At 44.4% G+C, this 57137-nt stretch overlaps 1 protein-coding gene across 1 annotated transcript; it reads right to left on the bottom strand.

Annotated features, from left to right (window-relative positions):
* Positions 1–4631: 4631 nt before the first annotated feature.
* Positions 4632–43365, bottom strand: LOC133378865 (uncharacterized). Its single transcript, XM_061613479.1, has 14 exons — positions 42849–43365; positions 40861–40956; positions 40282–40512; positions 38917–38939; positions 37615–37736; positions 35938–35970; positions 34329–34844; positions 19973–20496; positions 18286–18381; positions 17703–17933; positions 13370–13392; positions 11073–11191; positions 10208–10240; positions 4632–5967 (listed from the first exon to the last, which is right to left on the bottom strand). Exons 1-14 carry the CDS (start codon positions 43260–43262, stop codon positions 5450–5452), a joined length of 2979 nt encoding a protein of 992 aa, XP_061469463.1. The 5' UTR covers positions 43263–43365; the 3' UTR covers positions 4632–5449.
* Positions 43366–57137: the final 13772 nt, after the last annotated feature.

The raw sequence follows: 57137 nt of genomic DNA, 5'->3' as shown, positions 1-57137 counted from the left end.
GCGTCACTAGGGGGGTGCGGGGGGTGCAGACCGCACCGGGTGACACCATCAGAGGGGGGTGACTCTCACCTTTAATTTTTAAAAACAATTAAGTTTCTAGGTGGTCCGGTTCTCAAGGTATACATAAAACGTCAGCGGCATCACGCGGGGGTGCGGAGTGCACCAGGTGACACCATCAGAGGAGGGTGAGTCTCAGCTTTAATTTAAAAAAAAAAATAAGTTTCTAGGTGGTCAGGTTCTTGAGATATACATAAAAACGTCAGCCGCCCCCTTTAAATCTTTTTTTAAACTACTGTATAGCACTTCGTAGCTTTAACCCCGCCTGTTCAGGATTGCAGCCAATCAGTGAAGTGTTTGTTTGACCTGTGGCAGTGTCTAGTAAACCTCATTGCAAGGCCAGAAAATGGTGGTTCCCCCCCCCGTTTATCTGAAAATCTCATAAATTGGGTAAGTATATACATTTCAGTTTTTTCCCCTCTTGTGTGTAGGAGTCAGATCCTGGGCAGTGTTTTCAAAACCTTCCCAATACTTGCTTTTGTGGGGGTAAAAGCATTGCTGATCCCATATGTCCAGAGTAAATCCCATTGAATTCAATAGGATTTACTTTTGAGTAGACATGGTTATGAATGTGCTGAAAATCAATGGCACTTTGGAGTGAATGTGAAAAAGAGATGTGTTTGTGTTCTCTTTCTGTCCCTCCCTCCTCCGGTCCTATTTTAAAGCGAGTAGGCAGGGCTTACTTAGGTATTACAGTTTTTATTCTGTAGGAAACTAATACTGATTTTTTAAAAACTAATACTGATTTATCTGCAATGACCAACTGGTTTGACAATAAACTATTATATGGGCTGTATGTACTTATACGTCTGCAGTGTGTGTGTGCGTGTAGTCTTTCCAACAACCCTGTGAGGTAGGGTTGGAAACCAAGGCAGCTCACAACAAGAAATAAAGCCATTTAAAATCCAATAACCATAAAACAAGAATAAACAGTTGGAAAACAGCCTAAAGAGGCATGATTCTGAATTTTGGGTTGGGTGAATGAAGTTTATTTATTTATTATTTGATTTATATCCCGCCCTTCCTCCCAGTAGTAGCCCAGGGCAGCAAACAACAGCACTAAAAGCACTTTAAAACATCATAAAAACAGACTTTAAAATATATTAAAACATCTTTGAAAATATTTTTTAAAAGCTTTTTAAAAAAGAAAAGGCTTAAAAACATATTAAAAAGCAATTCCAACACAGACTCAGACTGGGGTAAGGTCTCAACTTAAAAGAACAAGTTGAAAAAACAAGTTCCTTATCACTTGAGGCTGCAGTTCTCTGCACACTTCCCAGTTTGAGTAAGCCCCATTGAATACATTGGGACTTGCTTCTGAGTAAACAAACATCGGATTGCACTATAAATATATTTACAGATTGTGTAATTCATAAACATATTTGAGAGTCATGTTTATATAAATATTTCTTCATACTGTGTCCCAATAAGTATTTGATTTCACACTATGGTTGTCGATGCTTTTTTCCTCTACATTTTAAGTGTGCCCTTCTTCCTGGGGGTGGTCATGGTTCTCCATTGTTTTCATCCTGAGGGGAGGATAGGCTGAGAGATGGTAACACATTTAAGGTCTCTTCCTCTGGCTGTTTTTATTTATTTTAAATACTTTTAGATTAAATAAATAGGAAATCATAATTGTGAACCTCTCTAAAAGCAATTTACCTATCCTTATGTTTTGGCAAAGTGATGGTGTGAAGGCATGCTGGTAGAACCAGAGACCATGTTTGAGGCATGTTATAAGGTGTTTGAGGACTTTGTTACACATTACTTTTTCAGAAGTAGATTCATGTTGGAAAGAACACGTGCACGTATTGAATGGTGGCTTGGGTGCTGTTTTTTCAGTCTATGCTGCATGCGTCGGGAAGGTGATACATCATCTGGCAGCTAGCTTCATAACGTGAGAATGAAAAACATTTGGGTCACCATTCACTTGTTTACTTTTCTCACTATTGAGACCACTTCATATATTACTTTTTCATACACAGAAATTTAATCTTTGTATAGGAAAAAGTATTTTGTAAAATATGAAGGACAGTGGCTGCCCAGTCAGTATAACCGCTGTACAAGATCTACTCAGCCACTGTAATTACCTTTTTGTTTTGAGTGCCCTTTTGTCTGGGTCTTGGTTCAGGTGTGTATCCAACTTTGATGTGCTTATGGAAGGGGTGTGCAAGTAGTGCCCCCCCAAGTGTGGAGGCTTGGACAAATATTGTGTTATGGAAAACCAAAGTCTGTGTGAAAGTACATATTTGGGAATGCCATCAGTGTAATCCTAAACACACTTAATAAATAATATCGAACTTGCACGTCACAAAATATATTACAGTCATGTCCATAAGCACCAGGAGGGTAGTCGCCCAGGGGATCTTAGTTCCTCTGCTTTTTTGGGAGTAGGGTCCCTATGTCTCCAAGCATCCTAGTCAGCATGAAAAGGGAGTGTGTTAGTCACTCAGAAGAGTCTTCTAATATGCTTCCTTGCCTTTTCTGCAGATTGGAGCCAATCAGAGTGAAAGGAGGTGAGTCAGCCACTGAGAAGACTCTTCTCAGTTGCTAACGCTCTCCACTTTCATGCTGATTGGCTCCTAGAGATGTTTGTGGTTGTGAGAGAATGTTGACTGCATTGTATTTTATTCTGTATTTATATTGTATTTTATTGAATTTTAATATGTACGTCGCCTAGAGTGGCTTCGGCCAGATAGGCGACACAAAAATTAAATTTATTATTATTATTATTATCTCATTCTTAATCCAGGAGCAAAAAAGGGTGTATGTGGCTGTAACTATCATGAAGGGACTCTGCACTTCTGAATTTTCTACTAAACAACTGATAAATACCTATGTAACTTTGTGTCTGGAGACTTATTATTAAGAATCACTTTCCATAACTGTAAGGTGTGTCCACACGCAAGCATCCCAGGCCCCTAAATGAGAGGAGAGAGCAGCATAGGTACATAAGCAGGTGTCTTATTCCAGGGGTTCCCAAACCTTTCTTCTAGATAAACCACTTGAAAATTGCTGAGGGTCTGAAAGTATCTGAAAATTTACTATGGGCATATGCAAGATAATTAACTCCCATTAGTGATAACAGCAAGAATTTGAGCTGTGCGTATGATATTGTAATTCAAAGGTGTAATTTTAATTTTGCTAGTTGTTTATGTCACTACTATTGCCATTACATTCAGTGATATATGGGAATTATGATTTACGAGTAACATTAGTTCAAAAAACATTACTAAGGATTCTGTATGGTCTGATACGGGAGGAGGTCCATGGGGGTGACACCATGAGTTACCGCACCGGGTGACACCAACCCTAGTGATGCCACTGAATTAATGTTTTACAGATTATAATCTTGGGTTTCTCCAAGAAACAATTTCAGTAATTCTTATTCTGCTGTTTTAAACATTTCTTTCCCAATTATATTTGAGATTTCTGTGAACAAAAAATCCCAATATTTAGCTCCTTATGTAATTAATTACATAATTCATTCCAATGCGTTTCAATAGAAGGGAAACAAAAAATAGAAAAATAACATGATTGTCCAGTTAATGTTTGCAAACTAAAAAACACCAATAGCACTGCTCATATTTACTTGCATTTGTCCCTGATCTCAGACAAATGTGCGAATTGCAGGAATCTCCACTCCCATTCTCAGTGGAATTTTCCAACAGTCTACGGAGCTAAAATCATGCTTTGCTCCTCCCTGCTCTGCTGCACTGCAAGGACCAACCCATTACATCTGAATCTGGGCTAGTGGATTTTTCTTTCCCAAACAAACCACAAACTGCACATGGTTTGTTTGGGGGAAAAGATACCATAAACCCAGGTTTGGATGTAATGCCAAGCCAAACCATGGCGTAACTCCTGGCAGTGGAGCAGCACCAGGAATGGTGGAGGAAAACACCCTCAATTTTAATCCAGTACACTAGCACGCTGCATGTTCACGTTTAAATCAGTTAAGCTTAACAATATCCCAAAAGGCAGACTCCTCCACAGAATTATTGTGGGTGGTGATCCTAGGCCCCAAGAGTAATTTAGTTCTGGGTACTTGCTATCATCCCCCTAATCAAAATGCTCAGGGAGATCTTGAGATGAAGAATGAAATCAAGGAAGCACCCAAGAGGAAATGTTGCAGTAAAGGGTGACTTCCACTGTCCTCACATGGACTGGCTACAGTGTTCGTCATGGCAAAGGTGTAAAATTTCTAGATACCTTCAGCGACTGTGCCATGGAACTGACTAGAGAAGTGGCGAGCCTGGACTTAATCTTAAGTGGCACCCAGGACCTGGTGAGAGATGTGAGTGCTGTCAAACCAACCAGGAGCAGTGACCACAGTGCTATTGAATTAAACATACATATAAGTGGCTAATTACCAAGAATTGCTACTATGTCTCCAAATTTCATGCAGCTATGCAAAACAAAAAAATACAGCCATTTTAATACCTAAAAATTAAAATGTTAAAGGTGTCTGGGGTGGTTACTCCACTCTTGAGGGTCTCCCATGTCTTCAACTTTCATGCAGCTTTGTGAAAAAACAAAGTTATGGCATTTTGGTTTCCCAGTGCAAGTTAATGGGACTACCAAAGATTTGTATTTTCTAGATCATGATCCAGATCAGGTCTGATTCAGTCCAGGCGAAATCAGACCAAACGTGGATTCCCAAATTAGACCCACCAATCAAATTTGGGAGGGATGTGCACAACCCAAGGATAAATGTGTGGGAACAAAAAGCATCATGTATACCTCCTTGAGTTCATGAGAGGGCAGGCTGCCTATAAATGCAAGAAATAATAAAGAGCAACACTACACAATCTTTAATAGAATTAAAACATGTTAGCACATGAAACACTCCCTGGAATAGGTTCAGATATATTACACAAAAGGATAAGCAGAGGTGCTCTCTGCAAATCTATAGATGGATCTGCCTGTTAACTACAAATTAGCTTAGAATAATTGTATAAATGGAGATGTCCCATCATCCCCTGGAATTCCCTTGACTGCCTCTGTTGCCTCATTGGAACTCTTATAGGAGGCTCTTCATTTCCAGAAGGGACCATGTTATATTTGAAGGAAATGGATCTCTTTGAACACAGGGATTTTGCTTAAAAGTATCACATTAGCTCCTTGAGTAGTGGCAAAGAAGAATGGATTTTGGTGCTTGCATCGCTAGGGCTAGTGGGGGAAAGACAAGGTTAACCGATAGCAGGATTAAGGCTGGGTGAGGCGAGAGTGATGCCCATTCAGGGTTTTGCCTTTATTCAAGATAGATTATGGTACTGTCTGGAAAGAGACACTAGCAACAACTGACTTGACCTGGAGAAAGAGTAACCCGAGCTCAGTCCTGAGGAGATGGCTGTACATCTGTCACAACTGCAGTGAGCTTACTTCACCCTTAGGCAGGGAGTGTCAGGTGGACATTATAATAAATCCAAAAGAAGGGCCGAAGGGTCTCTCCGGAGAATGAGGCTGCCTGGAATGTGTAGAGAAGGTCTGCTCTGTCAGCATCGTAAAAGGCCACCCGCCCCCCTTCACAGTTCAGAGCCACTCGGATCCTCTTGGGCTCCTCACTCAGGGACAAAGGAAGGTAGTCAGGAGGGATACAGGCCCTGTATTCACCTGCCCACTTCCCCATACACCACATTCCTTCTTCAGGACTTGCTGTGATCTCACCCTTCCTCATCACAGACTTTCTGGCAACCCCCAGAGACCAACCCTCTTCACCTTCCACAAGGATGTCCCAGAAATGTCTGCCTGCTGTGAACCCCTCATGCCCCAGTACATAGTTATATGAGTCAAATCTCTCGGGATTGTCAGGCAGGTCTTGAAGCTCATCTGCCCGTCTCACACTCTTGTGATCCTCAGACAGGAAGAGACGGGGATGGGCTGTGTCTGGATCCAAAGTTACATTTTCTGTGGGGGCAGATGAGGAAAGAGAAGACAACCAACATCAGCTGGGAGACTGGATTACATGTAGACATGTTACACACACAATAGGGGAAACTCCCCCTCACACATACATATATATTATAGGGACCCCCCCCTCCATGAATATTGCTTCCATGCAGTGCATTCAGCAATAGGATGCTCTCCTTAATGCCTCACATTTGTGTATTTCTTTCCAATCCTTTCCCTCCCCCCCCCAACCGAGTGCAGAGGTGGCTTTCATCCCATAAATGCTGCTTGTCAAGAGCCATCCCTGTAACAACGCCACAGGACCATGCCCCCCCTTCCATCGGAGGGAGGACACCCACGGCCTGTTTCTGTGCTTCTTCTCTTCTGCACTTTGCGCATGTGTGCAAAGGTTCTGTTTGGGAACAGTCAGTCGGAGAAGGGAGAACTTGACCAACAGTTTCCTGCTGCTGCTGCTCTTCAAAGACATGCTACACAGCACTAGCTTGAAGCTTGTGGACCACTGGTGGTCCACAGACCAGTTTGGGAACCTCCAATGAAGAGTGATGCAGCTGTTCTATTATATGGGAGTGAGTGGGACTCAGGTCTGGTAGCTGAATGTGGCCCTCCATGCCCCTCAATATGGCCCTTGAGGCACTCTCCAGGCCAGAGCTTGGAAGTAACTAGTTACAAGTAACAAATTACTTGTAATCTATTACTTTTTTGAGTAACGAGTGGGTAACTTCATTACATTTTGCCGGTAACAGAACAAGTAGTAACTTCATTACTTTTGAGGAGTAATTGTAATGTTTCCAGCATTACTTTGGGGCATTACTTGGGGGGGAGCAGGGGAAGTCTTCTGCTCCTCTGATTTGTGAATAAAAATCACGTGCTTCAAATCTGGCTTCTGTGCAGCGTCGCTCTTCCCCCGTGCTCTATGGGTGCTTAGGAGGCAACGAGGGAGGAAGTGGACAGTGAGACAGGGTGGAGAAAACAATTGTTTAAAAATGGACAGGAGTGGAGGAAGAGCCGGAGGAGGCAACATCTCTTTGAGCATCCTTTTGAGACATGACAGAAATGTACTGTAAAAGCAGCATTTCAAGTGTAAAATCTGATTTCAAGTGAATTATATGTATATAATGTGAATTTATATATATATGGCAATGGTAAACCTCCTCTGAATACCTCTTATTATGAAAACCCTATGAATACAACAACAACAAAAGGATTCATAGGTCGCCATAAGTCAGAATCGACCTGAAGGCATATAACAACAACAAATATGTGTCTTGGGGTATCATCATTGCTGGGGGTGTGGTGGGGGTATGTGAGATTCTGTTTTGCCATTCTGTTAATCTTACGGATCAAAGCATTTATTCAACTACCCACTGTGCGTGTGTGATTATTTTTAATCTGTTTTAGGCTACTTAGATGTGCAGCAGCCAAGGCCAACACCTTGTAAGCACTTTTTTTTAAAAAAGTAACTAAAATGTAATTGTAGCAATTACTTTTGAGCAAAAGTAAACTAATCAGTACTTTCAGAGCAATCGTAATTGTAATAGTAATTACTACTTTGTTGGGCCATGTAATTGTAACTGTAATTTATTACTTTAAAAAAGTAATCTTCCAAGCTCTGCTCCAGGCCACACCCCTTACTGTTTCTGCCCACCATTGGCACAAAACCCCCAAGTTGACCATAAAGATATGAGGCCCTCACACTGAAAAAAGTTTCCCCACACGTATATAATATTATTATTGATATTTCTTATACTATGGATGGATTGTTTTAATATATTTATTGTTGTAACCCACTTTAGGATTAAAAAGTAATTTAATGAATCTAGTAAACCAACCCGAGAGAGCTGGGACCTGCCATTCCCATAAGTCACCTTAGAGGCACAACTCCACCCTGGTTCCCCATATCGGATCGGCAATATAACTAGCATTTCTCTTCATGACTCACATACTAAACAGGCAGGCAGAAGCCCTGTCAGCATCTTTAGATCCCAGTCTAATCATCTCTCAGGCTGGCAGCCACAAGGAATAGAGCCTGCACTGCACGGGTCCCCCTTATGGACTTTATTTCCAGGCAAAGTTAGCGTCTTCTGGGGTTTCTTTAAAAAGAGCTTCAAACCCACACTTTTTAGATTGGGTTTTAGAGATTAAGTATAATGCTGGATGTTGAACTGAAAGTAGGCCATTTATTCAGTGATTGCTTTAGCCAGGTTTTATTGTTAAATGTAATGGGATTTTATAGTTTTATTGTTGTATTGGTAGTTCTTGGTTTATTTTACTGTTTGTACACCACTTTGTAAAGTGATTGTCCTAAAAAGGGGAGCAGAAGTTTCATAAACAAACACTGCAGCAGCTTCTTTCTGCTGCGCTTTTCTGCACCTTTTCTAAGATCCCTTTTGTGATGTGCAACACTGGGCCAGGCTGAACTTCTGCTTTCCCATCGGGCAGTTTCCCCTGGTTCTTCTCATTTCCCCCTGTGTGGCAGTTCTGCCCTTCTCTAGCCTGTCCCTGTAAGACTACCCAGGTTCTCTAGCCCTCCATTATGATTAAATAGAGAGGTCAATTCACTCACTATACAGGCTGAGGCAAGATTATTGTCTAGCAGGGAAGCTGACCCACCCCAGCAGGAGTTAACACTCTGACAGCCCCCATCTCCCCACCATGGACACCTGGATTGCTTCATCCTCTAGTCCCCCAAAGGCACTTTTTTCAGGGCTGTGTGCAACTCCTGTGATTGGTCACCTGTCAGTCAGAGCCCACCTCTTAGCAGTGCAGTTACCAACATTCCTTCCTCCCTCCCTCACCATTGATCTGATGCTCCAGGAAGCGACATTACTCATGAGGAGACCATAAGCCTGTTTGGAGGGAGCCAATGGAATAGGTAGACTGCAAGTGTTCATTTTCTTGCATGCACCAGTTTGCTTTTTCCCCTTTTGCTCTCTTAAACCTTTTTTCTTAATAAACTCTCCTAAAATTGGCTGCTAGGGTTCTTACGTGACTCAAAGGGATATCTTCCCCTTGTCTGCTTAGACCATTTGGCTTCACGCTATGTGCGTGGATAAGTAGGGTTTGACAGACAAAAGCAAGCTGCCTTAGGCTCCGGTGAGAGATGGGTGAAACTTGGGTGCTCTCTGCCTTCCCTCATAAGTATTTGCCCTGCACCTTCAGACTTCATTTCCACCCAAGGTTAGAGGGAAACTTAAAGGAAATGTGGCAATTGTGTATCCAAGGCCTTCCTTGCACAGCTGGTCTACCCAGCCTGGCAGTTGTAGCAGGAGAAGAGTACAGCATGTCCTTTACAACCCCCGCATTGTGACATTGGGAGGTAGGACAGGAGAGGGTTAAGGGAGCCAGTTCATAGAATCATAGAGTTAGAAGGGGCCTATAAGGCCATCAAGTCCAAGATGTGCTGGTGGAGAGTTCCTCTGTAGGTTTGGCACAGTTGCCAGGTACTTTTTAAAAAACAAGCCTGGCTAAATAGCTAGAAAATACCTGGAAAGTCCTGAATGGAGACGTATTTCCTCCCCCATCTCAGCATGAAATAATCTAGGGTCACATCCACACCATACATTTAAAACACTCTTATATCACTTTAACAATCATGGAGAATCCTGGGAACTATAGTTTAGGGGTGCTGGGAAATATAGGTATTTGCAGTGAGCACCTTTAACCAACTATAGTTCATGGGATTCTTTGGAGGAAGCCATGACAGTTAGTGGTATAGGAGTGCTTTAAATGTATGGTGCAGAAGCAATCTAGGCGTCTATGCATGAAGGAAAACTGCAGTTTGAGTCAGAGACCAAGGAAGAGATACAGCGAGCTGAATTTGGGATCGGTAACCTTACAGCATATTATGGTGTCGGCTGCCTCTCTCTGGATGTCTGATGTGGGACAGTGGACTTGCCTGCTGGAGTGTTGGAAAATTATGTCCCACCACCTAAACTCAACCTGTCTAATATTGGTAAATATACTCAAGATATGGCAGAATGCTATATGCCTCCAGTCATCTATTTCTAAAGGAAACCACTTGGAACTTCTCACTGACCAGAGAAGTGGGGTGAGTGTAACACCCCAGGTACAATTTATAGCTCCCTGAAAGTGACAGAAACCTGTAAGGCAGACATGGAAGCTTTATCTAGGGATAGGGAAAACAGAAATCGATAGAAGATCTCCAATGGCCTGGCCTGTCAGAGAAATAGCCCATCTCTCCTGGGAATTGTGCTTCCATCAAACCTAGAAAATTTACCTTTCTGCAGCTTCAGTCCAGCTCCAAGAGTGTCTGGAGAAGAAAACGAAAGAGAAACAGCATCATACCACTGTCCTTATCTGGTTAACAACAATATGGGCTCATTGCATTATAGCAGGAGTAGCCAACATGTGCCCTCCAGTTACTGTAGACAACAAGTCCCATAATCCCTAAGCACTGGCCGTGCTGGGGCTGATGGGAGTTGTAGTCAAAAATCTCTGGACACCACTATGTTGGTTCTCCCCGTGTTACAGCTTGCATAAGTCAAGGCAGGAATGATGCATTAGGGTGCAGGTTCAACCCTGCCCAGACCTGGAGCCTCCTTCCTCCTTGGAGAAGGAACAGGACCCACCAGCAGCATTCCCCAGCACCAGAAGCCTTGAGGAACTGTCAGACCCAGGCATCCTTGGCCCTGGACCAGAGATTTCAATACCAATTTCTATCAGCTGGAGGGCAGATTGAAGCATACCTTCAATCCCCTCTGTGTTTGAAAGTCCTGTGGTTTGCTTTGAAGTCCCGAAAAGTGGGGTTCAAAGGGCAGCATCACCGCTCAACTTAGGCCCACCAGGGTTTAGGGAGATTATGATCTGGCCCTCTAGCCAGAAAAGGTTCTCCACCCGACCTAGGAATTTCATGAATAGGATTTCCAAAGATTTGTATTTCTGGATCACAATCCAGATAAGGTCTAAATGGTGTTTGCAGGAGTGAGTTTGAATTCTGTCCTTTCCCTAATGAAATAAAATTGTTGCTTTTTCAGTTGGTTGATTTTCTATTTTTTGGCACTGCTAATACTGCAACTGACCAGGAGGCTTTCATACACATCTTTAATGCCCAGTATAAAACCCATGCAGCCCTTCTTTGTTACCTCTGAATGGTTTCATGACTCCCTCCAGAAAGGGGTTTATATCACAGAAATCCCAGATCTTCCACTTCAGATCAGGAGGAAAAGCTGCAGGACTCTGAAACTTCTCCTTTGCCAAAGCCCTGGTGGAGAAACAAAACATTAACTCACCATTCCTCCAATGCAAGAACCTTTCTTTAAAGTCAGAGGCCTCATCCTGATGTCAGTTTATCTCCACTTCATGGATATATTATGGAGAGCTGAGGTCAGGGTTTTTACCATGGTGAAATGTGACATCCAGATGGTTTGTGGATTCATAGAATGTTCTCTAGTCTCTTGTAAAGGCCTATCATTTTACCTAGGCTTTCCTTGACCCATAAGCTTATTGATGAATTCCAGTTTTTATATTTTTATAATACTGTGTTACTGGTTTTAGTTGTATTTGTTTTGCTGATGCTATTTTATCAGTTTTATGTTGTATTTTAGTGTACCACTTAGATTTTTAATTAAAGGGTTCACAAATAAAACAAGTTACGGCTGCAATCCTAAAGGCAAAGCCTTCTAATATACAGAAGCAAATGTAGGAAGATACGTTAAAAAAATACATGCAATTCAGCTTGTTCAAAGAGAATGAAACACAGGATATTTAGACAGAGAGAAATTTTAGGATTAGACCCATCTTAAAAGAGAAAACAGAACAAAATAACTTTGCTGTGTGGATTGCAGAATTCTGCAGTGTATGAAGGATTTTCCCAATGAAAATTAGGTATATTTGTTTGAGATATGATGATTATACTTAAAAATACTATTGGTGATGAATATAGTACTTGTAAATAATGTGGTGTAGTATTTCCACAATTAATAGTATGAGTGATTGGGTTTTTCAGTCGTAAAATGATTTTGTGTATTTTGAAAAGTTGTAGAAGTCTGAAACATGTTGAATAGATAAAGATTAATTACACTAAAATATATTTACAGATGCCTTTGGGATGCCCCCACCGCAAGTAACTACTGTGGAGTGTGAATGACTGCTAGGGACCCCCCTGCTGCATCCTGTGTTTCCCACCTCCATAGAGGCAGAATCAGGGCCCCCCTCAACCCGGCTTGCCCATAGAGGATGGCTGGGAAGAAGCACTGAAGCAGACAAGGCAACCACCTTCCGCTCCCTGTGGGGTGGCCTGAGAAGGCAGACAGGAAACAGCTGGGAGGAGACGCAGCTATTGGCCTTGAGGCTTCAGAACTCCTCCTAACAGTGCTTCCCAAACCCTTTTCCCTCCACGGACCACTTGAAAATTGCTGCGGGTCTTGGCGGACCCATTAATGATTTTTTCTGCCTGTTGTAGCAGTAGTAATGCACTGTGCTATGCGCTCTGTGATTTTTAATTGTAATTTTATTGATTATTTCTTATATTCCAATTTGCATTCCATAGAATTCAAATTGTAATACCATAAAATACAAGATAAGAAAAAAAGAAGCAATAAAAATACAACTGAAAATCAACATATTTAACGTGGACATGCTGCGAACTACCTGAATGAAGCTCACGGACCACATTTTGGGAACTCCTGCCTTATAATGCAGGAGGAAAGAGGGCTGGCTGGCATTCTGGCTGAGCAAAAGGCAAGCGGGGGGGGGGAATGCTTGGAGGAAGGTGGAGTGACCAGCGGGCAAAGGGGAGTGGCATGAGGCTGCAGGCTGTGCTCAGCTGATGCCCTGGATGGGACGTGGACTGGAAGGAAGCTGGAGGAACCTGGGGGCCTAGTGAGCTGTAGGCCATGCCTGAAGAAGGGAGCCCTCCTGAGTCCCTGAAGGGGGGAGGCAGTGCTGAGGACACAGGCCTCATTCAGCGGACTCCGTTGCCTCACCCTTGCAGGGAGGTGGGGCTGTCATGGAAGGGAAACAGTACTTTTTCCCTACATGCTGGCACCAGAAAGGCAAAGGTAAAGCCCCCTGACAAGGTACTGTTGGACTGTATTTCCTGGGCACCAAAGTGCTCTTGGGTGGGACCACTGGCTGACCACTGGGGGAGTGCCTAAAGGCCCAATCCTGGGAGGCTGCTTTAATGCCCAGGGAGATGCATCTCTGGCTTTGCTGGGGGTAATTATTAGAGTGTGCTCTAAGGCCTAATCGCTAATAAAAACTGAACATTCCCAGTGTTTGTGGCCGTTTGGGCAAAGGAAGAGGAGCCCAACACAGAGTAAGTTAAACCAGTGGGCAGAGAAAGACCTTTAGAAACATAAAAGGGTGAGGCGGAGACTGTTCCCGGGCAGTAAACCTTAGCAAGAGGGTTCGTGTTCTTTCCGTTTCTCTTCTTGCTTACCTCTGCAAGAAGCTCCCAATATCCTGGAGGAAAAGAGAGAGAAGCAATTCAGTGGAGGCATTTCCCTGCAGAACACTGAGTGGGCCTATTTTAAATGCTGAACCAGAGTCATCCACAGGGGGTCGCAAAGAGCCAAGAGAAGAATTATTTATTAATTTTTAAAGTTAATTAATGGCTGGTCTATGCACCACCAACTTGTGAGCCTGCCCTTCCAGCAAGCACAGTCAGTTCCTGCCACACAGAGCTGAGCAGCACAGCACTAGAGCGAGCGCATCAAGAGAAGGGGCCAGCTGGGCTTACTGAGGCTCCAGTCCCTCTCCCCGCCGCTTTTGTTAGTGGCAGTGAGGGAAGGCTCTGGCTGTATTTATTTTTATTTACTATTTGATATATATCCCGCCCTTCCTCCCAGCAGGAGCCCAGGGCAGCACTGTAGAGGCAGAGGAATCCCAGGAAGAGGATGTCTGCCAACAAAGTAATGGAACAGAGTCCCTGGGGGTTCCCCCACGAATGTACACCTGGGCACTCATTAAAAATTTACTGTATAGTTAAATTATAGTAAATGTATACATGCCTACTCAAAAGTAAGTCTCTTCATATTTAATGTGGTTTACTCCTAGGTAAATCAAATTGCAGTAATCAAACCGGATTCTACAGAAGCTTTGAAGGTGTACTACTTTTTTGGGGGGTGGGAGCAGCACAGCGCTGGAGCGAGCGCATCAAGAGAAGGGGCCAGCTGGGCTGATTTAAGCTCCAGTCCCTCTCCCTGCCACTTTTCTTAGTGGCAGCAAGGGAAGATCAATTGAGCAGAGTGGCTCTGGCTGTAGAGACAGGGGCACCCTGGAGGAGACGGCCAGCCAAAAGAGTAATGGAATAGAGTCCCGGGGGGGGGTACCCCCAAGAATGCACACCTGGCCACTCATTAAACATTCACTTTATAGTTAATTTACAGTAAACGTATACATGCCTACTCAGAAGTAAGTCTCTTCATATGTAATGGGGCTTACTCCTAGGTAAATCAAATTGCAGTAATCAAAGCAGATTCTACAGAAGCTTTGAAGCTGTACTACTTTTTTGGGTAGGGGGACATGGGGCTCTATAAAACAAAGATGCATCATTCTGGTTGAAGGAAGTAAAAATTGATGTCTATAATACAAGGCTGAAATACTAACCAGGACTACTCAGAAGTAACTCCTCTAGAATTCAGTGGAGCAACAGCCATTATCAAGTAGGTTAGGCTGTGAGTTAGTTGCTGACCCAAGGCAATAAGGGAGCAAAAAAATGATGGGTAAGCTGAAATTGCTTGTTTAAAGAATTATTAACCCTTTTTATGGTAGCCGCCAGAGAGGTCACCAGACAGATATGTTGAGTTGCCTTGCCCAAATTTTGTTGTTTTTACTCTTAACTTTGCATGGTTTAGGGCTGACATTGGGGGAGGTTCTTGTGCCTTTAACAGATGTATAGCAGGCAGAAATTAAACAAATTATATTAAAGAGTTTTCTAGGATAGAAACACAATTATGGGAGAAACCTCACCTGTTTACATTCTGTTTGACATATTATTATTATTATTATTGTCATATGGAGCTTCCTGAGCAGAGTGCTGAAGAGGAGGCAGCGTTGCATATGGGTGGAACACTTAAAACGGGAGTCCCAATGCCCTGGCATCACCCAGGTTCTGTTCACCACTTTGGGTGGTTTACTTTTATCTCCTTCCTTTCATTTCCTTCAAAAAATTGTTATCCATTTCAGTCTGGTTTCAGGTCTGGTTATGGGACGGAGACGGCTTTGGTCGCCTTGGTGGACGACCTACGCCAAGAACTGGACAGGGGGAGTGTGTCCCTGTTGGTTCTGCTGGACCTCTCAGCGGCTTTCGATACCATCAACCATGGTATCCTTCTGGGCCGCCTTGCTGGGATGGGACTTGGGGGCACTGTTTTACAGTGGCTCCGTTCCTTCCTGGAGGGACGAACCCAGAAAGTGGTGCTGGGGGATTCCTGTTCGACTCCTTGGCTGTTGGCCTGTGGGGTCCCTCAGGGCTCAGTTTTGTCCCCCATGCTATTTAACATCTACATGAAACCACTGGGAGAGGTTGTCCGGGGGTTTGGAGTTCGGTGCCATCAGTATGCTGATGACACCCAACTCTACTTCTCCTTTCCACCTAACTCCAAGGAAGCTGTCTTGGTTTTAAACCGGTGTCTGTCATCAGTGGTGGACTGGATGAGGGCGAACAAATTGAAGCTTAATCCAGACAAGACAGATGTGCTCCTGGTCAGTCGAAAGGCAAAGGGAATAGGGATTCAGCCTGTGCTGGATGGGGTTACACTCCCCCTGAAGAAACAGGTTCGCAGTTTGGGTGTGCTCCTGGACTCAGCTTTAAATTTGGAGGCCCAGGTTTCTGCGGTGACTAGGAGTGCTTTTGCACAGTTAAGATTAGTGTGCCAACTGCGCCCGTTCCTTGAGCTGTCTGATCTGGCCACGGTGACACATGCCTTAGTTACATCCCGTTTAGATTACTGTAACACGCTCTATGTGGGGCTGCCTCTGAAGACTGTTTGGAAACTTCAGTTGGTGCAACGTGCTGCAGCCAGAATGTTAACTGGGGCTGGTTACAGGGACCATGCGACTCCCCTGTTACAAAAGCTCCACTGGTTGCCACTCTGTTTCCGGACACAATTCAAAGTGCTGGTGATGACCTATAAAGCCCTATATGGCTTAGGTCCAGGCTATCTGTCAGACCATATCTCACTATATGAGCCTGCCCGGGCCCTGAGATCCTCAGGAGAGGCCCTTCTCTCAATACCTACGTCCTCACAAGCACGACTAGTGGGGACGCGAGATAGGGCCTTTTTGGTGGCTGCCCCGAGGCTTTGGAACTCCCTTCCTAGGGTACCAAGAATGGCCCCCTCCTTGCAGTCCTTCCGTCGGCAAGCAAAGACTTTTTTATTTCAACAAGCCTTTGGAACTGAAAGCTGTTAAGGACAGGTCTTGAAGGGTACTGCATTGCTGTTGCCTAACTGTACTATTTTAAACTGAGTTTGAATTATTTTAACTGTATGTATGAATGGTTTTAATACTGTAAATTGTTTAATTTGATTTTAATCTAGACTTTTGTATGTTTTTAATTATATGTGTGCTTTTATCTGGAAGCCACCGTGAGTGCCAGTTTTGGAAAAAGGATGGTGATGGTGATGGTGATGGTGATGGTGATGGTGATGGTGATGGTGATGGTGATGGAGATAGATGATAGATGATAGATGATAGATGATAGATGATAGATAGATAGAAGATAGATAGATAGAAGATAGATAGATAGAAGATAGATAGATAGAAGATAGATAGATAGAAGATAGATAGATAGAAGATAGATAGATAGAAGATAGATAGATAGAAGATAGATAGATAGAAGATAGATAGATAGAAGATAGATAGATAGAAGATAGATAGATAGAAGATAGATAGATAGAAGATAGATAGATAGATGATAGATAGATAGATGATAGATAGATAGATGATAGATAGATAGATGATAGATAGATAGATGATAGATAGATAGATGATAGATAGATAGATGATAGATAGATAGATGATAGATAGATGATAGATAGATGATAGATAGATGATAGATAGATGATAGATAGATAGATAGATAGATAGATAGATAGATAGATAGATAGATAGATAGATAGATAGATAGATAGATAGATAGATAGATGCAGCTTATGTTGCTGTAACCTGCCCTGGGACCTTCTGGTGAAGGGTAGGTAATAAATAGCATCATCATCATATTTGTTTTTGTGATGAATAAAAAGTGACATTATTTAATGCTTCATTATGTATATTTTCAATTCACACTGACTAAAAGTACAACCAATAATGCTGGGAAAAACAGAAGGGAGTAGAAAAAGAGGAAGACCAAACAAGAGATGAATTGATTCCATGAAGGAAGCCACAGACCTGAACTTACAAGATCTGAACAGGGTGGTTTATGACAGATGCTCTTGGAGGTCGCTGATTCATAGGGTCGCCATAAGTCGTAATCGACTTGAAGGCACGTAACAACAAAAACCAATAGCTACTAGCCACAGCGGCTATGTCCTGCCCCCCATATGCATTTTTGGTTTAAAAGTGAGTTTTAGGACAGAGTCTAACACTTCCAACTGCAGGTGGAGATTCATACTTATGAGTGCTCCTCTATGTAACAAAAATAAGTCCCTGCAAATTGAAACTAGAATAGCATGGGGGAGGGGGAGAGAAGACTTAGGGGAGCACTTTCCTCCCCTGTCTGTATTTTGATGTGGCACACTCCACTCTGTCATCCCAGTATCAGAATTTACCTGCAGGAGCTCACTGGCTGGTTTCCGATGCTTGTCCTCCATCTCCTGGATGCTGCTTTCGAGAGAGGAGAGTTCTTTGGAGAGTCTAGCCAGGTGCTCATCCCTTTTCCTTGCAATCTCCTTTGCCACCTCTTCCATCTGGGCCAGGAGAAGCTTCTCTTGTTCTTCCAGAAACTGGCGCAGCCGTCTAAACGCAGCCATCATCCTTTCCCTCTCTGCATCAGTTTGCTCCTTCAACAAGTAAATGGAAAGAACAGAACAGCAGGCCAATATCAGGAATACAGTTCGACTTTGCAGCCTCAAGAGATCAGTTATGAGAATTCCCATGGAAGAGTACTTGTGGCATTTCAGAGAGATCACATCAATATTTAGCACGGAAAGAGCTTCAGAAAAACTTAACAAGCCCTCCCCCTCCTCTTAGAATAGTCCTTGATTAACATTTTCTGAGGGAAATCAACCCATTCCAAACAGTTCACTTGAAAAACACTGTACAGTATCTCTTTCTACATTTCATATCCACTTTCCCCAGATATTGATTCTAGGCTGTAGTACTTTTTTGGTTCGAAGTAATACTGATGCTTACAAGCAGGTTTTGGCTTTCCTTTTCAGTATCTGCTTTGAATGTCAGGATTTTCTCTCTCTCCTTCCTCAGATTGTCTAGGCAGCTGCTGATCCAATTCTGAAGAGGAAACAAAATCCCATTCTGATTCCTTTTTAGGCATTTTGGTATACATTTAAGAGGCAAGCTAAACAACAACCTTGCTCCCCGCCCTCCATTCCAGTGTGTTTTAGGGAATCTCCCAAGGGCCTTCTTCATCCCATTGTAGCATACAAGCAGATCAAATAGGCTACCAGACTCAGTATTGGTCTAACACCCCTTTGAGAGAGGGCAGAGAAGGGACTCTCACCCTCCAACTTCAAGCCCAAATGCTGGAGAACTGTCCAATGTTGAAGCAGAGAAATGTGCGGTTTGGGGGTTGTATCCTAGGCTTGTCCCACTCAGAGTAGACCCATTGAGGTTAATGGATGTGACTAACTTCGCTTCATTAATTTTGATGGGTCCACTCTGAGTAGAACTTAGTTGCACGCAACACCTAGTTTATTTTCCTCTCCACGTGACATGAGGCATAATCATGGACACCTATCATATCCCCAGGTTAGTCACCTTTTCCTCCCTAAACTGAAAAGCCCCAAATGTTGTCACTTTCCCTCATAAGGGAGTTGCTCCAGCCGACATGCAGGGAAACAGCGGAGCCGGGTCTTGCATGTGTGTCCAGTCCCCTTAACACTTTTAACCCTCATGTGTTCAGGCAAACACCTGAAGATGGCTATCGTTATGCAGCAACCCACTGTCCACATGTCTGGGAGTAAGCCCCATTGAACACAGTGGGGCTTACTTCTAAGTAAACATGCACAGGATTTTGCTGTTCATTCATTCCAGGAAAATATACATGACCCTGGACTATTTCCCCACCTCCTCCTCCCGCAGCTCTAACACAGACATGAGGAAAACCCTCCTGGGTCAGGCCAAGGATCCACTTAGTGAGTCTAACATTAAGTTCTTCAACCATGGCCAGCCACATGACTCTAGGAAGCCCATAAGCAGCAGGCAATGAAGGCAACAGGCCTCCCCCATCATTTGTCACTAAGTCTATGGATCTAAATGTATATGGGCCAGTCACAATCCCTTGGTCTAAAGCACCTCACAGGATTGTTGTTAGGATACAATGGAGGAGACAAACCACGTACGTTGCCTCGAGCTCCTTGGAGGAAAGACAGGACATAAATGAATTACATTAAAATCATAAGTTAGAAACATTTCTCTCTCCACTTTTCTCACACTATTAATAAATGTCGCATGTCACCTCAATCTGCTTAATAGACTTTTTTTGTAAAAAAAAATCCTCAATCGCTTTACCTTTTCCTTGGGGGAAGGTGTCATTTGGCTGCTTTTTTCTATATGAGATAATTTTTGCATGTATTAAATGAGATTTCATTTGGTATAGTCAAAGTCCAAAGAAGTGGACATTTTATTGGTTTTAAATTTGAAACAAAAATGTGTGCACTCCAGTAGATGGACAAAAAAAATTTTTTTTATTGACCAGGGTTTCAGAATTTGACTTCTGTGATACTGCACAGAACCTCTTGCTGGAGAATTCCTTTTTGGCAAAGGGTGGGGGGAGGATGTAGTACCATATTTTGTTGCAGTTCCCACATATCCATAACTATTCTTCCTCTCACCCCCATCAAGTTCCAGAACGATTTCCTACCTTGTACTCCTGGGAAGCCTCTTCCAGAGGAATCACCTTGTGATTTTCATGTTCCTTGGATTTGTCGCAAACGACACAGATCGGGGTTCTGTGGTCTTTACAGAAGAGTTTCAGGGGCTCCTGGTGCTTCTCGCAGATTCTTCCCTTTCCTTCTACCCGTTTTTCCTCTTGAAGGCCGAGTTTCTTCTTGGCTATAAGTATTTCTACAACATTCGCCAGCGGCCGATTCCGGATGAGGTTCCTGTGTGGAACCCTTTCCCTGCACTGAGGGCAGGAAGCCTCTGCCTCGGATTTCTCCCAGCACTGGCTCAGGCAGGCTCGGCAGAAGTTGTGTCCACACTCCGGGATGATCACTGGATCCCGGAAATACTCCAGGCAGATGGGACAAGTGGCTTCCTCACAGAGATCCTGAACGGGACCCCCAGAAACAGCCATGGTGGCCTTTTCAGGAAGAGTTACTTTCGTTTTCTCTCTTCTCTGTAAGCAACTAGGCGTTTCCTTTGGAGGAATTTCAAAGGAGGCGACTTAGCGTCTCCGCTGTCGTGGAGATCGCTGAACCACGCCTCCTTCATATAGGATCGTTTTGAATGAATGGGCGTAGTTCGTGACTCCTAATGTAAGGAACGACTTTCCTATGAGAACTGGAGATACGCGAGTTTTCTATCAGTTTTAAGTCAACCTCAACTACTTTGAAAGCCAATGAATGAATCTGAGGCCCGCAAGCCCCTCCCACCCAATTACTTCTTCTACTTGCAGGCCGCAACGTACAGATGCAAAACGCCAAAGCGCATTATAGCCTAAAACTCCACTTCTGTGCATATTCCCGGTGCATCATTTTGACAAAAATGCCCAGCCACTGAGAATAAGTTATGTGCGAAAAGGTCGATGTTGGTAAATTTTTAATCTCTTCTGCAGGTCCAGTTTCTTTCCATCCCCACCCATCCCCTGATCTAATCTAATCTTCCGTCTGTCCAGAACTGTTTTATATGTTTTTACTTTTTTTTATATACAGCTGAAGTATTGTTTCATGGTTTATAAATATTATTAATAAATAAATAAAAAATTAGAAGTGTATTATACTCACTTCTGATGCTGGTACATCATTTTCTCTGCTACTCTTTCATACATGTGAAGTGTGGATTTGCCTCAATGTTGGTATATTTTAAATGCAAAAACTGATACAAAACAATTAAGAAAATTAAAAATCCTCCTCAAACGGGCCCTACAAGAACATCCAGCTTCATATTCTGGATTCCTGAGGATTCTGATTTGATTTGCCTGCATGTTAACTGTGCAGAAGGGTTCAAGGCTGAAGAAAGAGGAATTGTGTAGTCACGGGATTGTACTGAAATCTTTTGTGGGTGGCTATCCAGAAACCAAAGTCAGACAGTCTTGGGACAAAAGGTGAGAAGGGGGACATGGATCTTCACCTTGTAGTGGTGAGTGGGCTTGTGTGTTCCAATGAACCCTATGAGCGATGCCATTGGGAGTCATGTACTCCCAGCAGGGTCACCCATGGCGGTAAGGTCAAGGGAGGGGAACCAGACAAAGAATGATCCAAGAATGTCCTCAACGGCAGAACAGGCGGAGGATAACAATGTGTATGTTACAACGGCTGTGAAGGCGGATGAAGGCTGCAGCAGATAAAAGACTTCCAATCGTCATGGTATCCCATGCCATTGGATCAAAGCCTTTTTCTGTTAAGATTGTGTGTTGATTGTTGTGCACCAATCTCCCGACATAAAACAAATTCATGCACAGGCGTATGGCAATAGGGGCAGGACTGTGAAATCCGGAAGCCCCTAGTCATGGACCGGCACATGGGCGGTAGATACAGACTCAGTCATCCTGGCTCAAGGACCGAGGCAGTTGAGTAGTTTGCCAGCTGTATCCACGACTGAGCAGTCCTATTCAGGATCCACTCTGCTCACCCCATATGGGGAGGGGGCTAGAAAAGGTGCCCTAAACATAGTCTGCCTCATCTCTCTCCTTGACTGGATCACCACGTCCAGTGGGGTCACCACTTAGCGGTCGCAAAAGACAAATGAACTTTGGAACGTGGAATATATGGACATTGCTGGACAATACAGATAGTGAACGTCCTGAATGCAGGACTGCCATCATCGCAAGGGAGTTGAGACATTTTAATATTGACATAGCAGCACTCCAAGAAACTCGAAGAGCAGGAGAGGGACAATTGAAGGAAGAAAAAGGAGGTTACACCTTCTTCTGCAAAGGACTGCCTGAACAAGAACGACGAATACATGGAGTAGGCTTTGCTATTAAAAATTATCTTGTGAAGCTCTTGTCAGAAGTTCCTACTGGCATTAATGAATGACTTTCAACTCTCTGATTAAAACTCGCCAAAAACCAGCAGGCAACTATTCTAAGTGCTTATGCACCAACATTAGATGCTGATGAAGACATCAAGGAAAAATTTTATACCCATCTGGACACCATCTTATCAGAGATACCTAAGGAGGCTAAAATTATCCTCCTGGGCTATTTCAATGCAAGAGTTGGGCGTGATTTTGATTTATGGCTAGAAACCATTGGGAAAGAAGGAGTTGGCAATAGCAACCTGAATGGCATTCTACTTCTGACTGAATGTGCAGAGCATAATCTTGTTATTACAAACACACTCTTTCGCCAGAAAGATAAATTGAAAACATCATGGAAGCACCCTCGGTCGAAGCACTGGCATCTCCTGGATTACATAATTGTCTGTGCCAGAGATCATTGTGATGTACTCCTCACTAGGGCCTTGACGAGTGCCGATGACTGCTGGACAGATCACCGATTAATTCGATCCACTGTGGCCATTAAAATTGTTCCTCAACATAGGCTCCAAGGCAGAGCTTGGAAGATTACTTTTAAAAAGTAATCAGTTACAGTTACAGTTACATGGCCCAAAAAGTAGTAATTACCGTTACAATTACAATTGCTCTGAAAGTAACTGATTACTTTACTTTTTCTCAAAAGTAATCACTACAGTTACATTTCAGTTACTTTTTTAAAAAAAGTCTACAAGGTGCTGGCCTTGGCTGCTGCACATCTAAATAGCCTAAAACAACATTAAAAATAAACACACACACATACAGATGGAGTAGAATAATTCTTTTTATAGCAATGGTGGTCTCTCCACTGGTAAGGGAGGGAGGCAGAGGCCACTACTCAGATCTTTGCATGTAAAATCAAGTGCAACCCCCCCCCCACTCAGCCAGCAAGCATAATCTCTCTCACTTAACCACCTGCTGGACCCTGCCCTGCCACCAACTAAGGGAGACTCACCCAAGCAAACATTTCCCCTGAGATGCAAAAATGTTAAAACACTGCAAATGCAGCACAGTAGCCAGAGAGGGTGGTGGAGGCCACTTTGTGTACCAAGTGCAAACACACACATGTCATCTTTCACTTCCACAGTTCTTTATCTCCATTCTGCTGCTGCCTCCTTCTCCTTTACCCATGTTCGTGCCCTCTGGCTCCTTTTCCCCTCCACTCCATTTTTTTAAACAATTGTTTTCTCCACTCCACCCTGTCTCATTCTGCACCTCCTCCCTTGTCGCCTCCTACCCGCCCACATACGATGATGATAATTAAAGTTAAAGAGTAAAGCACAAAAGCAGGACTACAGCTCAACGTCAAGAAGACTAAAATAATGACAACAGAAGATTTATGTAACTTTAAAGTTGACAATGAGGACACTGAACTTGTCAAGGATTATTATCAATACCTCGGCACAGTCATTAACCAAACTGGATATAATAGTCAAGAAATCAGAAGGCTAGGAGGGCAGCTATGAGAGAACTAGAAAATATCCTCAAACGCAAAGATGCATCACTGAACACAAAAGTCAGGATCATTCAGACCATGGTATTCCCAATCTCTAGGTATGGATGTGAAAGTTGGACAGTGAAAAAAGAGGATAAGAGAAACATCAACTCATTTGAAATGTGGTGTTGGAGGAGAGCTTTGCACATACCATGGAGTGCGAAAAAGACAAATAATTGGGTGTTAGAACAAATTAAACCAGAACTGTCACTAGAAACTAAAATGATGAAACTGAGGTTATCATACTTTGGACACATCATGATTCACTAGAAAAGACCATAATGCTGGGAAAAACAGAAGGGAGTGGGAAAAGAGGAAGACCAAACAAGAGATGGATTGATTCCATAAAGGAAGCCACAGACTTGAACTTACAAGATCTGAACAGGGTGGTTCATGACAGATGCTCTTGGAGGTCACTGATTCGTAGGGTCGCCATAAGTTGTAGTCAACTTGGAGACACATAACAACAACAAATAGCTCCCAAATAGCTCCCAAATGTGTCCCTTGCTTCTGATTGCATGGGACAAGAGAGTATGTGACCTATAGCTGTTCATTCACACAATATGCCACCATGGTTTAGCATTACATCTGAACATAACTACTCTGTCTTCAACAGCACCCAAACAAATTACTTCAAATGCCCATAAGCAAATCAGGATGTGCCAACCAGAAGTATACAGCCTCTGAATGTAGATTCCATTTAGCTATCATGTGCTTCATACACATAATCCTTCATAGATGCATCTTTTTTTTAAGCCATCCAAATTAGTGGCCATCCAGCCCTGAATTCCTTAACTTGATTGCATGTTGTACAAAAAGACACTTTATTTTCTTCCTACTTCTAACCAGAGATGTAGTCATCCAGGGTTGTGGGGGGGGTCATAGACCCCTAACTTTTTTGGGACCAGGGTCCCAGCCAGATTCCTATATATGTGTCAATCAGCATGAAAGGGGGGCACATTAGCCACTGAATCGAGTCATTGTCCTTTTATGATGATTGGAGCCAACAGAGTGAAAGAAAGTGAGCCAGGCCCTGAGAAGACTCTTCTCAATGGCTAACATGCAGCCCCCCCTTATTAGCTCCAAGTGACATCTATTGTAGTGAAGTGCGGACTTGGAGATGACAAGGAGAACAAGGAAGATGAGAGAAGATGGAAAGTGGGCATAGCTGTGAGAGGGCATGGAGTCGCTATTATGAAGAGACCCTGCACTTTTGAATTTGCCACTATTTGCTAAGACTCAGGCCACATTCACACCAGACATTTAATTCACTATTAAACTGCTACATCAGACAATAATTTGCATTAATTAACTTATTTTGTAGAACCCAAACTTTCTTGTAGACCTGTAGGAGTTTCATAGGCACTAATGCAGGGGCCTAGTGGGTAATCCAGCCCTGCACACAAGTATGCCACAATGCTGCTGGAGGAGCCCCGTTGGATCAGAGTAAAGTCCCTTCATATCACAAGCTATATGGCTGTGTGTACCATTTGCTGGGAATCACAAGTGGGGACAGCGCTGCTGCACTCGGGTCCTGCTTGTGGGCTTCCCACAGGCATCTTGGTGGTCACTGTGCAAACAAGATGCTGGACTAAATGGGCCTTTGGCTGATCCAGCAGGGCTCTCCTTATATTCTTCAAACCCAGCATCCAACCCTGGCCAGTCAAACGCATCCTGTAAGCTCACAACCAGACAGCAAGGCAATAGACCAGGGGTTTCCAAACTCACCACCACCACTACTTGAACATTACTGAGGGAGACCACTTAATGACTTTTTTTCCCTGCTGAAGCAATTGAATGCTTTTTAATTGCATCAAGATGAAACGTCTTATAAAAGATTATACAAAATAAGAATAATCTTTTATAAAAGATAATAATGCTTGGGAAAATAGCAGGGAGTAGAAAAAGAGGAAGGCCAAACAAGACATGGATTGATTCCATAAAGGAAGCCATATGATTCCATAAAGGCATCCCTACCAAGATCCTGCTGTGCGTGCTTCTTGGATGTTCTGGACCTCGTCCCGGCTATCTACAGCAAGATAAAGGTGGAGGGACAGGCACATCAGCGCTGAGAATTGTTCAGCCCACAGCCGCCACCCCTCTCTCTGAGGTTATGCAGCCCATTGCTCTCTCTGCCCCCCCTCATTTATTTATTGCTACATTTATTGTAGCATGATGAACAGAGACCCCCTGTTTTAGAGTCACAGAGAGGCCAAAAGGCCAAGAACAGGACTCTTGTTTTTCCTGCAAGACACTAACACACATTATTACTTTAAGTTCAGTCAGCATGCGTGTGGTTACATTTAAATGATCTTCAACGTGTTCTAGTTACTCTCACTTTGTATATTTTGGTCCTAAACCTGCCTAACTACCCTTCTGAAAACACATCCACCCCTCACCTTCTTCAGCCCAAAACCCCATACAGTACACTCCTAACTGTCACACAGCCGCTCAGCCAATCACAACACAGCATTCCTCAACATTCCATCATGAGCACTCCCCCTCAACTCACTCTACTTACCATATTTAACCTACAAAACCAGCACTTACCATATATACTGTACAAACATTACAGGGGCATCACAGGAACCCTGTCTGCAAGCTCAAAAAAGTTCATGACCCCCTCCCATGCTAATTGTAATTTTAGTCTCTTTTAATTGAAAAAGGGTGTGTGGCAAAAATCACATCTCCAAATATCCCTTTCCATAATAAGCTCCCTGCAGACAGAGAGGTGTTGCTTTCTTTTCTTAATGCAAGGGTCCAATCAAATTGTTATCTCCCCCCCCCCACTGTCTGAAGATGTACTGACCTGTCTCCCAACACCACTGGGTTACAGTGTTGGACTAAGAACGAGGTTCAAATCCCCACCCAGCCATGAAGTCCACTGGGTGACCTTGGACCTGTCACGGTTTCTCAGCCTGACCTATCTCACAAGGTTGATGAAAGGATAACATGGAAAGGAGGGGGAAACCATGTGAATCACCTAGAGCAACTGGAGGAAAGGTGGGATATAAATGCAATAATAGTTAAATAAATAAATACATTTAAGCTGCAGTATGTGGACCCCTGTCTCAGCCAACCTGCTGAGCTTTTTAAAAATCATCATCATCATCATCATCATCAAGAAGCAGAAATGTGGTAGTAGTGGGGATGCTAGACTGTGAAGACAAAAGGGTGGATTGGGGAGGAGGGCTAGTGCTTTTAGGCCTTGGGATTATTATCCGAACTGATGACTTGGTTAGCGTGCACTTAGGGAATGGGAAGGGAGCAGAAGACAGATCAGCACACACACACACACGCACACAAACACACCTGCCCCTCCTGCAAGCATCTGTCGGTGTGCATGCATTTGGGCATGTGGGAGGGGAGACTCAAGTGCCACAGCATCTTGGAGAGAGAGATTGGGAGGGTGGAGTGTAGGTGGAAGAAAGGGGGGATGCTGGCACACACACTTAGCCTCAGAGATGAGGGGACAAGCAAGTCCTGAGGTTTCTCACTGCTCCTTGGCTCTGTCTGGGCCAAAGGTGAGATCTGGGTGGCCTCATGAATAAGAATAATTGTTTTAAGCAGCGAAGCAGGAACCAAGAAAGGCAGGCAGGCTGGCTGCCTGGAAGGAAAGAAGAAAGCGGCTTTTCTTTGCAGCCTTGCTTCTTTTTGCTTCACGAAAAGACCTCTCCTCTCATTCTGAGCAAGGGTGTCGTCAGCAGTGGCAGTACGAGGAGACAGGAGTTGGCAATAGTAATCCCCTCTTCTTCCTGGTAGCTCCATCCTCAGGCTTCTTCGATGTCTGCCATGTGTTTTACAGGCAGATGCCTGCCCTCGGCGTGCCTGAAAGACGCTCTGCAGCTTCAGTAAAAGTCCTTTGTCTCATTTGGAGCAAGGGGGAGGTGATGTCTGACACAATCAACACAATAAGCGCACTGTTGTATGTGCCGGGGATGGATATACCCAGTGGCTTTTATCTGTGGATCCTGAAACCCCCACCTGAAATAGCAGCTCCTATCAGGTGGGGGTGGGTAGGCCCAATTTGGTGAGGCACAGCCATCGGACACTCACAAACTGGCATTTGGTTAATGGCGAGAAACCTTGGTGTATGAAAGAAATGCCCAGTAGGTCTTAGTTTTGAATAGGTCTGAATATCTCTCATGGGCAAGGCCCCTTTGCAGGAGGGGCCTTAAGGAAAAGGGCAGCACTCTTTGCCCTTTGGTGGATCTTGATATTAACACTGTCCTTGCCAATTGGTAAGGCCCAGCGTGATTTGTTGCCCTTGGCCACAGCTGTGAATTCATCCACCTGCAAATTGCCAAAAAATGCTGCTCTAAACAGGATTCCGACCAGCACCCTGATGTGGCTTGACCTGCCAGGCATGACAGGAGGGAGTATGTGATTGGTCTCCTACAATCCTGCCAAGGCAGGTTTGTTATCTCCAGCACCCTTCAGTCGTGAAAGAGATAGTGGGGGTCAGAAAAGCCCTGGGTGTTGCTGAAAAATAAAATTGCAGCCAGGTGTATATCAAGAGTCTTAAGTGCCAGGCCTTGTGTCCTGAGTTCGGACAAGTAGCAGCATACCAGCGCTTCCAATGCGGGTCATGCTCCTGGGAAATCCTGGGCCCTGGAAAACCTACAGAAGGACTCCCTCTCTATAGCATAGGAGCAGAACATGGATGTGCAACTGAATGTAATACTACCTGCATGATGAATTTGTTCCAAGTTTTCACAGGCCCTCCGACAGTGGTTTTGGGGCGATGCATGCCCTGGTGCTAAGCCTCAAAACCCCTCCTCCTGAAAGCGGCAGTGTGTCAGCAATGTTTTTTGTATTTGCAGTGCAACAGGCTGAAAAGGGATATTAGCTCCCAAGCATGTTGTTGTTGTTATGTGCCTCCAAGTCGACTACGACTTATGGTGACCCTATGAATCAGTGACCTCCAAGAGCATCTCTCATGAACCACCCTATTCAGATCTTGTAAGTTCAGGTCTGTGGCTTCCTTTATGGAATCAATCCATCTCTTGTTTGGCCTTCCTCTTTTTCTACTCCCTGCTGTTTTTCCAAGCATTATTATCTTTTCTAATGAATCATGTCTTCTCATTATGTGTCCAAAGTATGATAACCTCAGCTTCATCATTTTAGCTTCTAGTGAGAGTTCTGGTTTAATTTGTTCTAACACCCAATTATTTGTCTTTTTTGCAGTCCGTGGTACCCACAAAGCTCTCCTGCAACACCACATTTCAAATGATTTTTCTCTTATCCGTTTTTTTCACTGTCCAACTTTCATATCCATACATAGAGATCGGAAATACCATGGTCTGAATGATCCTGACTTTAGTGTTCAGTGATACATCTTTACATTTGAGGACCTTTTCTAGTTCTCTCACAGTTGCCCTCCCCAGTCCTAGCCTTCTTCTGATTTCTTGATTGTTGTCTCCAGTTTGGTTAATGATTGTGCCAAGGTATTGATCAGTGTCCTCATTGTCAACTTTAAAGTTGCATAAATCTTCTGTTGTCATTACTTTAGTCTTCTTGACATTCAGCTGTAGTCCTGCTTTTGTGCTTTCCTCTTTAACTTTCATCAGCATCTGTTTCAAATCATTACTGGTTTCTGCTAGTAGTATGGTATCGTATGCGTATCTTAAATTATTGATGTTTCTCCCTCCAATTTTCACACCTCCTTCATCTTGGCACAAATTCCCTTACCAGGCATCTGACCCACTCAGTGCACAAAGACTGTTTGTCAGTGATCCTGACAACCGCCTACTCGTCACACCAAAACCATACTTTCCTATTCTCAAAAGCCTCCCTCCAAATGAACAGAGCCACCAAGATGGGAAAGAACTCAAGGAAGATAAGGTGCTGGCTGGGTGATCCCAATGGCTGCCTAGGACTAGGGCCAGTGCTTGGTGCACAAGTGGCCCTCGAAATATACTCCAAAGCCCAAGCTACCGGAAGCGTCAGGCTGGACCTGACATCCTGAAACCATGTCCATCCTGTCCTGGCAGAGGGAGACCCCATTACAGGTTGATAGGAAAGTCAACTAGACCTCTAGATCCTGCTTTTTCGTTGTGCTGGGATGTAACCTGAGACATGTTGTGTAGTATCTCTCGGGGTTCTTGCCATTCCTGAGGCTCAGTTCTGTGTCAGCCCCAGTTGTACACTGAGCTCTCATCCCACCCACTCCTGTCTTCCTAGGAATGGTCTCCTTGCATGGCTGCTCTTTTCTTAGGAGACATCTGTGATGTTCCTGTAGGTTAAGCATCTGTAAATATGGTAAGTGCGGGTCTATTAGGTGATGTATGGTAATTGACTGAGAGAGAAAGGGGGAGTACATGGGTGAGAAGCTGCAGTATGCTGGATGATGATTGGCTGAGTGGTTGGCTGGCTGAAGGTATAAATGGAGGTTTGTGAGTGATGAGGGCAGGAGAAGTTGTTGAGTTGGTTGGAGTGAGGTCGTTTGGTGAGGGTTGGTTGGCAGAGTTCTGAGGGAAGTTTGGATTGTATTTGGCTGATATTTAAATATATATAGGAACAGAAACATAAAGAGTGGCCATATATGAAACCATACGCTTGTGAAACATTCCTTAAGTAATCTTGTTATTTCTAATATTAAATAAATACTTATTTGGTTTACCAAAGGCCTGATCCTTGGCTGGGGAATATACAGACCAGAAGAGAGGGCAAGATAATTCCCAAGGCTGAACAGAAACTGTATCTAATGGTGGCAGCGGTGAAGGGAGATATTGTGACAAGTCAAGTATCCAGAGCAACCCAGAGTTGTTTGCTTTATATATAAAGATACAAGGGGGTTGGGAACAGCATAGGCACATAGTCACAAAGTAACAAGCAATAGAGAGGCTTAGGCAAAGTCTCTGGGAGTATTGGTTACAGGAAGTGACTGGTGGTGCTGCCTAGCAGTGGGATCTAGTGAGATCCGTGCTAGAGCGGAGTGGAGAAACCATATAAAGGACGGTCCTGACTGGTGATGTCCCTGGTGGTGCCTAGTGAAAGGCAGTAGCCACAAGCAGGTGAGAACCTGACAGGGAGAACCAGGGAAGGACGTCACACCATCATCTGCTTAAAAGAAATGGTAGAGATGGGGAGTGAGACAACCAACCCAAGTTGCCTCAGTAAAGTTTGTGGACAAGGCTCTTGCAGGATAATAGCACTCCAGCGGCTGAGCCACCTCCTTGGACTGTCCCCCGGCTTCAGCTTTCAGAGGCTGGGGGAAGCACTCAAAATGGTGGATACCACCAGGATGTTGAGATTCTGCCCCCCCCCCGCCTGGGTGGGTCACATGCATCCTAAACCGGGCAGCTTGAGGCCACTGGCCAGACCAGTGCTAACAGGGGGGAAGGTGCTCTCAGGGTTAAATCCCCCCCCCAGTCTGGTCACTGCCCTGCCTTGCCTGGCAGTTGCCTGCCAAACCAGAAATAATCAGGAGCGATGTAAGTCTGCCTCAGGTACCCCATAGTGCCAATAGCAACCTTGCAGTTGTTGATTCAGATTGCCTTCCAAGCTTCGATCTTCAGAAACTCAACAAGCTGCTTTTAAGCAGGCCACCACTTCGTCCCATCCCCAGAGGTCTCACAAAATGGAAATGGACTGCCTTCAAGTCGATCCCGACTTATGGCAATCATATGAATAGGGTTTTCATGTGACCTCATGAAATCTCAAGGGAAGACGAGCCTTCCCCCAGAGAGGAACCAGCTGCGCTGCCCCACAGAATGGCCCGCAGGGGGTGTGCCAAACCATAAGCTGGAGTGATGACTCTGAAATGTCAAAAGTGCCCTTCCTAGGGAATTCTTATAACTGATCTCTTGTTGCTGCAAAGTCAGATTACATTTATTCCTGATATTGTCCTGCTGTTCTGCTCTTTCCATTAACAGAAGCACAGAGGGAAAAGATAGAGGCTGCATACAGAAAACGATGTCAGTTTCCGGAAGAACAAGAGAAGCTTCTGCTGGTCCAGATGAAAGAGGTGGAGAAGGAGATTGCAAAGGAAAGTGATGAGCACCTGGCTAGACTCTCCAAAGCACTCTCCTCTCTTGAAAGAATCATCTGGGAGATGATGGAGAAGCATCAGCAGCCAGAATGTACACTCCTGCACTTGAGGCCTGGTCCTGGAGTGACAGAGTGTAGTGTACCATTTCAAAGTACAGAGGAATACCAGTTTTGAATCCTTCCCACTTAGCAACAATAACAAACAATAACAAATAACTTAACAACAATAACAAAAACTGAAGAAGAAAGAAGCCAAGTAGCACATCGGGGAGAAAGGATATACCCTTGTACCTCCTCCCCACAGTAGTATCCTAGTTTTTAACTTGCAGATTTTATTGTTATATCGCTACTGTTATTGTAGGGGCGCATCTATAAGCGTGATTCCCCACCTGCAGACTTACATGACACTCCATCCTGATAGTCTTCAACCTTTTCCAGCCCAGGACCCACCTTTAAACTAAACCGGCATTTGGGGACCCATTTCTTAATTTTTTATGATATTTTTGTAGGGTGGTAAGTGCTGCTCTTGCAACCCACCTTAGATAAGGCTGGAAGTGGGTCTGGACCCACCAGTTGAAGACCCATCTTTTTTGTGTGTGGCTTGAGCCCAGGCTGCTTTCCAGGGTGAGGCTGAATTCAGACCTTTGTGTGCCCCATTCATGTATAGGAGAAAGGGGCACAGTTTAAGGTGCTGATAAAGAGGCCTGTTTGCCATCCCTCAGCCCAGCCTGTCCTACTTCGCAGGGTTGCTGTGTTGATAAAATGGGAGAGCAACCTGGAGGCAGGGTTATGTGGAATGTATGAGGGTCTTATACTTTTGAGTCTGAAATAACACAAGAGCAACAGAAAACAAAATCTTTAATAGAATTAAACACTGCAAAACATGAAACGCATCCTCAAATACATTGGCATATTGTACAAAATATGTTTTTTCAAACTCTTTAGATGGATCTGCCTATTAACTATAGTTCATCTCAGAGAAAATAATCGTACAAATGGAATGTACCACCACCACCCCTGGAATTCCTTATAATGCCTCTGCTCTTTCCTTGGAACTCCTACAGCAGGCTCTTCATTTTTCGACAAAATGTTATACAAGCAAATGGGTCACGTCAAAGATTTTGCTTAGAATACCACATTAGCTTCCCTGAGTAGCAGTGAAAAACAGTGGATTGCTTTATTTATTTATTTATTGAATTTCTTAGTCTCCCATCTGGCTGGCTATCCAGCCACTCTGGGCGACGTACAAAATAAACATACAGATACAATAAGCATTAAAAATCTGGTATCTAGTGGAGGTCTTGGGGAGATATGATAGCACTCTGCAAGTATTTGAAAGGTTGTCACACAGAGGAGGGCAGGATCTCTTCTCGATCATCCCATAGTGCAAGACACTGAATAATGGGCTGAAGTCACAAGAAGCCAGATTTCAATTGAACATCAGGAAAAACTTCCTAATTGCTAGTGCAGTATGACAGTGGAACCAATTACCAAGGGAGATAGTGGGCTCTCCAACACTGGAGACATTCAAGAGGCAGCTGGACAGCCACCTGTTGAGTATGTTTGTATTGAGATTCCTGCATTGAACTCAATGGCCTTATAGGTGCCCTCCAACTTATAGGTGCCTTCGGTGAAAAGGGAAACTGAGAGCAGGATTGAGGTGGAGGGTGGATGGAGCAATGGCCATTCAGAATTCTGATTTTATTATTCAGAATAGATGTGGTGATTGTCTGCAGAAAGCTACAAGGCAGACTTGACATACATCAAAACCAGAACTTTTATGTTTCCTTTTTTCCATCTTTGCTCCTGTACCAACTCACATACTTGACTCCTGACTGAAACATGGGGGAGGGACAATAGGCAAGTTTCCTAACTAACGCAAGGGCCAGCCAATCAGGGCTGTGTGCAGCTCTGGCTTGAGAAGGCAGAAGTTGGATCCTGACTAGGGGTGGAAAGAGCTGTCCATTTCGATTCTCTCAGTTTCTCACTTTCCCAAACTTAAATTTGTTTCTCCAGGCTTTTGCAGCGATTTGCGATTTATTTATTTTTTAAAATCCTCATAAAAATTCCTTATGAAAATTATTTAGCATATTAGTGCAGATTTCTCCTAACACATTGTTGTATGCAGTTTTGACTAACATACACACTTTACAAGGGATTTCTCCTAACAGAAGGCATTTTTGTATGTTATTTTCACTAATATCTTCATTTTTATACACATTGTCCTCTAATATATACATTTGTGCAAACATTGTTTGCTTGGAGAGCTGCATCGCAAAATGCGGATCAGTGCAAATTTGGAAGGATGGCCGTGTTTCAGCCCTCATTTTGTTTCAGAAAGTGCAAATTTGATAAATTTGGCTTGAAATATGAAGTGAATCTAATTTCTCCCACATCCCTAATTGTGACTGACCCAAGGGCCAGTCAATCACTTTTCTGCAAATATGGCTTCCCTTAAGTACCAATGACCTCAATCCTGAGAAGGCTGTATTCTTGCAAGGAATTTAAGTGCATCATATCTCTCCCCACCCTTAGGCAGAGAGTGTCAGTTGGCCTTTGTTGAATACAAAAAACAAGGGCTGAAGGGTCTCTCTGGAGAATGAGGCTGCTGAGTAGGCAAAGATCAGGGCTCCTCTATCAGCATCATAAAAGGCCACCCGGCCCCCTTCATAGTTCAGAGTCACTCGGATCCTCTTGGGCTCCTCACTCAGGGACAGAGGAGGGTAATTGGAGTAATTAGAGGCCCTGTATTTACCTCCCCACTTCCCCAGATCCCAGACCCCTTCCTCAGGACCCAAGTCACCATCACCCTTTCTCCTCACAGAGTTTCTTGCAACCCCCATACCCAATTCCTCCTCACTCCCCACAACGACATCCCAAAAATGTCTGCCTGCTGTGAACCCCTCATGTCCCAGCACAGCGGGATATGAGACAAATCTCTGAGGATTGTCGGGCAGATCTTGAGGTGTTTCCCCACATCTCACACTTTTACGATCCTCAGACAGGACAAGCAGGGCAAAGGCTGTGTCTGGATCCAAAGTTACATTTGCTGTGGGGGCAGATGAGGAAAGAGAAGACAAATGGCATTAGCTGGGAGATTGGCTGACACTTAAGATGCACTGCAGTGATAGCACTGCCTCTCAAATGAACAGGGATTTCATCAGTGCACATGGGATTGGGATGCTCTCTCCTTTATAATAATAATACTTTATACTGTGTTCAACTATTCAAAGCACTTGACATGAATTATCTGGTGCTGATCTTTGCAACGACCCTGTAAGGCAAGTAAGTTTTATTATCTTTTATTTCTTTATTTTTATAGTGTTGAAGAAAATTGATTTATGTTCTATCTATTATATGGATATGGATTGCTTTCTTTTGCTATGGATTGTTTTAGTTTACTGTTGTGACCCTGAGGTCCTAGAATGAAGGATAGGATATAGGGATATTTTTATAAAAATAAATCATTAAATGAATTTAGTAAAGCCAACCCCAGTGAGAGGTAGAAATTGCCATCCCTACCAGTCACCTTCGATGTACGGCACACACACCCCGGCTCCCCGCATTGGATCAGTGATATGACTGGCCTTTCTCTTTACCACTCGCACACCTAGTAGGCAGGTGGTGGAAGCCCTGTCAGCATCATTAGATCCCAGCGTGAAACTCAGATCAGGCAGGGCCTGCTCTGCAGTGTTCACCCTTTATGGAATTTATTTGTTTGTTTGTTTGATTGATTGATTTATATTCCACCCTTCCTCCCAGGAGCCCAGTGCACCATTTCCCAAGAAAGTTAAGCAGGTGCCTTCTCCAATTTCTTTTAAAAGAGCTTTAAAGACACACTTATTAGTGGCCTTTGGAGATGAAAGTGTGAAGCTGGATGTTGGTTTGAGATCAGGCCATTTGTCTAGTGCTGGTTTTTGTGATTTTTTATTGTGATATGTAATAGGGTTATTGCTGTATTGATTGTTCTGCTATAATTTACTGATTGTACACATCTTTGTGAGGCGAATGTCCTAGAAAATTGGCATAGATGTTTCTTATTTAACCCCACAAAATTCTGCTTTATGCTTTCAGCTGCCCTTTTCCTACACCCCCATCTCTCCTGGGAATGTGGGCCTCCATCAGGCCTCAGAACAATTTACCTTTTTGCAACTGAAGTCCAGATATCAGCATCGCTGGAAAAGAAAAGGGAACAAAGACTTAACTTATGGCAAATCTGGTCACAACAATATGAGCTCAAAGCATTATAGCAGGCATTAGTTAGGGCAGAGACAAGACTCGAGCATCTGCCATTGTAGGAGGAAATGAATTCAAATCCCCATGCGGAGTAGGTCAGAAGGTGAGAATGTCACTGCCCTTGGGAGCAGGGCTTACTTTTAGCAGTGGGTTCTTCTGCCCTCAGCAACCCAGCCCCCATCTTCTTAAACTATCAAAACCTAATGACCTAGATGCAGTGTTGTGCAGGAGCTTTTTTGGAAAGGGAAGTGCTGTGATCTCCTCCCACAAAAAACATAGAATCATAGAATAGTAGAGTTGGAGGGGGCCTATAAGGCCATCAAGTCCAACCCCCCGCTCAATGCAGGAATCCAAATCAAAGCACTCCAGACAGATGGCTGTCCAGCTGCCTCTTGAATGCCTCCAGTGTCAGAGAGCCCACTACCTCTCTAGGTAATTGGTTCCATTGTCGTATTGCTTTAACAGTTAGGAAGTTTTTCCTGATGTTCAGTCAAAATCTGGCTTCCTGCAGCTTGAGCCCATTATTCCATGTCCTGCACTCTGGGACGATCAAGAAGAGATCCCGGCCCTCTATGTGACATCCTTTCATGTACTTGAAGAATGCTATCATATCTCCCCTCAGTCTTCTCTTCTCCAGGCTAATGGTTTATGTTATCTGAACTGGGGCCTGATTTGAGCACAATTTGAAGTTAGGCAATCTCGGACAGGATCTCAGGACTCAAGTCTGGGGATTTCAGGGACCATTCAAAAAGACATTCAAATCAATGGGAACTTTTGGTGAGAAAGACAGACATTGTACAGCGGGGGGGATCTCCAGCCTTTGGGCCCCATGTAACCTTCCTATCCACCCTGCTCCCCCATGTGTCTTATGGGACAGACCATGGAGTAGATCCATCTCTTCCTTGGGACTGCCATTGGAGGAGGAAGAGGCGATGGATTCCCTTCTGGATCTGTCTCATGTGGAGCCACAGGCACCAGAGCCTGCATCTCCTCCTCTGAACCTTTAAGAGACATCTCTGTCACCAGATGCCCTAACCCTGCCCCCCCCCATCCTGCCAGGAGGTTAGCCATGAGCGAATGTTCCCCTCGGGATGAAAAAAGTTTCCCCATCCTTGCTATATGCTGGGTGGACAGAAGGGGGCAGTCTTCAGCCTGTTTGTGTTGGGATTAGAGTCCAGCCTTTCCCAACTGGTGTGCCTACAGATGTTGTTGGACCACAACTCCCATCAGCCTCAGCCATTGGCAATGCTGGCTGAGGCTGATGGGAGTTGTGGTCCAACAACATCTGGAGGCACACTGGCTGGGAAAGGCTGGATTAGACAAAGGAGGGATGGAAACTGTTGCCATGCATGTGTCATCTGTAGGTTTGCCTGAATGCATCAGAACAGCCTTCATCATCCTAGTGCCCTCTAGCACCAGACGGAGCAGAGTCCTTTCCACAGTGAAATAAAATGGCTGTTTTTTTCAGTTGGCCCTCAGATATTCCATTTTTCTGGCCCTGCTAATACCACAAATGACCTGGAGCCTTTTTCAGTACGCTTCTAAACCTCCCGTATAAAATCCTTGCAGCTCTTCTTCATTACCTCTGAACTGCTTCATGACCCCCTCCAGAAAGGGACATATATCGCAGAAATCCCAGATCCTCCACTTCAGATCAGGGGGAAAAGCCACAGGAGGATCCTCAACATTCTCCTTTGCCTGAGACCTGGTGAGGAAGAACAAGGTCAACCTATCATCCCTCCAAGGCAAGGAGCTGTCAGAAAAGCCAGGTGCCTCATCCCAATATCAGTTAATCTCCACATCATGGATATATTATGGAGAGCTAAGATTAGGGTTTTTAAAAGCAGCGTCCAGATGACTTGTGGATCTGTAGGATCTATAGATACACTATAGATCCACAACACACACACACTTGTTTCTATAATATATGAAAAGACCTATACCAAAGACTTGTTTGAGGGTAAAGAAGATTTATGAAAATTAATTTGTTGAAAAATAAAATAAAAACAAGGTGCTTAGATTTTAGGACTACATCAGTTTTAAGTGAAGCATTTTAAGAGATTAGAGAGGAGAAGAAAACAACTCTGGGTATGTGAATTTTTAAAATTTAAGGAAGTGCAGAACACTTCAGAATGGCTTTCACAATGAAAACTAACTATATTTTCTAATTAAGTTGTTACATTTTAAAATGAAATAAAATATTGGAGAGGAGTATAATGTTTTCTAAATGTAGAACGTTTTCATAATTAATCATGAGTGCTTGAATTTTATATCATTAAGGTGTTGGACTACAACCTAGGAGACCAGGGTTCGAATCCCCACACAGCCACGGAGCTCACTGGGTGACCTTGGGCCAATCACTGCCTCTCAGCCTCAGAGGAAGGCAATGGTAAACCTCCTCTGAATACTGCTTACCATGAAAACCCTATTCATAATGTCGCCATAAGTCGGAATCGACTTGAAGGCAGTCCATTTACATTTTGTATATGTTGTAGTTGTCTGAGGAAGGACCTGTGTGTAAGAGCTTGACATGTGTTGAATGTTTAAAGATAAATTAAAGATATTTACAAACATCTTTGCGATGCCCCCCCCCTTTGTATACTGCAGAGTCAACAAACCCATCAGGGAAAGCAGAGCCTTCAAACGTGTGTAATGGATCGCCAGCAGGGGGAGGGGACAGGGAGGGAAACAGTTTCTTGGCTGTGATCCTTGGTGGGAGAAATAGCTACGAATCACGACAAAAGTGAGCCTGTATTTCTGTCTGTGATGTTTTGGAGTGGAAGATGGAGCTCTACATTCTCTCTGGAAACAGAGGGCAAGTTCTTCACATATTAAACAAGAGCTTTCCTAGTGTCATAAAAGGGAGGGAGATTTCAACCACTTACCTCTGCAAGAAGCTTCTAATATCCTGGAAGGGGAAACAGAATTCAGCAGAGCCATTTCTGTGCAGAACACTGGTCCATTTTATATATTATTATTAGAATTTTTACCTGCCCTTCACCTAAAGGTCCCAAGGTGGGTTAAAACAATTTTAAAATACATCATCATTTAAATGTTAAATGTAAATAGAAGGGCAGGGATGTCTAATAAATGGTCCTTTTCTCTTTTGGCCAAGCCACCCAAACACTTGGGAGATTCAAACTCCCATCCCCCATTTACGATTTTGCCCTGCCCTGTATTCTGCCTGAAGATTCACCTCTGACCATCCCTGTCATTATCTACCATGGAGCTTCTAGAACCAGTAGAGACTGGTGGCTGCGATGTCAGTGGGCCAGTGAATCTGCTCAGAATCTTGGACAGCTCCTTGAAAGTTTGAACTAAAACCTGGAGCGGATTCTCTGCCCCACTGACATTGGAGCCACCAGTCTCCACTGTCTAGAAGGCAGGGATGAAGAAGTCACCTCTCCTACACACACACCTTCACCAAAAATGTTGCTAAACTACAATTCCCATCATCCTTGGCCATTGGCCATGCTGGCTGGGCGGATGGGAGTTGGAGTCAACATCTTAAGGCCACAGGCTCCCCATCATTAACATACTGATACTCCAGCCTACTATTTAGGAAATAATCTTTTTTGCAAGTGCTTGCATTTCTTTTGTACAAATATGAGTTCCATATTGTTCTCCTTGTTTGGTCAAGATTTCCATCTTCTGAAATCTTTTCTCTCTCTAATAGCTTCTTTGACTCTGCTCATTAGCCACACTGTTCAAAGTTTCTCCCTGTTGAAGTCAAATGTGACTGTATTGGACTTCTGTGGCAATCGCCACTGCTTGCAATCCGTTCACCAGGGCTAACATCTGACACTCAGTCCTGGGTCACCTCTTCTGGGGCTGGTTCCACAGAAGCATCTGGATAAGCAGGTGTCAGATGTAGTGATGCCCACCAATCTGGATGGTTTTAAAGGGGGTTTACACCAGTTCATGGAGGATAAGGCTATCAGTGTCTACTTCCAGCGTTGGAGGTAGTATGCCTCGAAATACCAGTTGCTGGGAATTGCTCAGGTCTGGCTTGTGGCTTCCCAGAGGTAACTGGTTGGCCACTGTGATAACAGGATGTTGGACTAGATGAGCCTTTGGCTTGACCCAGCAGGGTTCTTCTCATGTTGTTATAACCTGAGGCCTAAAGCCTTTCACCCCTGGTGTGCTAATTATCTTCTTTCCAACAATAGCTTTATGTGGGGGATGATAGAAAAATGGCCTGCAGTTTGAAGTCATGCACTCTACTCTGTCACCTTGTGACCAGGTCTTACCTGCAGGAGTTCACTTGCTGGCTGCTGACACTTCCCCTCCATCTCCTCGATGACGCTTTCAAGAGAGGAGAGTTCCTCAGAGAGTCTGGCCAGGTGCTCATCCCTTTTCTTTGCAATCTCCGTCTCCACCTCTTCCATTTGGGCCAGCAGAAGCTTCTCTTGTTCTTCCAGAAACTGATGTAGTTGCCTGAACTCAGCCACCATCTTTTCTCTCTCTGCTTTTGTTTGCTTCTGAAACAAGAAGATGAAGAGCGGAGAACAGGTAGCCAACATGGGGGAAATACTCAAGATTTTGGAGCATCAATAGGTCAGCCACGAGAATTCCCTAGGAAGGGCACTCCTAAATCTCAACAGGGATCACATCAATACTCAGCAGGGAAAGAGCTTCCTAAACACTTTCAAGTACCCATCCTTAGAACGATCGTTCACAAACATTTCCTGTGGGGAAATGAGGGCAACCCAAATAAGAGCAGGGCTGCCTTGTGTGTGTTTTAAAGAACTTTTTTCTGCATTTCATGTTTTCCAAGATATTGCTTCTAGCCTATAGCACTTCTTCACTCTAGTATGTGCAATACTTACAAGCAGGCCTTGGCTTTCCTTTTCTGTGTCGACTTTGTAGGCCAGCATTTTCTGTCTCTTTTGCCACAAAGTTTCCAGGCTATTCCAGATTTGATCCTGAAGTGAAAGCATAATTTCCAATTTGTTTCATTTTTTAAAGTTCCTTTGTGTGTATTGCAGTCAAACGTGAGAGAGGTAAGCTGAATGAGATGCTTATTTATTTATTTATTACATTTATACTCTGCCTTTCTTTTTCATGAAACCGAAGGTGGCTTACATATGGCTCCTAGGAGGTCTCCCATCCAGGCACTGACCAGACCTGACCCTGCTTAGCTTCAGCAGGGAGCTGGCCTCATGTGCCTTCGGACCATAGCCTGGGACCTGGGATGCTTGCTCCTTGCACCACATTCCAGGGCCTTTATGGGGGTCTCCTGTGCCTTCTTATTCCATTATAGCATGGAATTGAACAAATGAATTGAACAGGTAACAAAGTCCAGCTGGTGGATGGGTTTAATACTCCTTGAGATGAGTCAGAGGAGGGGGTAGTAATGTCTTGGGAAGCAGCTGCATTCAAGCAAGACAGAACATCAGTACATAAAAGAGCCTCCTGGATCAGACCAAAAGCCCATCTAGTCCGGCATCCTGTTCTCACAGTGGCCAATCAGAGGCCCCAAAGGAAACCCACAGCCTGCGCAGGACCTGAGCGCAAGAGGACTCTCCCCACCTGCAATTCCCAGCATACTGCCCCCGTCACTGTAGGTACTACAGAGCCAACATGGCTAGCAGCTATTTACAACCTTATCCTCTTCCATGAATTTGTCTAATCCTCTTTTTAAAGTCACCCAAGCTGGTGGCCATCACTGCCTCCTGTGGGAGCAAATTTGACTCTGCGCTGTGTGAAGGAATACTTTGTCTTGAATCAACTTCAGGGGATGTCCCTGACTACTAGTATTATGAGAGAGGGGGAAGGACTTCCTTTCCACTTTCTCCACATCATGTATACTTTTATTCACCTCTGTCATGTTCCCACTTCGAATAGTAGAGTTGGAAGGAGCCTATAAGGCCATCTGGTCCAACCCCCTGCTCAATGCTGGAATCCAACTTAAAGCATACCTGAGAGGTGGCTGCCCAGCTGCCTTCATCAGCTGATGATGATGCTCACTCATCTTTTTCTAAACTAAAAAGTCCCATATGTTGTAACCTTTCCTCATACGATAGAAGTACGATAGAAATAATGGCAGTATTCCCTTTAAGCTAAGGAAGTGTTTCAAGAGGGTGAGCAAAGATCCAAGCCAGTGGCATCAGTCAGAGCAACAGCGTGCAACTCAAGTAGCAAAAACTGAGCAGGGGGAGAACCTGCCTTGTCCCCAACATCTTATCATCAGACTGAAAGAGAGCAGTTAAAAATGAAAACAAGAAAACTCACCCCAGTCATAGGCTGAATACACAGTGCATTTTAAATCCTCTGCCTTTTCTTTCAGTCTCAGTGCCCCTAACCAGATGCAAGCCCAGCTCATCAGCTACTGAATGACTGGATTCTAATGTCTGCTCTTTGTTTAGCTGGGAGGAGACTTCACACTTTGGAAAGAAGATACTAGATTGTGGAGCAATTTTTGCCAAAATGATGGTTAACAATCCTTTGCTGCGTGCTTCAGGGAATCTGAATTTGTTCATGTTTCTATAGACAGGCGAGGCCGCCATATTTACAGTATCACAACTGCTGAACAGATTTTCAGGTAGGAATGAGACAGACTTTCCCTATATCATGGAATCTTATCACAGAATAGTAGAGTTGGTTTATAAGGCCCCCGAGTCCAACCCCCTGCTCAGTGCAGGTATTTTGAATGGCTGGCCGTTCTGCACTGTCCTCCACTTGCCTCATTCAGTGAAAGTCCCACCCTCCCCACAAGGCCTGGCTGAAGCACTCCTTTTATGAGGACACACTTGGCGGGTCCCACTTGCCCATAGCTATTTCCGACACCCATGAAAGATGCCCAGTGATTTCCTACCTTGAATTCTGGGGAAATCTCCTCTAGAGGAGTCATCTTCTGATTTTCATGTTCCTTGGATTTGTCGCACACCAGACAGATAAGGGATTCATGGTCTTTACAGAAGAGCTTCGGGGGTTCCTGGTGCTTCTCACAGACTCTGCCCATTACCCCTGGAAGGAAGAGCTTCTTGGCTATTAATATTTTTAAAACATTTGCAAGCGGTCGATGCGGGATGAGGTTCCTTTGTTCGAAAGTTCCTTTACACTGAGGGCAGGACGCCTCTGCAACCGACTCCCCCAAGGACTGGCTCAGGCAGGCTCTGCAGAAGTTGTGCCCACACCCTGCAACGGTCACTGGATCCTTGAAATAATCCAGGCAGATGGGACAAGTAACCTCATCAAATAGATCCTTAGCTGGACCCCCAGTAGCCATGGTTGCCTCAAACTCGAGTCGCTCTTCCTTGTTCTGTCATTATTTGTCTTTCAAGAAGTGGGCGTTTCATTTCCTGGAACTAAGCTGATTGAGGAACTGTGCCGTGAGCTGCAGCTCATGTATGTGCCAAAGGCTACAATAGGTGTGAAAGTACAAGTGGAGGCCTTTCCATGCAATAAAAAAAGGAGCACACCACTCAAAGTTAATAATTTGCATGGTAATCTTGCAGCTCTTGATCCAGCACCGCTGGCGCAAGGTTCCATCCACACATAACAGACGGGTGAGGGAGGGAGCCTTGCTGTCATGTCAAGGGAGCCAAGGAACAGAGCAGGGCTCTTGCCTTGATGCCCTACTTGTGAGGCTTCCAAGAGGCACCTGGCTAGCCAGGGATGAATCACGCCTGAAAATAACATATTTCAGAAACACCATAAATCTCCATTGCTCTCTCCATAGACTCTCACTGCAAAGTCACTGACAGTTTCTGAAATGGAGGTAGAGAGAGATAGAGAGAGATGAATGCTTTTAATATTTATAGACAGGGCCTGGATCAGGTAGATTCATTTCCATTGGTCTGGGGAAACAACAAATTCTGATTGTGACGCAGGTCAAGCGTAGATACACAGCTTCAGTACTCCAGCAGTCAGCCAGATCCAACAGCCCACATCAGATCTCCAGAGAATCTATAGATTTTTAGAGGGCACCTCTGCCTTCCCTTTTGTATATAACTGAATGTATTTGAGGATATATTTCATGTGTGTTTTTTTATTTATAATTTCAATTTTTAAAAAATTCTTACATTAACATAATATAGACAAAAATAAACATATGGCAACTGATACAACAAATAATAATATAGAAGATTTAACTTATATAATGGAGCTTATAATGCAGAAAATTGGGAGGGGGACAGATACATTTCACGTGTCAATATGTTTAATTGTATTAAAACATTTATTTGTTGTCACTTTTGTGTTATTTCAGACTCAAAAGTATAATACCCTCATATATGCACACGACCCTTTCGCCACAAATATAGATGGGGTGCTATACATTTTATCCACACAGCAACCCTGTGAGGTAGAATAGGCTGAGCAGAGAGATGTTGATTTGTCCAGGGACACACAGTGAGCTTCGTGGTCATGTAGAGATTTGAACTCAGGCCTCATCATCCCAAGTCCAACGCTCTATGCGCTCAGTAATTAAAATCATTGACAGGTATTTCTGCTCGGGCATTTGAGTCAAGCATGTGCAGGTTTAAAGAGGGAAGGGATGTGTCAAGAATAGCTAACTTTGGTCAAGCTGAAATGGGTCAACCAGAGAGAATTCTGGGCGTCTGTGGTTCATAAGACACCCTACTGGGGGAGATCCGTGGCTTAGCGCCAGACAGACAATTTGCAACATTGCAAGGAGATGCGACTGAACCTTAGCCGTTATCCCTTATCAGCTTCCTGAGATCAAAAGTCAGGAAGAGGGGGTGTTGTAGATCAGGACCCCTGGGTGAGGTTGTCTAGCCCCCTTATCTTCAAAGGCTTCAAAGGAGTGGATCACATATGGCTATTTGCCTCCCCCCCCCCCCCCCGTGGACTGAGAAACTCCATACAAATGAAGGATATTCCTTCATTTGTTGTTCCCTATTTCCATGTACCCGACTCGCCTGAAGCTTTACAGAAAAGAAAAGCCATTTGGGAACCAGGCTATTCTACTGTGAGTGTAGCATCTTAGTTTAGAAAGTTATTTGTTATATTCATGCTCTGTTTTGAACCTCTCACCATTGTTATGCCAATGTACCTCATGTAGCCCTCCTGAGGGTGATTATCTTTGGGGAAACAATTGCTGCTCTCTTTTGTATATACCGTTCTAATTCTTTTAAATAAACGACTCTTTTGTAAATGGTGTGTATTGGCTTGAAAGAAATGATTCTAAATCTAGTCCTTGATCGCTGAACACTACTGATTAACATTGATTAATGAGGGTTAATCCCTTTAGAACTCATCAGCTCTCTGAGATCCCCTTCCTCAGAGAAAAGAGCTAGGAAGAAGGGGTGGTGGCAGTACTACTGTAAACTTACTCCTGGAGGAGGGAGGGTTTTGCCTGGGAAGCAGAGACCCAAAGGAGTTGGGACTGTTCTCAGAAGCAAAGAACCCCCTTGGGGTGCTGAGGGCAAGGGACCCCAGGGGGACAATTCTTTGAGAGGGTGTGCTTGCAAGTCCTGTGCCCGCCCCACATCTCTGGATGCAGCAGCTTCTCTTATTTTATTTTATTTATTTATTAAATTTATATACCGCCCGACTAGCAATAGCTCTCTGGGCGGTGAACATAAAATAGCATAAAAATACAATGAATAACAAAATAATACTAAAATACAATCAACAATCGAATACAATAAACATTTTTAAAAGTAAATCAGTGTAACTTAAAATGCTTCAGAGAATAGGAAGGTTTTGACCTGGCGCCGGAAGGAGAGCAGAGTCGGCGCCAGGCGTACTTCCTCGGGGAGACTGTTCCATAGTTCGGGGGCCACCACTGAGAAGGCCCTAGATCTTGTCATCACCCTCCGGGCCTCCCTGTGAGTTGGAACCCGGAGGAGGGCCTTCGTAGCAGAACGTAGTGCACGGGCCGGTTCATATCGGAAGAGGCGTTCCACAAGGTATCGTGGTCCCGCACCGTATAAGGCTTTATAGGTTAATACCAACACTTTGAATCTAGCCCGGAAACATACTGGCAACCAGTGCAAGCTGGCCAGAACAGGTGTTATATGCTCGGACCGCTTGGTCCTTGTCAGCAATCTGGCCGCCGCATTTTGCACTAGTTGTAGCTTCCGAACTGTCTTCAAAGGTAGCCCTACGTAAAGCACATTACAGTAATCCAAACGTGAGGTTACCAGAGCATGTACCACTGATGTAAGGTCCTCTTTACTCAAATAGGGACGTAGCTGGGCTACCAACCGAAGTTGGTAAAACGCATTCCTAACCACCGAGGCTACTTGAGCCTCAAGTGAGAGGGAAGAGTCTAAAAAGACTCCCAGACTACGAACCCGGTCCTTTAGGGGGAGTGTAACCCCATCCAGGACAGGGTATATATCCACCATCCGATCAGAGAACCCGTCCACCAACAGCATCTCAGTCTTGTCTGGATTGAGCTTCAGTTTGTTAACTCTCATCCAGTCCATTGTCGCAGCCAGGCAACAGTTCAGCAAATCGACAGCCTCACCTGAAGAAGATGAAAAGGAGAAGTAGAGCTGCGTGTCATCAGCATACTGATGACAACGCACTCCAAAACTCCTGATGACCTCTCCCAACAGCTTCATGTAGATATTAAAAAGCAGGGGGGACAAAACTGACCCCTGCGGGACCCCATATTGGAGAGCCCGCGGTGTCGAGCAATGTTCCCCAAGTACTACCTTCTGGAGACGACCCGCCAAGTAGGAGCGGAACCACTGCCAAGCAGTACCTCCAACTCCGCGAGCCTCTCCAGAAGGATACCATGGTCGATGGTATCAAAAGCCGCTGAAAGATCAAGGAGAATCAACAGTTACACTCCCTCTGTCTCTTTCCTGACATAGGTCATCGTACAGGGCGACCAAGGCTGTCTCAGTGCCAAAACCGGGCCTAAAACCCGATTGAAATGGATCTAGATAATCAGTTTCATCCAATAGCGCCTGGAGCTGGCCAGCAACCACCCGTTCCAAGACCTTGCCCAGCTCTCTTGAGGCTTTTCAGTGTTGAGTGCTAAGGTGTGAAGGGGCATTCTAAGATCATTTGGGTGAATGCATTTAGAAACCTCCTGATAAGACAGGCATGGGAGAATTTGAAGTGGTTTCACCCAAATGATCTTACAATCTCCCTTCACACCTTAGCACTGAATTAACAAATATCTGAAGGGGAGATGGCACATATAAGGACATTGATGGCAAGGCTTTCATCAGCCCCCTCCCCTCTTGTTCAGATGCAGGGCCAGCACCAGAATGCACATGGGCCCTTGGGCACGAGACAGCAGTGGTGGTGGTGGTGACAGCAGCACTGCTGCTGCCAGGGGCTAAAATAGGCCCTGCCATGTCAGCAGATTAGCACTCTGTGTGCCCTCACTTGCCCTCACTGCCACCTTGGGTAATAGTAAGCAGTGTGCAGCAGGAAGTTGCACAGCCAGCCTGCACCAGTGCTGGTGGTGGGTTCCTAGGAGAATGACAGCTGCTCTGCAGCGCATGCTCCACAGCCCGATGCTAGTGTGGATCATGGCTACACCTGCCCAGTCCCAGCAGCAGAGCCCCCTCTCTGCACCAGGGGCCCTTGGCCAGTGCCCAACCTGGTCATCCACTGGCGCAACACCTGTTCAGATGAATGCCTGAATAAGATTTGTGTTACCTTGGATTCAGAGAAATCTTGAGGCCACACCATGCCAACTCCAAGCTAGCTCTCCTCAATGTAAAGCAGGCAAGAAGAACCTCTGGCCCACAGGATAATAAGGCCTGGCACAGCTCCCAATATGGCCCATATGTGACCTCATCTGTGGAACAGGTAGACATATGGCTGCCAATGAACAATTGGGAGTTTTAAAGTGCATTCCTGATTGATCATTGGCAGGGGAGGCTTGCTGCCATGGTGATCAATTGAGTGGTGGCAAGAGGAAGCCCACTAGGATTAGCTACACTATGGAGTAGTGCAGCTAACTCTTGCAGAGAGCGGGGCTTGGAGTCAGTGCTTGACAGCTGATAATGGCTGACTTCAAGACAGCGCATAGTTAAACTATGCAGGGACGTCACTAGGGCTGTGCGGCAGGTGCGGGCCGCACCGGGTGACACCCCGAGATGGGGGTGACACCACGAGCCGCCGCCCCCAGGCACTGCCGGGAAGCGGGGCAGGCAGGCAGAGAGCTGCCCTGCCCGTGCTAACATGTGGAAGGCAGCAGCCGCGGCGGCCACAGCACACAGGGGAGGAGAGGAAGCCCGAGCAGCCGTGGGAGGCGCGGGGGAAGAGCAGGAAGCTAACAGGCGGAGAGCTGCCCTGCTCCCGCCCTGTGCTAACACGCCCTTTGTCCTACAGTGACCGGGAGGGGAAAGGTACATTGACTGAAATCCTCTCATTTTGCATGGCTATGAAAGATGCAGAGAGGGCGGCCTGCACCGATTCTCCTACACAAATGGGAGAAGCAGCTCTCATGGCATGTGAAACGGGGCTGGGATGCTTTTTTTAGCTCCCACGGACGTGTGTCTCTCCACTCTCTGCCTCCAGCTCCCGCTGTATCCGCTGATACAGGCTGGTCACGTTTTTGGCTGCTGATGCTGGCGCTGCCTTCTCCTCTTCACACATCCACACACCAGGGCTGCTTGTAGCTCCCAGTCCCCAGCCATTCACACACAAAAGCATGCAACCATAAAAGGGAGTGTTGTGTGATTTGACGGGGGGGGGAACCAGGGCCCATTGCTACAGAGAACCATCTCCTCTTACACACACACCCCTCCTCATTGCTATGCCTGATTTGATCCCTACACATTCCGCCCAGCTTATCCAGGCTGTTCCTGGGGGTGGGGGGAGCAGAGCAGAGCCCAAAAGGGAATGAATGAAAAACGTGATGCAGAGAGAGAGGATGAAGGAATGAATGAATGAAGAGGGAAAGGGGAAAACATGAATGAGAAACATGAAGAGGGATGAGGTGGGGAAGGTGGCAGAAGGAAAGCCAGCATTGTCTGAATGGGTGGATGGATGTGTTTAGAAAAGCAAGAAACTCCCCCCTCCCTCCCTCCCTCCCTCCCTCTCTGTTTGTGTGTGTACAATCAGAGGGGATTTATTTTCCCTTTCCTTTTTAAATTTATTTTTAAAATTTATTTTAGAAAAGCAGGAACAAATTCCATAAGGACATTTCTGTTACTCAAAGAGCTTACAAATACTTGAACGGATGATAAGAGGAGAGAAAGAGCAAATATTACAAGAAATGACTTTTTTTAAAAAAAAATCCACATCTTGTCAATTACAAAATGGATTAAATCTCCAGCTGTAAATTCTCTCTCAGGAACTTGTGGTTTTGTTTTGCTTTCAGGATCAACTTCACCACATGTTTTCTTAAAGAGAAAGACTGCTTTATAGTGATCATCTCAAACTAGTAAATCAGTTTTGACATCATATTCACAGCACGCCACATTTTCCTGCAAGTTCCATCAAACGCCGTACATTTGGGTTCCGCAATATTTGGCTACTACTAGCCAAACCAGATGGTATTTTTCTATCCTTTTCCCCTAGAATTATTCCACTTCCTCCCCCTCCATGCACAGTAGTAACATCTGTGGTAACAGCTGGTTCTGATTGCTGCCCAGTCAGTATAACCACTGTGCAAGATCTACTCAGCCACTGTAATTACCTTTTTGTTTTGAGTGCCCTTTTGTCTGGGTCTTGGTTCAGGTGTGTATCCAACTTTGATGTGCTTATGGAAGGGGTGTGCAAGTAGTGTGTGATGTTCCTATATTAATGTATATATGGTAAGTGTTGCTGTTTTAGAAGATACATGGTAATTGGAGTGAAAGAGGGGGAGTGAATGGGCAGTAGAATGTGAGATGATTGGCTGAGTGTTTAAAATGGCTGAATGTATAAAAGGAAGAGTGAGAGTGGAATCAGGGGGGAGAAGAGAACTGAGTGGATTGCTTGGTGGGGTTTAGAGAGTTGTTTACCAGGAGGGAGGTGGAGTTCGGATTAGTATTGAGTAAAACCATATGCTTATGTGCCTTAAGAAGAAATCTTGTTAATCTTGTTAGCTTTGTTATCTGTAATAAATACTTAATTTGGTTTACCAAAGGCCTGATCCTTGGCTGGGGTTTCACAGACCAGAAGGGAGGGTAAGGTAATGACCAAGGCTGAAAGGGAACTGTAACAAATGGTGGCAGCGGTGAAGAGAATAACAATACCAGTATTCAGAGTCTCTGGGAATACTAGTATTGGGACGTTACTGGTGGTTGCCTAGCAGGGGGATCTGTTGAGATCTGTGCTAGAGCGGATAGGTAAACCATAAGAGAGTGCGGTCCGGACTGGTGGAGTCCCTGGTGGTGCCTAGAGACAGGCAGTAACCACGAGCAGATAGGAACCTGACAGGGAGAGCCAGGGAAGGACGCATCACACGTGGTGGTAGTGGTGGGATACGAACAACAGAGAATCCAGATACAGTGGTGTGGCAAACAGAAATAACAAAACAAGATTTCTTGTGAGAGTGACTGGCAAAGAGTGTGTGGCAAAGAGTGAGTGAACTCAAACACCATGGCTGAATACATAAAAATGAAAAGAGAGGAGCTGGTGGAGAAGTGCATAACATTCAATTTACCTCATGAGGGTAAAGGGGTAGATGAATTGAGGGTAGCACTTATAGGATTTGCAACTGCCCAGCAAAAACAACCTGTCAGAGAAGAGACCCCAGAAGGATATTTAAGCAATCCCGCTTATATAGAGTACTTGAGAGAGAAGTTAAGATGGGAGGCTGAGGAAAAAGACAAGCAGAGGGAGTTGGAAGCTGAGAGATTGAAGATGGAAATTGAGAGAATGAGAATGGGGTTTGAGGAGAGGGAGAAGCAACGAGCAGTGGATGCCGAATTACAAGTAGAAAAGTTAAAATTTGAAAGAGAGAAGTTTCATTCTGATGAAACAAGAAAGGACAGAGATGGAGCAAAAATAAAAATTACTCCAAAGGACTTTGCTGTCTATGAGCCTGGTCAAGATCCTCAAATTTACCTCAGCAACTTTGAAAAAGCAGCTCAGTTGTGGGGGCTACCTGAAGATAAATACATGCAGTATTTATCAAATCTGATTAAAGGGGAATTGGCTGAGGTATACCAATATTTCCCCTCAGACAGGCCCATCACCTATGCTGAATTCAAAGAAGCAGTGTTTAAAAGATTCAGACTGGGGCCTGATTATTTTAGAAAGCTTTTCAGAAATTGCCAGATACAGACAGGGAGGTCTTTTGTGGAACTGGGAGCAAAGTTGATGGATATATTTGGAAAGTGGATGAGTAGTGCCAAAGCTCAGTCTGTGGAGGAGGTGAAAAACCTCATGATATTGGATCAATTATACCATCAGTTACCACCAGAAATAAGGCTCCTGGTCAAAGACCGTTCCCCTACATCTGTGCAGGAGGCCACAGAGATGGCGGATCACTTCGCCTCCAATAGAACTGGCTGGGTGGGGAAAACATCAAGAGAGTTTAAACCCAGACCATATAGTGCTGGCAGAAGGGATGTGGTACCACAGCGAGTGAGTCCTCCAGTAAAATTTGAAGGGCACAGGACACCCCAGAGTGGATCTGTGTACCCTAAAAGTGAGGAGAAATTATGCTACAAATGTGGTAGACCGGGGCACCTACGTTTTCAATGTGAGGTTGCCAACCCCATTAGTAATCCTGCTCAGACAAGGACAGTGAAAACAGAGCCCAAGGCTTTAGAAACAGCGAAAAAGGTTCAGTTCTGCCAGATAAACTGGACAGAAGTAACAGACCTTGATTCAAGTCTGAGAGAGGAAGTGAGTGTACAAGGGGCAAATAATTGGGCATTGCTTGATACTGGTGCCGCTCAGACATTACTGAGGCCAGATTTAATAAAATCTGAGGTAATATTACCTCAGGAAACTGTGACTATCCAAGGAGTGAGAGGTCAACCAGAAAGTTTACCTGTGGCCCTGGTGGATATGACTTGGAGAGGCCGAGAGGGCCGATATAAAGTAGGCATTAATGCCCAGCAACAAGAACCAGTAATACTGGGAAGGGATGTAATGGGCGCCCAAGGAAAGATCTATGTAGTGACCAGACAGCAACTTGGCAGAGAAAAAGAAGCCATATTAAGGGGGGCTGAAACAAACAGGGTGGAATCTGTTAACCAGCCTCAGGTCACCATAGCAACCACTAGCAGGCCTGCTGAAGAAGACAAACTGTATCAAGTGGTCTCTGGGGAAGAAGCAGATCAATTCAGGGAAGAGCTGCATAAAGATATACGTTTGAAGCAGATAAAGGAACAAGACCTGATCCAACAGATTCCTTTCACTGACAAACTGAGGAATCAAGTTGTGTGTGAGAATGGGATTTTATATAGACTGTGGATGCCTGCTGAGAGAAAGGGTGAATGTGAACCAGTGAAACAAATGATGGAAGTGGTGAAAGAGAATTTGAGTCATGCACAGGAGAAGCAAAGTTACTGGTATGACAGAACAGCCAGAGAACGTGTGTATGATGTGGGAGATATGGTTATGGCGTTCATACCCAGGAAACATGACAAATTACAGGCTAACTGGGAAGGACCATATACCATCAGGGAAAGGCTTGACACAGTGACATATGTAATCACCACAGACCAATTAAACAAAAGCAAAGTGGTTCATGTAAATATGTTAAAGCCTTACCATACCAGGGATGCAAAGGTGTTGCAAGTTACCTTATTCCCTGAGGGAAGTGGGCCTGAACTTCCAGATTTGGTACAGGAAAGCAAAGACAAAGGAGGGGTAGATCAAGTGGAATGGTCAGAGGAGGTAGAGGAGGAAGTAAAAGAAGAGATTCTGAGAGTTTTGAAAACCTATAGGAATCTCTTTAGCAACAAACCTGGCCGAACCAGTATAGTTATACATTCCATTGATACTGGAGATCATGCCCCAATCAGATCTGTTCCGTACCGTGTGAATGGGAAAGTTTTGAATGAGATCAAAAAGGAGGTGGAAGATATGCTGGAATTAGGAGTGATCAGGGAATCCATCAGTCCCTGGGCCTCAAGTATTGTCCTGGTTCCAAAAAAAGATGGAACGACAAGGTTTTGCATTGATTATCGGCTAATCAATAGAATTACTGTCCCAGATGTGTATCCTATGCCTAGGGTAGACGCAATGTTAGAGTTATTGGGGGCAGCAACCATTATCTCTACACTAGATCTCTGTAAAGGATTTTGGCAAATGGAACTAGACGAGCAATCCAGAGCCAAAACTGCCTTCAGTACACCAGATGGGTTATATGAGTTTGTGACCTTACCCATGGGACTAAGGAACTCACCAAGTTCATTTCAGAGGCTAATCAATACTGTGTTGCGAGGCATGTCAGCTTTTGCAGTGGCCTATATCGATGACGTGGCCATTTTTAGCAAATCGGTACCTGAGCATGTCCAACACCTGACAACAGTATTGGAGGCCTTAAGAAAAGCAGGCCTCACAATAAAAGCTAAGAAATGCCAGTTTGGACTAAAGGAAGTAATCTATTTAGGACATAAGGTGGGGAGTGGGAAAATCACCCCCTTATGGAGCAAGGTGGAGGCAATACAAGCGTGGCCGATCCCCTTAACCAAAAAACAAGTAAGGGCATTTCTGGGTGTGGCTGGATTTTATAGGAAGTTTGTGAGAAATTTTGGGGAAATAGCAACCCCCTTGCATGAATTAACAAAGAAGAAGTGTTCTGAGCGTGTGGTATGGACGGATGAATGTCAGAAGGCTTTTGATCTACTGAAGCAAGCCTTGTGCCAAGGACCCATATTAATAGCACCAGACTATGAGAAACCATTCATCGTGGCTACAGATGCGTCGGACCTGGCGCTGGGAGTCGTCTTGCTACAGGAGAGAGAAGGCACTAGACATCCAGTGGCGTACCTGAGTCGCAAGCTGACGCCGAGGGAGAAAATCTATTCGTCGGTCCAGAAGGAGTGCCTAGCGGTCGTGTGGGGACTGAACAAGTTGCGCCCATACGTGTGGGGACGAAGATTCACAGTGACTACGGATCATCGGGCCTTGTTATGGTTGCAGACTATGAAAAACCATAACACTATGCTGCAGAGGTGGTCCTGGGCCCTACAGGACTATCAAGTGGACTTCCAGTTCATAAAATGCAAGGACAATGTACTGGCCGATGGACTTTCTAGGCAAGTGGCTGGAACTGCAGTGACGTGACCAGACAGAGGAACAGAGAAAGACATTTTCCCCATAGAGACTTTTATTTGTTAACGGGACGTATAAATCCTGGAACAGGAATAATACTCTGCTGTTTTTTAAGGGGGGGGAAATGTGATGTTCCTATATTAATGTATATATGGTAAGTGTTGTTGTTTTAGAAGATACATGGTAAGTGGAGTGAAAGAGGGGGAGTGAATGGGCAGTAGAATGCGAGATGATTGGCTGAGTGTTTAAAATGGCTGAATGTATAAAAGGAAGAGTGAGAGTGGAATCAGGGGGGAGAAGAGAACTGAGTGGATTGCTTGGTGGGGTTTAGAGAGTTGTTTACCAGGAGGGAGGTGGAGTTCGGATTAGTATTGAGTAAAACCATATGCTTATGTGCCTTAAGAAGAAATCTTGTTAATCTTGTTAGCTTTGTTATCTGTAATAAATACTTAATTTGGTTTACCAAAGGCCTGATCCTTGGCTGGGGTTTCACAGACCAGAAGGGAGGGTAAGGTAATGACCAAGGCTGAAAGGGAACTGTAACAAATGGTGGCAGCGGTGAAGAGAATAACAATACCAGTATTCAGAGTTTCTGGGAATACTAGTATTGGGACGTTACTGGTGGTTGCCTAGCAGGGGGATCTGTTGAGATCTGTGCTAGAGCGGATAGGTAAACCATAAGAAAGTGCGGTCCGGACTGGTGGAGTCCCTGGTGGTGCCTAGAGACAGGCAGTAACCACGAGCAGGTAGGAACCTGACAGGGAGAGCCAGGGAAGGACGCATCACATAGTGCCCCCCCCAAGTGTGGAGGCTTGGACAAACATTGTGTTATGGAAAACCAAAGTCTGTGTGAAAGTACATATTTGGGAATGCCATCAGTGTAATCCTAAACATGCTTAATAAATAATATCGAACTTGCACATCACAACATATATTACGGTCATGTCCATAAGCACCAGGAGGGTAGTCGCCCAGGGGATCTTAGTCCCTCTGCTTTTTTGGGAGCAGGGTCCCTATGTCTCCAAGCATCCTACAGTCAGCATGAAAGGGGAGTGTGTTAGTCACTGAGAAGAGTCTTCTAATAGGCTTCCTTGCCTTTCCTGCTGATTGAAGCCAATCAGAGTGAAAGAAGGTGAGTCAGCCACTGAGAAGTCTCTTCTCAGTTACTAACGCTCTCCACTTACATGCTGATTGGCTCCTAGAGATGTTTGTTGTTGTGAGAGAATGCATTAACAAAGATCTCATTCTTAATCCAGGAGCAAAGAAGGGTGTATGTGGCTGCAACTATCATGAAGGGACTCTGCACTTCTGAATTTTCTACTAAACAACTGATAAATACCTATGTAACTTTGTGTCTGGAGACTTATTATTAAGAATCACTTTCCATAATTGTAAGGAGGTATGTCCACACGCATGCATCCCAGGCACCTAAATGAGGGGTGAGAGCAGCACAGGGACATAAGCAGATGTCTTATACCAGGGGTTCCCAGACTTTTCTTCTACATAGACCACTTGAAAATTGCTGAGGGTCTGAAAGTATCTGAAAATTTACTATGGGCATATGCAAGATAATTAACTCCCATTAGTGATAAGAGCAAGAATTTGGGCTGTGCATATGATATTGTAATTTAAAGGTGTAATTTTAATTTTGCTAGTTGTTTGTCACTACCATTGCCGTTACATTCAGTGATATATGGGAATTACGATTTATGAGTAACATTAAAAAACATTACAAAAAACATTACTAAGGATTCTGTATGGTCTGGTACGGGAGGAGGTCCATGGGGGTGACACCATGAGTTACCGCACCGGGTGACACCAACCCTAGTGACTCCACTGAAACTATGGAATTTGCTCCCACGGGAAGCAGAACTCATGGACATGCAATGAAGCTGAATGTTGGAAGATTCAGGACAGACAAAAGAAAGTCCTTCTTCACACAGCACAGAGTTAAATTGAGGAACTCCCACAAGAGGAAGTGGTGGATGGCCACCAACCTGGATGGATTTAAAAGAGAGTTTAAACAAATTCATGGAGGATAAGGATATCAGTGGCTACTGTGATGGAAGGGAGAGACTCAGGAGAGCCTGCTTATGCGCTTCCTTGCCCAGCTGTTCCTACCTGCCCTGCAGAGCAGGCCACTTGAGTTTTAATAGTCCAGTAACTGCCGCTGCTACCTCTCTCCCCACTCACAGTCCCCTCTTCCCTCCCCACTCTTCCCATGGGAAGAGATACTGGGTTGCTCCACAAAAATACTACAAACTACTGAGATCCTAAGAACAACACACCCTGAGCTTTCCAGCCAGATCCTCTTACAATTCTCCCCCTCCCTCCTGGAGAGCATAGCAGCATGCTGGTCCTTTAACAGCTCTGAAACATATCCTGCTTACTTACTTAATTAATTAATTAGATTTATATCCCGCCTTTCCTCCCAGTAGGTGCCCAGGGCAGCAAACAAAAGCTCTAAAAATACTTTAAAACATCATAAACTTTAAAATATATTCAAACAAAACATCCTTAAAAACATATTAAAACAAAACATCGTTAAAGACATTTTTTTAAAAAATGCTTTAAAAACATATATATATATTAAAAAGCTTTAAAAACAATCCGATCCAGTATTAGCAATTTGTCAGTCGTTCTAAAACAGGCAAACTAATATCAGATTTCCTTTTACGTATGGACTGAGCTACATATAAAAATATTGCAACAGATTTAGTAGTGGCTTTATCTGTATCAGATAGAAAATGCTTTAAAAGCCAATCGGTAGATCTACCAGGAAAAGTTTTAATAATTGGTAAAATAAGTCTAGTTCAGGCATCCTTATACATATCACAGGCGAAAAGAATATGTGCAATTGTTTCAATCTCTCTCAATGTACAAATACAAAAACGGCTTTCGTATGGGACACCATTAAAGCGGCCTTCTAACATCGCAGATGGAAGGCAATTAAATCTTGCCTTGGCATATAAGTTCCAATAGCAAGGAATGAACAAATCAT

This window comes from Rhineura floridana, chromosome 3, assembly GCF_030035675.1.
Source record: "Rhineura floridana isolate rRhiFlo1 chromosome 3, rRhiFlo1.hap2, whole genome shotgun sequence".
Taxonomy (NCBI): Eukaryota; Metazoa; Chordata; class Lepidosauria; order Squamata; family Rhineuridae; genus Rhineura; species Rhineura floridana.
The sequence above is the reverse complement of the archived record's forward strand: the minus strand, read 5'-3'. Positions and strand labels throughout refer to the sequence as shown.

Bases quoted from the DNA above. Each gene is read 5' to 3' on its own strand.
- LOC133378865 (XM_061613479.1), bottom strand. From the start codon at position 43,262: ATGGCTACTGGGGGTCCAGCTAAGGATCTATTTGATGAGGTTACTTGT. The intron at 37,737-38,916 runs GTAAGTGGTTGA...CTTCCTCACCAG, and splicing joins ATTAGAAGCTTCTTGCAGAG to GTCTCAGGCAAAGGAGAATG. The intron at 20,497-34,328 runs AAGGGTGGGGAG...GGAGACGCTAAG, and splicing joins CCAACTGACACTCTCTGCCT to TCGCCTCCTTTGAAATTCCT.